General features: G+C 39.4%; 2 protein-coding genes across 3 annotated transcripts in view; both read right to left on the bottom strand.

The window, feature by feature from the left end:
- lman1 (lectin, mannose-binding, 1) overlaps positions 1–2,223 on the bottom strand; it is an 11,720-nt gene extending 9,497 nt beyond the window's left edge. The window contains exons 1-2 of the mRNA XM_046066720.1: positions 1,965–2,223; positions 720–874 (exon numbers count right to left, since the gene is read on the bottom strand). Coding sequence (XP_045922676.1) covers positions 720–874; positions 1,965–2,184 — 375 coding nt within the window. The 5' untranslated portion in view covers positions 2,185–2,223. The remainder of the gene's footprint in view (positions 1–719; positions 875–1,964) is intronic.
- Positions 2,224–17,535: 15,312 nt separating this feature from the next.
- On the bottom strand, positions 17,536–57,514 carry ccbe1 (collagen and calcium binding EGF domains 1). 2 transcript variants are annotated; one of them, XM_046066110.1, is made up of 11 exons: positions 57,206–57,514; positions 57,036–57,116; positions 28,537–28,589; positions 28,187–28,321; positions 27,190–27,327; positions 25,968–26,074; positions 24,441–24,549; positions 23,343–23,482; positions 21,230–21,265; positions 18,436–18,471; positions 17,536–18,053 (listed from the first exon to the last, which is right to left on the bottom strand). In XM_046066110.1, exons 1-11 carry the CDS (start codon positions 57,307–57,309, stop codon positions 17,787–17,789), a joined length of 1,206 nt encoding a protein of 401 aa, XP_045922066.1. In that variant the 5' UTR covers positions 57,310–57,514; the 3' UTR covers positions 17,536–17,786. The 2 variants fall into 2 exon arrangements, with proteins under 2 accessions (XP_045922066.1, XP_045922065.1); XM_046066109.1 differs by having other exon boundaries at positions 25,968–26,077; positions 57,206–57,513.
- Positions 57,515–72,089: the final 14,575 nt, after the last annotated feature.

Raw genomic sequence — 72,089 nt, 5'->3', positions numbered from 1 at the left:
ATCTTCAAATTCGGGTTTCTCCATGTCAGATGTGCAAAGTTTCATAAGCTCAGTCTTACTTAACCGTTGTTGACAGGAGGAGGGGGGTCCTCAGCTCTCATTACAGCTAATTTTTATTTCTCACATCAGCATGGTCAACATATAGTCAGGCTTGGTGTATTCATCAATTATGAAGTCGGAAATCTTTGGGTGTAAGGTTGTGGCTCAAGTGCTAACTGCAGGGTAGTAGTAGCAGTAAGATTTTTGATACCTGAGTTAATATGACTACTGAGTTACCAATACTTCTTCAATTTTGGGGACCTTTAACGTGTTTTAACTTATTTTTAATTTAACAAAATGTGCTAATTTACTTTGCCTACATAAAATATAACATTTAAGGTCTAAAGTAAGAAAGGTTTACTGATTTAGATTATGAAATATTGGATTAAAGTAAGCAAGAATGTGACCAAGCACTCAATACCAACTTTTCATCAACAACGTTCGATGCTACAGACACATGTTGGTTGGTACTTTAAAAAGTATTGAGGTTAAATAACCAGGTAAATACCCAGCCCAAATGTAGATGCATCGATCATGCCAGTTCAGTGTTCTGTCAGAGTTAAACGTGCTCCTGAGCGAAGCAGATAGTTCTGGACATACAGTGTGTTAAATGTAAAACTACATTAATAAGATGTATAGTATAACACATTCCCCGACGCATAAGTTTCACCCCTCCTTACCAAGCCGTCCGCTCCCATTCTGCCTCTTCCAGACACTCTGAAGGTCACCTCAGCCTCCCAGTGTTCAAAGTTGACTTTGTTTTTTGTCCACACAGTGCCCCTCTGGCTCCTGAGCGATGGCGTAATGCGCACCTGATCTGCACTGGGAATAGCATCTGAGATGAGGAGGAGAGATGGAGAGAGTGAGCAGGAATTCAGGAGCATGTTATGTTCGATGTTCTCTATGAAAACGTGGTTAATAATGAGAAATTATGTGAGAAAACATACACACAAAAGTAGTCTATAGTGACAGTCCTTTTTATGCATGGCTCCTTCTTCCACTCGATCCGAAAGAGCTCATGCCGGCTAACTTGTAGTATTGTTATTATAAGGCAGCGTTATCAGGGTGTGCCTACTCTCTAATCTTTCAACTGCCTCAGTACCTGTTTCAGAAAGTGAAGATAATTTTCCTCAAATGTGTTTATACAAAAGTGTTACATAAAGATTTAAATACCGTGGTGAAAATAGGATTAATCGACAATAATTTTTAATGTCGAGGGCTACTTATCATTGTAACTTAAATAACTTTTGAGTGCTGGACAGACAAAATGATCAAACGAAGCAGAAGCCCATAACATTACCAAATTCCAGCTTCTCAATCATTGTCCCCTTGTTTACTGTCAATGAGTTTTCTGTCACCTCTATATTGTCCTTTCTAACAAAGGAAAGAAAAATATCCCCCAAGAGGATGATGTCATATTTGACTCTTCATTTGTAAAATAATCAGTATATCTATCACTAACCAAAACAATCTTTAGTAACAGACTTTAAATCAATGCTTGTTTAGAGAAAATGCAGTGTAATCTCGTGCAGCCCTTAGTGAATGTTCCTATCAGCAACTGGACAACTCACTGTGTGATGCAAGAATCCAAAGGCCTATTTTTTTTTTGCAAGAGGAAAAAAGTTCTACACTCTGGCAGCCATCAGAGCCTTTTAACGTGCAGTTTTTAAATCAGCCCAGGACACGTTTGAATATCACTGTTCACCTAACATAAAGCTCGGGTGCACAATGTATGCATTCCCCGGTGCAGTTTTGAATGAACAAAGCAAACCGCTGTCACTTCTCCACAGCCTGAGCGGAAGCAGCTTGCATTGCAAACCGTGAACATGAACCTCAGCTGTCCTCGTTGTCGTGAACGTTAACGTTAAGTTTAAACATTAGTTGACCAGCAGCTCTGTGGTGCTGACAGCTGGGGACAAACTTACTTCCAGTGTGGATCCAAAACGGGATACTTCCGTCGGTTTGAGACAGATGCGGTCCTTTGAAGCTGTATTTGTACTCAAACCGGCGGTGAGGAGGCTCTTCTGACGTCAAGTCACCCGCGTGAATATCGGCGACACTGCACTGAAATATTAACGTTGTGAGAAAAGTTAAAATCAACACACGAGTATTTGCAGCCGGGCGCAGTGCTATGGACACCGCCATGTTTCGGTATCACTGCTGACGTAGCGCTGAGGCCACGGGCATGACGGGATGCCTGTAGGGCCAACAGGGCGTTTTCTCATTGGACGATTTTTTGGTCCTTTTTCTTTCTCTTTTTTATTTTTCGTTGTGGTTACAGCTGATGTCAACAAGAGGGACGCCGGCTGTACATAAATCACACTGTCAAATAAATAAATAAAACATTACATATATTCATAGTTGTATATGCCACTTCTCATACGCAACTAGACAAAAAGCTGTTTATATTGCTGGCTTTTTGGATTTAGCAGATTTTGCATATCTGTTTATTGATATTTTATATTGCACTCAATATGTACTGCAACTGCTGCACAAAAGTTTTCCTTCGGGATAAATAAAGTTCTGTCATATTTTACATTGAGGGTATATGCATAGGCCTATAAATTAGAGCTCCACGTATCAAAACATCGTTATTAATCTGCCAATTATTTTCTCTAATAATCTTTTTATTGTTTGGCACATAGTAGTGACTACAGTGTCCTAAAGCCCAAGGTGATGTCATTAAATGTCTTGACTCTGACCATCAGTCCCAAAACACACAGATGTGAACAAATATTAAAGAGGTCATATTATGCTAATTTTCAGGTTTCTAATTGTATTATTATTTTATTATTTTTAATGGGGTTGTACCAGAATAGGTTTACATAATTTAATTTTCAAAAAACACCATATTTCTGTCATACTGCACATTGCTGCAGCAAATCTTTTCACCCTATGTGTTGAATGGTCTGTTTTAGCTACCGAGTGAGGCATCTCACTTCTATACAATCTTTGTTGGGAGTTGTACATGCACAGTACCAAAGTCCCTGGCAGTACCTAGGCCCAATCCCAATGTCTCCCCTAAACCCTGAGCCCTGAACCCTCACAGACTTTTCTGACTTCACCTGGTAAGTGATTGAGAGTAAGAGGCTGTAAGGGCCCAAATGCTGTGAACAGGAACGGGACAGCACTTTGCAACATTATCATGTTACCTGGACAATGCTGAAACATATTGCACTTTTTATTAATTTTTTTATTACTTTCCAACTGCCTGATTTATTTGTCTTTCAGGCTCTTGCCCTGAGTGGAAGAGAGGTAGCCTAATTGTCAATGTACATTTGTCAATAATCAATGCACTATTGTTGGTCAAAACAACAGTATTAACCAAAAACTAAAATAAATAGTTGAATAAACTAAGTGCATAATAAGGTGATTGCATTCCTCTGACTTCATGTGTTCTATGTACCATCTAAAATCTATGAAAATGTTTTTGTATTACAATTTTAAAATCAGCGTTGGTATCCATGCTTGTTTGTTTACCCTTCTTCTTCTTCTCTTATAAGGCTGATTTGCCTGATTTTTCTCTCAATTGCAGGTTTCCCCTGGTAACCCCTGTGTTTCACGTCACAACGCCATGAACTGTGGGCAATTCTCTTGGGCAAAGTCTGCAGAAATACGGACTTATGAAAAGAGTTTTTAAAAGGCCCAAAAATGTCCGTGAGAGAGTCCTCGCACACTTGACGATTTGACAGTGGGACAGCCCTAAGCCCTCACGGACATACCAGGAACATGCCTCAAAGTCTGTGAGTGTGGACATTGGGATTGGGCCCCAGAGCACTTTAGAGAGACGGCTTTAAAGGGCTCTGGCAATATACCTAGGCAGAGCCGTACCTAGGTAAGGACTAATCAGAAGGAGAGTAGGGCGGGTCCTGACAAGCAAGGCAGTTTGATCCAAAACAATGCCACTTCTGCTGTAACCGTTTGGTTCAGCCGTACACTTTCCACTTTGCAAACTTATAACATGCACTAAAAAGATATATAACACAATAAAGAAAAGGGGAAAAGCCAAGAAGCATAATATGACCTCTTTAAATCTGCTATCTTGTAAGACAAAGAAATGCAGCAAATCCTCACAAATGATAAGCTGCAACTGGGGAATTATTTGGCCTTTTTTCTTAATAAATTACTTAAAGAGTTGGTATTGTGCTTTTTGGCTTTTCCCCTCTCCTTTATTGAGTTATATCTCTTTTTTGTGAATGTAATAGGTTTGCAAAGTGAAAAAGCCCAAAGTCCAGCCCAAAGGGAGTTCCCATCTCCCACAGAAAGCTCTGCTCTGAACTGCTTGAAAACAGCTCGTTTGTAGTCCAGCCGTTTCCCTTCCTTCACTGTGACGTCACAATGAAAACGAGTCATAAAGCTTGCCAAGCGGCTAGCGGGGTCAGGCACGCCCTCAAACCAAGCGGAGGCACTTTGATTTTAGTTAAACCCCTTTTCCACTGCAGCTCGACTTGGCTCAACATGCCTTTGTTTGGTTTTCCATTGTAGAAATGTTGTACCTGTACCTGCTTCCAGGTAGTTTTTTTCACCTCACCTCCATCGAGGTTCCAAGCGAGCTGAGGGATACTAAAATGTAACGTGAAAATAGACAGACTGCTGATTGGTCAGAGAGAATATTCACTATTCACTGTTCAAGTGCGGAGTTGTTGTAAACGTTGGCTAACACAGCTAAAGTTATAGCTAGAATGCTAATGTTACTACTGAGCAAACGTTCATATTGTTTAGCTAACTTTTATGTAAAATTGAGTTGAAATATAGTGATTTTTGTAGTGGTTTATGGTAAGATGTGGAATAATGATGTTGTGGACTTATGAGTAACTTATACCATCTGCTAGGTTACAGTCTCAGTCTGAAGCGGCTTTGATTTGGATCACACTACCTTGTTTCTTACGACCCGCGCTTCTCTGCTTCTGATTGGCTAGTAGTCCTTACCTGGGAACTGCGCATGTGCAACTCCCAACAAAGATTTTGTACAAGTAAGATGCATCACTCTGTAGCTCAAGAGCAATAGCCTCTTTAAATATTTATTGATCAGCAAAAACTTTACCCATTACATTTCTGTCAATTAATTATCTAGTTTTTTCACCTCTACCAATGTTATGCAATATTCTAATGCTAATATTAATGCTAATACAAATACTTACGTAATAGCCTAGTAATACTATAAACTTAACGCAACGTATTACTTATACTTAACGTAATACTAATAATATGTTAAAACTAATATGAAGGTTAATGCTATTAGTAATTTTAACGCTAATAGCCTACTTGGCTAATACAAACATAATAATACTTTTACTAATGATAACATAATACTTTTATGTTAACAATTATATCGTATACTTTACAGTCAATGACTAATACAATATTAATGTAATACTAATACTGCTTATACTTATATTACTGCTAATGCTAATACAATAATATAGTAATACTAATACTAATACAGATAAAAAAATAAAAATGTACTCACCCTCAGTCCTTACTTAAATGCTAAATATTACACATAAATAGCTACTACATGTCTAATACACTGGCATGCATGCTATTGGCCAATATTATCACAGTATCATCGTGTGTTTGATTATAGAGAGCAGTGAAGATTTTTTTATTTTATATGTATCATTACATATTGTTCTTTAAAAGAGCATTATGGAGTTTCCAGTGGCCACTAGCGGTGCGGTTTTAAGATTGCTACCAGGCGTGTGCTCGTACACATACTCGCTTGAACTCATGAGCCAGCACAAGCCGAAACACAACCACTTTCATACAGAAATCCTGCAATAAACGCAGGAACACCAGCATGCAGGCAGTGGCTTTTCACTCAGACTTGTTCAGGCTCTGTTACTTCAGCGTTCCCGTCTCAGCGGCAGATCAACACCGGCTCCATAATGTTACTTCATTCAGCGCAGCGAGCCGCATATCGGCACAGTCCTCCCGGAAAAAAGGCAGAGTGACCGCGGCTATAGACAGGCAGGGAGACTGCTTCACACAACATGTTGGAAACTCAGGTAAACCCCTACTGCAACATTATAGTAATAGTTTTATCAGGTTCATTACATGATAACGGTACATTTACTGCATTTAGACGACGTGCTACGTTGTTAGCTCGCCTGCTGCTTTCACTAACTATCTTTATTATCTGTGTATCTTTCACCGGAGGCTCAGCAATGTCAGCACAGCTAAATGTATTGGATGATAACGAAACGGGTATTGAGCTGGACTGAATATTATAACGAGATTGTGTTACACTTATGATAATAAGAACGCAGTAAGTAACTTTACTGTAGTGTTAGTGCATGGCTCTTCCTCTGGGTTGTTGTCACTGTGAAGTTGCAGTATTGTATATTATGTGGATCACGTTAGTTACAGGGACAGAGAGGTGGAGAAGTTGTGTACCTGAGTATTGTTAAAACCACAATAAACCTAAACTGAACGTTACGAAGCAAACAGCGGCAGGTCCGAGCTACTGTAGCGTTAGATGGCTGCTCCTGGCTGCATCACTATAGGCTGTTAGTAAACAAATCGCTCCACTTTTGCTTTTTGCCGTTACATTCTTTCTTGCAGGCTAAACCAACAGTGGTACACAGGATAGTAACATAGGTATTAAATTTTATTAGTTGGTGAAGTAATGTGGAAAACGATATATCTTTGCATCAGATAACATTAGCAACTGCTCAGTGTTAGCCGGCGAGCTAACGTGACTTTCTCTGTGTTTCTCCAGCTTTACTAATGCTCACTTTGTTCTTACTCAACATAATCTAAACCTGTTTGGTCTGGTGGGCTTCAGCAAATAAACCTTTATTGTTGTTTTGTGTCCTTACGTGGAGTCTGTGTTTTGCTGTGAGCCGGTTGTTTGATGGTGTTAGTGGACTGCATGTTGTTAGCTGCCGTGTATTCGCAGTAGTACGAGAGAGGCTCGGGAGCGCGCACAGGGCTGAATCCGACCCGGAGACCTCACATTAAAAGCAGAATAGTGGCTGATGCAAGCAATGGAGAAAACAGGCGTGTGCTTCATTTCTAAGTGAGTTTTGAGCCCATTGACAATAAAACAATGAAAATTTGATTAATTTCAGTGAAAAACTTACATATAGTCCCTTTAAGAAAACAAATTTAAGGGATCTTAATTTGAAATGCTTGTTATGCATTTTGTTAAAACATGACTATTGAATGCCAAACCATTATCAGAGTTTTTAAATCGAATGTCAGAATTTGTGTTGGCCTCAGTTATTCAGTATGGCTCTATTGTAAATGTTGCTACTTTTATTCATAGTTAAAATAGTAGTTTAATGTTTGTATTTCTGTATTGTGAATCAAAACAAAGTTAGTTTTATATGTGAAGAATGGTATTGTTTAATCATTACTACATCTTGTATGAGAAACAAAAAAATCGATCTACAAATTAGCTGAATTAGCAAATCAAAGACCCGCAATGTAAGCAGCAGCAGCAAACATATCAGGTATATCAAAATCCACATAGAGGTTTTAGTCCTTTCAGCTGCTGTATTACCTGTGATGTTCTGGACCAGCTCCTAAGCCTGCATGAGGTCAGTGAAAGGTCAGGTGACATGCTGACTGCTGGAGCTTTGACTGCAGTCTGAAAGCCTCAGTAGGAGATGGGATAACACAGTTATGTGCTACCCGCTTTCTATTTACCCTCACCACCCTCTTCCTATTGCTTCTGGAGGTACAGCATCACTTACTGTGAGGATCTGTGATTACGGGTTCAGGAACGAACACCTGAACAAAACAGGCTATTGTGGTGACACTAATCTAGGGATTTTAACTGTTCTAACAAATGATCAACAAATGGCAATGACTGATCTGCACGGGTTTACAGTGGTAAGGTTTTATGTTGTAGTCATTTCACAAGCAAGAGATACATTTTCATTATAGTCCACAAATATGAACAGGTGTGGTTTTTGACTTTTTAGGTACCTTTTGCTTTTCACTACCACTGTAAATTTTTATCACCTTAACAAAAGTACACAATGGATGTGTTTTCTAAACATAATGGCTTTTACATATTTGATAGTATTTTAGATACAACACATGTAGTCCCAATCATATTACAAATAAAAACTATAGAATCTATATTGCTCTGTGAAGATAGCTTAGTTAGCTCTCTCCTGGGCAGAAATGTTGTGTTTTTTTTAAATATTATTTTCCAACTGAGTAATTGTTAATAAAATGCATTGAAGGAATGAAAATGTATATAGTCAAATTACATATTTCCTTCATTTTTGAAGCTAGATTATAAACATAACTGACAGGTGGGAGGAGCAGAAGACAGTTTCCTCAAATCTGTGAGGTTTATTCATGGTGTGTCTTTGCTCATACAGAATTTACATTTAGATAATTTTCACAACTTTGTTTCCCTTTCCTGAGAGACAGTCTATCCACAGCAGATTAAGCTGAATGACAATCACAAAAGAATATCACAAATATTTGATAGTGTTTTCTTTTTGTACCAGAGGTACAGGAGATAATTCTGTCCCAATTCAGAATGAATAACTGGGGCAAAATATTTTCCCTCTCCCTATTTTCCCTCTCTGTGCTGACAGGTTAATGTCAAAGTTGACGTTGGAGAAGTGCAATAATAAAATCCATTGACAGGAATGGGCAATGGGCAAATGCTGTTAGGGTATGCAACTTGTCGTGGAAAATTGTTTTTTCTGCCATCACACAACTAATTATAGATAGATAAAAGATTGCTCTTAATAATCTCTATGGGGAAATTAGGACGATGCATGAGCAAGTAGATACAGTAAAGAGTGACAGAATGTATATGAAAAAACACCTCTAAAAATCTACACAAACCCATCGACAACATCAGAAAGCGCAGTAGATTTTCTAAGTAGAGTACATTAGATACTTAATCTTGTGTAACATTTAAAACTCATGAAATCTAACAGTGGATTTAGAGAGTAGAGTAAATAGAGGCCTCTGTCCTTTATCTGAGGAAGTCCTCATTAGAGAGTTAAACCACACTCTTTGTTAGGAAATGTATAATTTAAACAACAATAGTAATGCTAATGGCTCCATTTAGAGGTGGACAATGGGAACCTGTAGGATGTTAATGGGTCACTGAGACTGTGAATAGCCCATCACATGAGTCAGCACAAATATTTGGCCAGTGTATTATATGCTGTGGTAAATGTATCTTGGATGTGACAGCAAGTTGATCAGATTTTTGTGGTGCGCCATACTGGAGCCTGAACTATTGATACTGTATTTGAAATACTGCTTGAATATATTGATGTCTGCATTAATAAATCTATATCCATATGGACTGTAGTTTTTCTGGTTTTGTTTAATTTCTTTGTTAAACATTTAAAAACATTAAAAGTTTTGACCACAATATCATATTACCATAACCTAATATTTTCTACCTACCCTCCACTTGCTCTGTGGATTGTAGGCGGTGGACAAATGAGTCAGTATTTAGAGATCATAAACTGGTCTATTTAGATAAAACAAATAACCGTGTTATACATGGGGTTACTTGTTCCTGGAGGATTTGGGCATCTAAAGAGATGAGAGAGAAAAAGGGAGAGTGGTTGTTGCCTCCTGGTGTGACACCATGGCTTAGTTAAACGAAGCCTGTTGCATCATGGTGTTTATTCATACCTGAAAAGCACAAAGGAAACTATTATCACATGAACAAAATGTCTGCTGAGATGACAAATAAGGAAATGTCATGTGGTTGAACCCGCTGTGCTCTTCAGTTTACCGCCATTATGCAAATCAGGCCATAGAGGACCAGAGTGTGATTTTTATGTTTAAATGGCCATCTAATGAGCTTGATTTTCCATTTGTTTCTCTGCAGTGTCACACATGATGGAACAGAATACGCACAATTCACTAATTCATGGTCATTTAAAACAACAATCTGCAAAGATTTAATGATCAGAGCTGTGCAGACATGGCTTTGCTGCTGTATTATTTGTTGGCTCAATACTGCGCACATAGGCCACATACTCACTCTCAACAATGCAGAAGGACTAAACCTTTATTTCAGATTGCTTCAGCGCAGTCCAGTGTGGTCCAGGGAAGAGAGGGCACTTATTGTCCACTAAGGACTTTGCCACATTCATTTGAAGAGCGGCCCTTTCTCATTATTAACAGACACACTAAACGATGGGCCCCAAACAATACAGAACAGATCCCTTTATGCACACAAGTGCTCAACGTTTCGGCAACCACTGGGTGCCCTCCATCACTCCCTCCCTCTTCTTTTCAGATACCTGCACATAAGTGAAAGATGTGGGGGACACAAAAGATATTCTCAACTTTCCTTTTCTCCCATTCTGTGAAACAGGCCTATTTTAAAGCTTTTATTTGTGCAAAGCCTCTCATTAACTCTGCTCATGCTGCCTCCCTCGGCTTGCCATTTCTTAAGTACTGGGTGTTGTAAAAAAGCTACCAATTAGTCCCTCATCAGCTCCAATTAGAGGAGACAAAGCCTGAGTAAAGATAACTCAATGGGAGGGAGAGGTGGAAGAGTGAGGGCTGCCTATGTGTGTGTTTTCTGTTCGAGTCCAGGCATAGGTGTGTGTGCACTTGTATTTGTGTACATGTGTGTAGCCCGGGGCCGGCACAACATAGTTTGTAATAATTGAAGAACTTGTGGCCATTCAGTTTGACCCACTGCAGCACAGGTCCATTCACTCTCCAGGCTCCTCAGCAGACCCTTTTCTCAGGGCCAAGTGTTGTTGTGCTGGGAAGACAGGCCCCCCAGGAGTCCCAGAAAGAGAGCCATTCAATCCTCTCTACCTGTTTGCAGCGTATAAAGCACTTAGGGCCAGGCCGATCTCTCATTATTGTCTCCTTCACTCTCAATACTTCCTTAAACTTAGGTTCCAACAAGGCCAAGCCCTTTTAAAGGGGCGAATAGGGGGATGCATGTTAAAGGGGTGCCTTTCGCCTCATTAGAAGTGGATTTGCACTGTTTTGTCATTACATTAGAGTGCAACAATGTATTTTTTCATCATAATCTTCACTGAATGAGTTTTTTTTGGGACAGTTAATTTGCTGCCCACACTAATACATTAATTAATGAATTGGGTAACACTAATTTTCTCTATGCTGCCTCTCTCTGTTTGTTTCTTCCATCGGTTTCCAACAGTTCTGGGCAGCCGCTGATAATAAAATTACCTCATTAAGGCCTTTATCGCAGCACAGTAACCCACTCATTCATTTGCTATTAAACATTTGCTTTGGAAGGGGGCTGGGTGTGTGTTCCCATTCAGTGTTGCATCTTTTTGTGGGTAGTTCTAAATAATGAGGGGGACAAGCAGGGAGATATAATTAGGAACAAGGGTGCACTTCAGCAAATATTTGAAATCTTTTAAGACTTGGCCTCGTATGATGGTGATTAATTACTTCCAGAAGGGATTTGGGGGAAATATATTGCCAAGTTTTTTTTTTCAAGTTGTCTTTTCCTGGACGAGACAACCCAAGCTTGTTAAAACAATGTGCACAGGACTTCAATTTCGGCCCCTCTTTAATCAAATGCAAATTATGACATGCACTGTTCTCTGAAAATGGGCTCCTTGTGGAACAAATAAACAACATGTAAACAATAATGTAGTGTTGATTGAAGGTGGCAGCTGACTGTTTGGAAGGAACCCTTGGCCTGCACTACAAAAAAAATCTGTTTTTGTTTATGTTGTTGATGAAATGATGATAATATTGATTATGATGATGCAATTGTTAGTTTTATTTCACAGCAAAATGTAAAATTGTTCCAATTATTACTCTGACAGAGACAGGCCTTTGTCTTTTTCAGTTAATAATATCAGTGGTGGCAGCCAACAATTTTGCCAAACATCTTTGAGGGGAAAGATGTTGCATATGAACATTTAATTTCAGCGATTCCAAATAAGTCCACAAATAAACAAGAAAACATGAACCCACAGTGAACATCTCCACAAAGCCTTATTCATGATTGTGTTTTGATTATCTTCATGTGCGTCAACTACACTGCAAGTTGTAGGCTAGTGAGTTCATTGAACACTGTGTGATGCGCATCATTCAAATGGGGTGTAATCACAGTCCATACTGAATATGACTGACAAATGATTGCCACCTAGTGGATTTAGAGGGGTACTGAATGACTATCGGGATACACTGAAGTGGTGGAAGAAGTATTTATGTATCATGTAAGTATCCTCTACCTGAGTAGAAGTAGAAATAACACACTCTAAAAATACTCTATTACAAGTAAAAGGCCTGTATTGTAAATGTTTCTCAAAAAGATAGGTAAAAGTACAGAAGAATTAAAGTATTAAAAGTGAAAGTACTTATTATGCAGATTACCCCCTTTGGGAGGGTTACTTTATTATATACAGAATATCATTAGATTATTATTATTGATGCATTACCATACAAGCAGCATTTAAAAATTGTAACTGATCAGGTAGAGCTTTTTACAACTGTATATATAAATTCTTTATCAAACCAAACAGTTTCTCAAGTGTCCCAGACCAAACAAAGTGGCAAAAAATAAATAAATTCATTAGTTGTGGTCTAGTTTAATCGTTAACAATGTATTTTATTTTATAAGTTGCTCAAATGTTTTATTTTCTAACTATAGCTGCAAAATAAATGTAGCAACAAGGCTCCTCTGATTGAAAAATGAATCAATTATATATAAAAAGAATTTGGGATACATAATGAGTGCATTTAGGGAGACATTCATGTAAAAAAGAAAGCCCTTAAACTAGTTAAAAATCTACTGTAGCTACCGGGCCTAATACATCTGTGTGCTGTGGCCCAAATCACACTTCAGCTGTCTTAAATTCTAATCCAAATTCAGGTTGTATATCCACCCAGATACAACCAACATTGGGCTCCACTCATGCTATTGATAGCATGAGTGGAGCCCAAAAATGTAACAAAAAACACAATTTCCATAGTTTCCTCAGCTACAATCTGGCAGATAACGGCAGGACTCCCAGAAGCAGCACCTTGAACAGCAGCTGTGAATCACTTTGGTGCCGAAATGAAAAGCTGGGGGATGCAACTGTTTTGTAGGTTGTATCTATTGATATTTATCACAGTTTAACAGAACAGAACAGATATTTTACTGAAGGAAAAGTAGCAAAGAGTACTCTTTTACACTCTTATTTAAGTAAAAGTACAGAAATATTATCAGAAGCAGCAAAATGTGATGTCAAGATTTATTTTATTACATTTTATATAATTAGATTAATATGGCTGATGCATTAACGTGTAAGCACTTACATGTTATAGCTGGTCAATGTAAAGCTATTTTCCTTCTGTATAGGTAGTTTATAATTTAACATTGTATTATATTTTATAAGCTGATCACATATTTTGTATGTAAAATCTGAATCTGCATTATATATATGTGAAATAAATGTAGTAGAATAAAAAGCACAATATTTTATGACTGAAATGTAGTTAAGCAGAAATATAAAGTAGCGCAAAATATAAAAGCTTAAGTAGCTACAATTAACTTAAAATTGTCCAGTACAGTAGGATTGGCTTGTGATCCCATTTCACTTTTAATGTTCTGCATGAAGACAAGACAGCTTTATAAAAAACATATATACAAATGTTAATCAATTATAAATTAGCTTTAGAAGTTGAAATGTTTTCAGTAAATAGATATAATTTGTAAAATAAAAGTACTCATTTAATCACTTCACGGATGAAATAAACCACTTTATTCTGTGTTTGATGAAGTTCTTGAAAAGCAACCAACATGAAAGCCTTGAACCAGTGCTGATAAACGAGACTGAAGGTTTGTAAAATTAGGTGTTTGAATTTCACTGCACAGTCTTGTTACTTATGAAAACAAAAATGACATCATGTTTGGTCAAGCTCCCCATATTATATCTGCAACTTCTCTTTGTTGAAATAAAGGACTGAGTGAGTTAAGTGTAGGTTATGAGTAAGAGAGACGCGGGTAAACCTAAGGAGGGTGAAACAACAATGTTTATGACTTCAGAAAATGCTGTACTGCATCCAAAGCCCAGCTGGAAGCCCAGCACCACAACGGAGGCCAAGCATGTTCAGTGTCTTCACGCTCTAACTTCATATGACTTCACAGACTCAGTATTTTAGAAAAAAGTAGGGAAACCAGAGTGAAAATATTATGTATCGGTGTTGTGAGATTAAACATATTTAGAAAGGCATTTCTCAGTGATGCTAATAATTTAAAAAAATTTAAGAAAAGCTATAAACATGTCTAATTTAACACTTTAAACGTAATGTAAGTATTTTACATTTATTCATTTTGTTGATGCTTTTATCCAAAGCGACTTACAATATATACGTCAGAGGTCACACGCGTCTGGAACCAGTGCCTTGCTCAGGGACAAATTGGGTTCTCACAGTGGATTTGAACCTGGGTCTCTCACACCAAAGGCATGTTTGCACTTCACAAAGCTCTGGCAATGCCTCTTGCTTGGTCACTCTCCTTTTCTCTTCAAAGCTTCCTCCTTCAACGTCCTCTTCGGTCTCTTAGCCTCTGCCATTAGTTAACATTATGTTCATAGAAGCAGCTGAGCCTGGTTATGTTGCCACTCTCCATCAGTGGCAGCACAATGTTGCTTGAAACTTGGGTGGCAAGCTAGCCAACAAAGCTAGACAGCAACCAACACAAGAACTCTTAACAGTAATGTGACAGATGTCCCAGTGTGTTGTCTAATAAGTTTGCTAACATAAGCTGGTGGGGATGGCGCATAGATAAGATGCTTGCCTTTGGTGTGGGTGGTCTGGGTTCAATTCCCACTGTTAGAAATCCACTAATGTGTCCCTGAGCAAGACACTTAGCCCCTAGTTGCTCCAGAAGCATGCGACCTCTGACATGTATAGCAATTGTAAGTCACTTTGGACAAATGTGTCAGATAAATGTAATGATAAACTTCGCTGGAGTCGACAGCTTTGTTAACGCAGGCAAACATCAAGTGCAAAACAAAATACATGCAAGCCGGCAAATAAGTTATTATTTACTGGTACAAGCCAAGAAGGCCAGAGCTCAGCACCTGTCTTTCATCCTTTCAGCTCTTTTAGCTCACGCCAACGAGTAAAAGCCATTCTGATATTTACTCTTTTCCGGTCTCTTCCTCAGACAACGTCTTCTTCGGTCTCGTCGCAGCCTCTGCCAGGATATCCATACCGAGAATACTGATCTAGCTTCTTCCAAAGAACTTACATTGTACATTCTCTCTGCTGAACAGTCTTGTTGGTGGGTGACATGATGCTGTAAAGCATTTCCTCCTTGTCAAGAAAAGTTTTCTTCCCCTGGATTCCAATGCTACTTAGTGAAGCTTCAGGCGCAGGGGGCCCGTAGTGGCAATGTCAGACGCCATTCTCCCTATTACAAGTCAGTGTGTGATTAAATGATTTTGAAGCTGTTATTTTAAGATAAAATTACATAGAGTGGCTTTAAGTCCCCCTATTTAGTATTTACAAACATTTTAAAAATGGTTTAACACACTATAAACTATTTTGTTATCACCTAAGTGGAGGCTGGTGTATAGAAGATTATGACAATATAAATATAAAAAATGTGCTTATATATGCATACAGCTATATTAAACAGTACACAGTGTGTTATAAATAATTTATTACATTTTTACATAGTTTACGCACTTTTCCTGTATCAAGGGAAAAGCATGCATTTCAGCCGCAGGATGAGCCGTATAATGAGCCAAGATAAACATTCTTTTGCTGGTACTTTTCTCTGTCGGTGCATGTGATACAGAGATAATTCAGTCATTCTCTGTGCAATCAATGATTAAAGAACACATTTTTCTTTACAGAGTTTATGTAAGATTTTGCTCATCTACAAAGAACTTGACAATGTGAAGTGACCCAGAATTTTGTGGATAGCTTTGAGAAGGTCTCCCTCTGGTGGATCAGTCAGCTATCATCCACACAGCCATCCAACAGCTGACTGCATGCTGTAAAGGAGATTGCCTGTACCCCTGAACTTAAAATTAACTTTAACTTAAAGTCTTTGTCTAAGTATGTGGCACGTTTCACAATTAGTGGGAAGCATCATCACTTTGTACACCAATGAAAGCTTTGAATTTATAATTTTCTGCTGTTTAGAACTTGACTGGGCAACTGAATTAAACTGCCTTCATCCTTTTCCATCATCCCGCTTTGCAACTGACAGCAACACTGTTACATTTCTCCCCACATCCTCAACATGAATAACTATAATTACAACCTAATACAATTAAGTGGACAAAGGTTCCCGGTCTGTGCATAGAGATAAACAACTGAGGTCTCTGGATTGGCTTGTGCGATCCATTTGACATAAAATATTTAAATATATGTAATGATTTACACATGAATTTATTTTTCCTGATATAATTTGAAGTGATGTCAAGATTTTGGAGATAAGTATTAGAGGTGAAATAGAGAAAAGTGCTTGCAACTATTTTGAAAATCGATTCATCGCTTCAGTCATTTTTCATGCAAAAATAATAAAACAATTTGACACATTCTCACGTTTCGATTAATTTGCTTCTCTTTGTCATAGATCTTCAGACTAAACAAGACATTATAAAAGTCACCTTAGGTTCTGTGTAGTGCTGTGCATTAAAGAAAAAGTTTACATTTCATAGACCTAACGACCTGTGACTAACTGAAATTGAATGAATATTTGGCATACTTAAAACTAAAATAATCAGTAGTTGCAGCTCTACAAACTACTGCTGCTTATTGATGGAAATGACTACACAAGTAATTAGGACTTTGAAAAAACTAATCTCTGGCAATGCATGTAATAATCTGCCACCCTCTCAGTCCCAAGTGTTTCCTATTTTCCCTTCCCTGTCACCCGTCTGTCTTCTGTGTGTGTGTGTGTGTTTGTGTGTGTGTCTCTGGGTGCGGTGCTTCGGTCTCTCCTCCGGGCGGGCCATTCTGAGGATCACCTGTGTGCATACCTGAGACTCATCCCACAATAAAGATCCTGCTGCATTTATTTGAAAGAAAATCTCTGTGGTCGCCAGACTTTTTGCTTGTGCAACAGGTTTCTTGGTCCTGGAGAAGGAGAAGTCAGTCTGTCTGCCTTTCTCAGTGTTGTCCTATTTTTGCACCGCCTGTCTGCTCATGGAAATTGTCAGTCTAGAACTCAGCTTTTCACATTTCTGTGTTGTTTCATAACACCTCTGTGATTTTTCTTTTACTTTCCTTTTACATTTTCCGTGTCTGCAACTGAGTCCTCAGTGTACCAGCGCCGTAACAATACAAGTATTTATTTCCACCTTCTACTAATTGTTATTACTCTGCTGCCGTGGCAACTGAAAACTACAGTGAGATGTCTTACAGATGAAGACTAATGGCTTTAGAGTCACAGTAATTCTTAACGCCCCAATCCAATGTTCGTGCTGTTTCAATCCCTCTTGTGAAGTTGTGCATGAAAATGTCATATGATTCATGACTTAGGTATTGGATGGTGCAGTTGTGTAAAACAGAAGAATAAACTGACATAAAGTAATGAGGTAAAACTGCTTTCATGAGAGACTTGTTTAATGTGCTTTGAGGGAACCATATGTTTCTGAAAATATAAAATTAAACATGCATTTGGCACAGTCTACTCCATTTTGTTAAAAAACATTCACACAAAATCTCGTATATCATACAAAAATAAACATCTGTGATGAAAAGGCATACAATACACTCTGTTTAAAAACTGTTAAATAAAAAAAAGCTACCCACTTTAATATTTACACCTGTATTTAAACCCACTCTCTTTAAATATTTCAGTCAAAGTCTGTTCTCTCTCGTGCTGGTTTCTTCTTTCTGTTCCTCTTGGACCCTCCGCCTGTTCGAGGTGGAGGTTCCTTGTAGTCCTCACCTGAGCCCGTGTCCACATTGTCTTGGTTGTCCCGCCAGCTGTCAGGGACCGCAGGAAAGTCCTCCCCTGCCGAGTGCATCGGCCGACCATACACCTTGCTCTGCAGGTCAGCTATGTCGTTGCGGATATCTGCCATGAGCAGAAGCAGGAAATCAAAGGAGCCTGGAGGGCCCTGGGGGTCAAGAACAACAAAAACAAATGCTGCATTTAATGGAAAGCTTTAATTTCTTCTGTGTCTCTATATTTAATCAGAACCCACTGAGGAGATTATCCCAACAGAAATCCAGCTGATCAGTGGACTGTCTAGGGCTGGCTACTGGCTACTGAGCTTCTTCTCAGGATTTGTTAACATTAGCACCATTACTGTTTATCTAAGGGGATAATGCTTACTTTGTACTGGATACTATTTACTTTGGGTTTGACAGTATCATTAACTGTGTAGTGTAATGTCCACAGTGGTCTGTTTTTCAGTAATGCTTTAGTTTTACTGTATTGTTCTGGATAATGGTAACATTACAATAGTGTAACATCAATATAGATTGGCAGAAACTTACTGGTGATCCAACAGGCCCGGGAGCTCCTCTATCCCCCTGGGGAAACAAAACAAATATTTATCTTACATGAATTACGAGAGTATGAGAGTAACCCGAGAGTCCTGAGATTAAAATTAGATTAGGTTTTGCCTGAAAGGAGTGGCTTAACATTTTGGGAAATGAGCTTATTTGCTTTCTTGCCCAGAGTTAGATGAGAAGATTGACACAACTTTCATGTCTGTGTGTGTAAAAGTGTGGCACTGGATCTGGATTTTAGCATAAAGACTGAAAGCAGGGTGAGACAGCTAGCCTGGCTCTCTCTAAAGTCGAAAATAAGGTTACATCTAAAGCTCACTAATGAACACATTGTATCTCCTTTATTTAATCCATGCAACTCCCAGTAAAAACACAGTATGACGTTATGATTTTGTTTTGTGTACAGATTAAACAAACACGATACAACATGTTAGTTAGTGGCCTTTAGTGGTGCTGGTAGGCTTATTTATGAACTTGGACCGAGCTAGGCTATGTGTTTCCACTTGCGTCTTTATGTTAAGCTAAACTAATTGAAATGTGTTTCCCAAAATGTAAAGTTATTTTTGAAACTGTGTCCTGTGTATGTGACGGATAAAAAGTGTGTGCTGTTCATATAATCCTCGAAATACTGTACATGTAGCCTGACTGTGAAGCATCGTGGCATCCTGTTAACCTACGGTAGCACCCACACTCATTGACCTGACTACTGTGGTTGTTAGCCAGGCTCAGGGTCACACCGGGGCTGTCAGTGTTTTGGCAGATGGTTTGGATTTGTTACTCAGAGAGACAGATTACCATCACCCTCCAATCTATCCACACAAACACCCCAGCTGGACTGAAAGAATACCAGGGTACTATGTCAATAAAGCAGATACACCTAAGATGTTCCATACGTGATCCACAAGCTAAGCAAACAGTGTTATGGGTATAACCAGATCCAAGAGCCAATTCAAGAACAGAATCTCTTAAGCTTTTAGATCTCCTAATTCTCTTAGTCAGCGTGATTATTGAATCTTTGTTGAATCATTATTGGCCAAAATCACAATAATCCTTAAAAAAACAAACAAACAAACAATGCTGTAGTCTCCTAAGAATTGTTATACTGTATCTATGTTTACCATTTCAATTTTAGTTTTGTTATACCATCAAAACCAGATTCCCGTCTAATCACAATCACTTGTGTCTGATAATGTCTCCAAGTCTGCCATAATATTAGAGGCCCGAACGACCTCCACTGCTCTCAGATGTGTCTATTTTGATGTTCTAATCGATCACAAAGCTTTAACTTCTCATTGAAAGTCAGCCTTGGCACAGAGAAGGGAAAACTTACCACTCTACCTGCACAACCAATCTATTGTCATTGACAGGAAGTTGAGTTTGATTTTCAATAGACCTTCTTCATTCTTCATTGATGAAAGTGACATCAAACCTCTATTTTGGCTGGGTGTGTCCTCCCCATCTTAATAAAACTGGACCACAGTCAAACTCGGCGGCAACTGCTCCAAAGCACACAGCAGAGGCATGAAGGCCAAAACAACATCATCTCCAAAAAGCAAAGATGCCATCACATTTTTAAGACCTCAGCTGCTCTTTGATTTTCTTTTTAGGAATATTACAAAATAAGAGAGTAGGCGTAAGCAAATCTGGTTTTATACAATAAAAAAAAGGGAAAAGCAAATGCAAATCTCACTGTAACCAGGGTGGAATCTGCATTGCGGCTCCTTAATCTGAGGCTTAACCATCTGCTGGAGCCTCTTTTTGAACATTCTGCCTTAGGCTCCCCGGGGAGGTACAGCAAAGAAAAGCATTCCAGTTAGCCTTTTGAAAGATGGTTACTACCACCTGTCCAAAGGCACTGTTCACAAAATCCATGTGATATTCCAGACAACCGAAATAGCCCAGGGGTATCTAGTCTTCACACTGATGGTCAGGAGGAAGTTACAGGGTTGCTGCTTGAACAGATTAGCTGTTGGCCTCAGCTCCTTTTTGACTTTTTCTGACTCAGGTTAGAGGAGAAAGGTGTTTGCAGGTGAGAGAAATCAGGCTTATCAGAGATTATTTCACTCTAAACAAACAGTGATCCTCTGATAATATGTGTTATTGAAATCGGATTAAACAACTACAGTGAAGTGTTGAATTTTGGCCCATGCTCTTGATGCTCTTGTACCAGGTGCAGTTATTTGAACCTATACATGGCTACTTAGATATCAATAACAATGCTCTGCTGGTCTTCATATTGACAAGGTACTTCACCAAATCATGCTCCTTTGGCCTTTGATCTAACTCCCAACAAGAGCTTTAAAATTGTGTAGATTGTTATTTGGCACACCAGTTTTCCTTTCTCAACTTGTAGCAACTTGCAGTGATTGTATCATCTGCAGGGACAAACTCTGCCTGTGTAACATCCAGCTGCGGATTTGTGAGAATCCTGACACCTTTCTTGTGGCTTTCACCCGATATGAATCTGAGGTTGAGAAACAATTTAGCTATTGAGAAATATCTTTTGAAAGACATGGTGTTGACAGGTGATCCAAATGTATGTAGTTGGTACTTTTAAACCTTCAAGTGTCTTTCCTTCAAGAGAGGCCATGTTCAGTGAGCCAAGAGTCAAATTCTGCTGCCTACATGAATGACTCCTCTGCTTGAGGGGCAATGTGCTGGACCCCTGACTACAAGGTACAATGGGAAAGGAGACCCATGTCTAGAATAGCTGTCTCTTATAGAGGTTAAAAAGAAATACATGAAGGGGACAAAATTAGGTGACAAACCAGTGTCTCACCTTTAAGCCATCTTTTCCTGGTGCTCCTGGATGCCCCTGTTAAATGAAAAACATAACTGAATTTTATATCTGTTCCAATGATGTTTTCATCTATCTGATGGCGTGTCCCCTGCCTTGCACCCAAAGAGAAATGTGTCAATGTTCAATTTACTATTTTCACAGAAAACTAACTTTATTCTAAATCTTTTTAAATGTAAAACCGACATCTTCATTCAGCGCTCTACCAACAACGATTTACCAAGATTAACTTTGTGTGCCTCCAGGCCATTTCTGAGTGACGTTAGCTTGATGGTAGAGAGTGCTTTGATCTCTTTCCTGGGATAATCATCATTAAAGAAGTGTAAAGATTATAAAGGGAGTGCGGCCAATTTTAATATCAGTACCAAGCCTGTGAGTCATACACTATTCCACATTCATCATCTCTGAAACCCTGACATGCTGTCAAACACGTTACCTGGTGGCCAAACCTCATAACTGTGAAGAATATAATCAGGTTTTTGTGTAGAGAGAGATAACTCCCTTTTAGTCAGACCTCACCAGCATGTGCACTGATTAAATGTATTAACAGGGCACCCACACACACAAAGCAATAGATCACTTTCTACTGTAAAAACAGTGTTCCAGACTGATTGCAGATGTTGATAGTCTGATTTATCAATAACAAGCATTGCATAAATACGCAAGCTTTAAAACCTAGAAATACGCCTCTGTGGCCACATCCTGCATATTCTCGATTCAGACCAATACTTTAATGCGAAGGGTTCACACTCGCTGTCAAGACTGAGTGCTGCACAAAAACACAGCGAGCCAAAGAAAACAACTGAAGCGGTAGATGGATTTCTCAGCTTTCTCTGTTGTTATTGCCATTACCACATGTCATCGTTTCTCACCTTGCAAAACTTTAACCATCGTGTATGATGGGATGGTTTTTGTGTATTTCTGAAATGTTTCAGTTGAAACGCAATGCATACTTGGTTGCTCCCTACTCATGCCCCCTTGATAAAGATCCATCAGTCTCAACTCTCCTGCGGCTTGTCTCATAATGAAGGATTACAAAATCATCTGAATACTTTTGGTGTGTAAAATCCAGAATCCCATAAAATCTGCAACATAGACAAAAGTAAAAATGGCTTTTACTTTAAGAGCGCCATTCATTGTGGTGATCCAGATTAATTTAGTAATTCCACTGTGTGACACAAAGCAGAAGTGTGGAACTGAACCAAGAGAAAGCAAAGGCAAAGATGGATGTAAGAGACTGGTGTACCATATCCAAAAAATACAGTAGGGGTCACAGTCAGAACAAACACACATTCATACTTGCTAATTTAGAAGGATATGGTGTTAAATATGAGCAATATAACAAATTTAATTGTATATAAAATGCTGAGTAAAGGCTTGTGCAGACTACACGACTTTTAGCTTTGGCCGACTGCCGTGCTGTTTAGACTACACAACTTGCCGTCTTGTGACGGGAGTCTTGAAGTCGTTGTGGCGTTCACACTACGTGACAGGGGGTCACACACTACACGAGCTGACCACGTTTTGTCAAGAAAAAAAACGGGAAATGTGAAACGGGAAATGAGGCGACACTACACACAAAACAGCAGTTGTTTGTAATTATAAAGATAGAAATTATGAAGACAAAGAATATGGGTGAAAGAATGGATTAGCACACGCAGGTAGCAGGGATTGTCTGAGCTACAGAGAGCTGGAGGTGATTAAAATTGTTTTGCAGTGAAAAAGTAGCTGCCTGTTCTGCCAGCTGCCTGCTTTCATTGGCTGGATGTGGATGTCGACTCAGCCGACTCCTCCAGATATTTGACATGCTAGATATCTGGTTGGCATCGTTGATGTGTCGGGGAGCCGTTTTTATGCATCGCTGAGTAGTTCGTACATAACGACAATCGCTGATTTACCCCTGATCACAGCCTGACGGTCACCAAGTTCGCCGGCCGGCAATACGGGCTTAAAATCGTGTAGTGTGAACTCGGCTTTAGGGTATCTATTTTATCTTGGATGAACATTGTGGTTTTTGAGTTGAGTTTGTCAAAAGGCTGATTTGATTAAAACATTATTTATAAAAACTGTGAAAAAAAGGTATGTATTAACTGACCACGGCTCCTCTGGGGCCCCGTTTGATGTGGGACAGGTCTGGTGTGGGTCCAATGGGTCCCATCAAGCCTCTGGGACCAGAAGGCCCAGGGGGCCCCAATAGTCCTGGAAGTCCTGAAGGGCCCTCTGGTCCTGGATCTCCTAAAACAATCCAGACTGATATTAGTGAACTAAGGACAACTGATCACAAAAGAAAACATCAGACACAGAATATATGATTTTTGTAGTAAAGATGAAATACGTTTAGCCATGCTAATGGCGTGGCTCTAGAGATGGCAATCTTGGTCAGTCAGTCAGTCACCACTTTGGTCTAGAGTGCTTGAAGTTTTCACTTATTTGGTGAAACCTCTCAACATCCACTGGATACACTGGCACCAAATTTGGTGCAGACATTCTTCATCATCCCAGATTATGTAATGATTGAGGTTGACATTTGTGGTTTGGAGTTAAATCAGTGCTTGAAGTGTTCCGGTACGCACCTACTTTATGAAGCTGTATGGATAAAGTAGCTTATCACTGTAACTTTTCATGAACCGACCAATCATAGCCTGGATGGGGATAGGCATTAGAAAAAGGTTGACAGCCATAGGTGTCACAGAATGTCCCCATCACTGTTTGAAAGCATTTGTTAAAAATGTTCTGAAAAATGGCTTGCAACAAGAAATATTAAATAATAAATGAAACTGCTTTGAGAAAACTTTATTTGCACAATAAGAGAGCGTGCAATTAAAATACAGAAGAAACATATGTGCACCTGTCCAAAAAAAAGTAACTTAAGCTAAAAAAAAAACAAGCTACTGATTAAGGCATTAAGGTATTGTCTCCTGCCATTTTGTGCTTTCCTTCACATAAATAAATACATTTCCACCATAAATTAGTGCAGAAAATGTCTCCAGAATGCATAGATTTAAGAGTTTAATGCTCAAAATCTTATGTGGGAGGACCCCCAGACACCCCACTCAATCCATCCATCAAATATTTCATCAAAATATCTTTTCGTCTGGTTCTTGCGACCTGTGTATTGTTATGACTGTTGGCAAGTTAGTTCCTTATGCAGAGTCTGACACTGTTTTATTATTTTTAGTTTCATGTGTTTTACCTGGAGGACCAGGGAGACCGGGAGGCCCTGGTAAAAATATGGGCGACGTCTGTATTTTCTCGCTGGTCATTTGCTCAGGGACGTCAGCACTGTTTGACAGCATGGCCATCTTGAATTAGAATACAGAAAATATTGACTGAATGAACACACAAATGAGAAGTCAACTACAAATACTTACATTAATCATATATCAAATAAAGAACACAGCCAACAAAAATACATATTCTCTCATGGGATGAAAGTCTTTTTTTCCCTTATTTGGAAGTGATGTCAAACATCATGCACAACCGCACAATTTGGTCATTTGGTTGTTATTCATAAAATCATTTTACATACAATAATTCCTGGACTGTCAAACAGGACAGGAAAATTACACACTGAAGGGCCAGCTTCAAGTAAAATTATGTTAAAATGATATACCCTGCCTAAGATGAAAGCTGATATTCCATCTGCACCACGTTACAAGCTGTAACCCAGACAGATGGAGGGCCAGGCAACCCCTCTGCATTATTCAAGACCAGGAGAGTTCCTGCTCTTTATGCTAAGTGGCATCCTTGGGAAAAGTTATCTTTGATCTCTGTGTAACATCATGTGGATCTGGCAATCTCATAGGGAAAGATTTGAAGGACCTCGCTATGCTGCAAGGGCCTACAAATCAGAATTAATAAACACAAACTTACAAGCATAGGTACTCACACACACACACTGATCTAGATCGTGATTCACCTGCTGATCAGTGAGCATTATGCAAGACTGTAACCTGTGACCTTGGACACAGGTGTTTGAACCACAGTGTGATCCTAAACTCATACTCTAACTTTCCCATGATATGAATAAATGAGAATATACTTTCTCATATACTCTAATAAGAGACATTGAGCACATACAGTATTTTCATTCTGTTTTCTTCATATATTGACAATAAGAAAAAAAAGAGCCGCACAGAGCATAGCAGCAGGAGCACCTAGACCACACAGCTGGAAACAATATATAATGTGTTACAGTTGAGGGTGTTAAGTGCCACTGTTGACAGACTCGTGCTCGGATAGATGCAGATGCCTGTGATTACACAGAGGGAAATGTAACCCCACTGTTGAGTTTCACACCAATTGCCCAACAATTCCCACCTATGGGCAAAGAAATCTACCAGATACAGTGAAGGAAGTTTTTTCAGACATTATTTTTTATTTCAAAATAAGGTGCAACATCAAATCTCAAGGAAGTTGTAAAAATCTGCCTGCTGTTGTTTCTGAAATACTGTCAAGTATGGACTCCAGGACTGGTAGTAAAGAAACGGAGCTGTTCTGCAGATATTTATATTGCGCTGAGTCAAGAAGGTGTGTTTAATGCTCACTGGGGCCTTTATGCGGTCAACCATAAAATACCAGAAAAGGCTGCCGTATCGCAGGATGCAGGATTATGATTTAATATTTAAAAAAGTGTAGTGTTACGGGAAATTGTATAGATTCAACTTTATGTTGGTTAGAAAGAAATGTATGGTTTTTGTTATTATCTTCTGACCCTTACCTTCTGTTTAAGCTGCAGGACAGACATCTTGATCTGGAGGAAATCGTCACACGTGGCTGAGCAACTTCCTGTATTCATCACATTGTCAGACTTCTCGAAGAGATGCACTGCTGGGAATTGGGGGAAAAAATTCTATTACAGAAGTTACCGGAAAATGTTTCTGTTGAAAAACAAAATATCAATAACAAATGCTAAATATGTGCACAGATTTAGCATAATTTGGGCAAGTATGTCTTAAAAGTGTTTACTTAAAATGTATGTTAAACAAAATTGTGATTACTGTAGGTCACACAGTACAGGTCTGGTGACATTTTGATGGGTTGTTGCAAACTGTGTGAGCTGACTGTCTGTTAAGGGTATTAGTGACTTACACAGTGCAGGATAACTCTGTAACACTGTCATTTGTGAGATTTGTGAGAGTGTTGTGGGTCACTTATAATTCTCAGCTTAGACAGGAAGGTGGTCTTGTAAATGTGTCAGTCCTCAGGGAAGACTAGTGCAGAGCTAATGTCTGACTACTGGTTCTGCTGCACAACACAATATAATTACATATTTCCATATTACAAACATTTCGACGAAAAGATGGGATACTGGCGTGATTTATTTCTACGATTAACTACTTTTTATCCAGAAACCATGTCAAAATATTCAAGTTTAAGCAGTAAACTTGCATAATCCAAAAAAGAGAAAAAGCACAATATAAGCACAGATGAATGCAATGCATATACTTTACGGATGAGTGAAAGTGTCTGGACACTATTTTCCCCACTATGTTACAAAGCAGCAGGACATAAAGCAGGAGCATGACTCTATGTACCATAGTTTCTCACTCTCTTCTCCTGAAACATTATAGTAGGTAATAGAAGATAAACTCATGGGAGGAAGTACCAAATGTGCAGCCCCTGACCGATTCATTGGCAACTGAATCTGGGTATAAAAAAAATCGTAATTATTGCCTGAACCAATGCATCCAGCAAATCAAAAAAGACCAGGAGTCAAAGGGGCCGTGGTATGTTTAGGAGACAGAACTGTTCTGACATGCACAAGGAGTAGGGATGTGTAATGACTACCAGGTGTCTATGTTTGCAGTACCCCCATTGCTTTCTCTCTCTCTCTCTCTCTCACACGCACACACACACACGCACACACACCAAGCTCCACATCAGAGTTAAATGAGCCCTTAAGAAGAGAGAAAATATCTGAGTAAAAACACTATTCTCACCTCTCTCCCCCTTGGTGCATGTTTTCCCATCTTCTTCCAGGAAATAGCCTTTCTCACACTCACACCTGTAGCTCCCCGCAGAATTGAGGCAGATCTGAGAGCATACGGTCGTGTTTTTGTCTGCACATTCGTCAATGTCTATGTTGCAGTGACAGGCAGACAAAAAGAAGGGACAGTAAAGCAAATTAAAGAAAAACAATGTCAATTGTGATTGTCAATTGTAGAGTGTATAAAAATCACTGCAGCATTAGGCGAAAAGATTCATTACATATTCCACATTTACAAGTGTAATTGACAATGTGATATATATATACATATAGCCTGAGAACCAGACAAGTTTCATTAGCTCTGGCGGTTAGGTCTGCCCAACCACCCATTCAGACAGATTTCAACCCGTCCTGATCCGATCTGCGTCTGCTGATAATGCCCCTTGAAAATCAGAAATGAACAGAAAGTTTCCAGACTAAATACGCATTTGCGAATGATGTTGGCGATACCTGGCAAATATACACATACTACAAATTTCATTCATTAATTTAACCTGTATGCACCATATACTTGGATTTACTCATTGCAATGTATCATTGCATTGCACTCATATGGGGGACTCAATATTGCAAAACGAGCAAAAGAATTCAGCCAAAGCAATTTTACACTCTGCTGCAGTTTATTCCATCTTAGTGAAGCAAAACTTTTAAGACTCTTTGCCAAGTTCAGTTTTCCCCAGACCAAGCTATTTTAGAGATTGTGTAAAGATGATTGACTTCCTGTCCTGCAGAATTTCTGTAAAATAGACTATTTTCCTAAAAGGAAATATAATTATAATCTAGGAAATAATGCAGGTGTCTTCTAACTGACAGGAAAGACCAAACTACACTCTGGTACAAGTCACAGTGATGCATTGTAACATTTTAAGCTGGTATAAATCTGAGAATGTACAGTATCTACTTGTTTTTAAAGAAGAATTTTCTTAATGTGTTGTTGTACAAGGTCTTACCCATACAGTAGGGCTTCTCTCGGTTTCTGTGGCGCTCACGGTCGTAGCGGTAGCCTGGGTAACAGGTGCACACCACTCGACCAAAATGGTCAGTACACTGTTGCTCACAGGGGGCGCCAGCACACACATCATAGTCTGCAGAAATAAATGATACATTTCATCAGTGTGAATACATGAAAACCAAACAGGGAATCTCATCTCCTCATCTAATGTTTTTTCAATTCAAAACGGCAGCATGCCTTTCACGGGTTATTAAACATTCAGGGAGGTTGAAACAAGACAAAGTTTAGAGAGGCACATTAAAGGGCTAAAGACCTTATGGGACAGGACAGCCAATAAGTTTCCCCTACCTTCAGGAATGCACTGGCCCAACACAAACTTGAAGCCCTTGCAACATTTCTTTCTGTAAAATATCAAATGGACATGCATATAAGAAGACAAATCCAAAATACTTCAACAATCACATGATAGGTCTCATATTTCCATATAATGTGCATAATGTTTGACATTAATAAGGATCTGCAGAACTTGTTGTGATCCAGTAATTCTGTCTGTTTTTATGTTGATGTGGGAAACATCTTCATGAAGATTAATGTGGCCAGACTACACACACACACACACACACACACAGCTGTCTGCAGGTCTCATTGCTGTGTCTGGCCTGCTGCTGCTTGTTTATTCATGTTTGATGACACTCCTGTGAATTACAGTTAAAATCCCCCCTTTGGATTGACTATGCAGTGTTTCCTATTTCTCTTTTCCCCTTCGAATACCTCAATGTTGACTAAATATTGAACTTCAATCTCCATGTATTCTGTCACATCACTTTCTTTCCTGCTCACTTGTATACTCCTCCCTTTCCAATTCTCAAATTGTCCATTCTAATCCGCAGATCTGAACTCAGATTTTATGTAATTTTGTAGAGGCTGTGATTAATAGAATCACTCTTTATCCAAATATCTTACATGAGAAAACAACTTGATTATACAATGTGAAGAAACCAACTAATGAGGTTTCCTTTAACATGTTCTTTGTTGCATCAATTCTTTCCACATCTGTGTAAGTTTTATTACACCATCTCCATGATAGGCTAACATATTGTTGCAATATTTTATCAGCACATCATCATGAGGTAATAATCATCCCTCCCTCACACTCAGCTCTATAGAAAAGTGCTACCAGGTGTTATTTTCAAACAGGTGATAAAAAAAATAATTACACCATGAAGTCATGGCAATATAGTGCAGTCAAACTCACTTTAAAAAGAGGGACTGAAAAAAGATTTCTCTCTAATGCTTTACAGCTTTTATTCAGGAGCAGTTATGATGATACGGACATTCCTTTGGGCCTGTCTGGTAATTTCATAAAATAAAAGATCTCCCTCCTCTGCTCACCTGCATTCAAACACCATCCATCCATCGTCATCGTCAACCGCTTATCCTGCGTCCAGGGTCGCGGGGGGCCTAGAGCCCATCCCAGCCGACACTGGGCAAAAGACAGGGTACACCCTGGACAGGTCGCCAGCAGGGCCACACACAGACAAACAACCACTCACACTCACACCTAAGGACAATTTGGGAGACACCACTTAACCTAGCCTGCATGTCTTTGGATGGTGGGAGGAAGCCAGAGCACATGGAGAGAACCCACACAGACACAGGGAGAACATGCAATCTCCACACAGAAAGGCCGGGGCAACCGGGGTTTGAACACATGCTGTGAGGCGACAGTGCTAACCACCGCACCAACGCGCGGCCCTGCATTCAAACACAATTGATGTAATTATTTATTTTATCAAACACAATTCATCTGCGGTCAACCAGGTTACCCTTAAGAAAACAAGACTTAAACTAACAGCTCTGTGAGGCTGAGTGCCAACGTCAGCATGCTAACATGCTCACAGTGACAACGTTAACATGATGTTTAGCAGGTATAATGTTGACCATATTCACCATCTTGGTTTAGTGTGTTAGCATGCTACCATTTGCTAAACTAAACTAAATAAAAGACATCCTGAGGCTGATGCGAATGTAATTAGCTTTGTAGCTCTTAGTTATTAGACAAATTAAAATGTTTCCCTGATGATGCCGTGATTTGAAGTTGTGGCATCACCAAAGCTATTAATAAATCCTGAGGGGAACCTGAATGTGGGAAACAATTTTAATGCCAATCCAGACCAACATTGTCTGAACCCCTACACTTAACTCTTCACACTACACCTTCGGAGAAGTAAAGAGATGCACATGAAACATGAGGAAATCATTTGGGGGAGTGTTGTGGAAGAGAAAAAGAAAAGCAGAATATGTAATTTGAAGACAGTTAAAGTTCAGTTAGATTTCAGATTGATTCTTGAGATCTCACCCTTAAATGGCCCATTAAAGACTTGGAACAGTATACTAACACTAATAAGGGTATACTGTATCACTGTAATACATTTGAAACAAAAGATGGCTTAATTTCAACTTCTCATCTTATTATTAACTTACTAATTGCTACTTCCAATTTTATTTATGAATCAAATGACCGCTCAATAAAAATGTAACACTTTTTGCAATAACATCATTGCAGAAATATAATCCTGGTAGAACCAACTGAGTCTCCTCCACCTCATAGGCACAGGATATACACAGCAACCAAGTGCTTATTCAGTCACACAACTGAATATTTAATACCTAGAGAGGGGTCATAAGAACCTCCCTCACTGCACTTGAGGCTCCCACTGAAGAATATTAACCTGAATCTCATTTCAAGACTTGTGCTCACACACTGCAGGTGTGGTTATTGCAGAGGAGGAACAATGACCAATCAAGAGGCCCTCCATTAGGTGAGGGCAGGTCGTGTGTGTGCGTGTTTTCTGTGTTAGTGTTAGTGTTAGTGAGATTCATTGAGTGTGTTTGCAAGTGTTAATTGCAGGCTTACACTGTATGATTCTACACGTGAGGGGAGCTATGGGGAATCATTAAAGCACTTTGTAACACGTGTTTAGAAAAGTGCTTTTGAAAGTCAGATATTGAATCTGATGGAAAAAATTGATGTCCATTGTTGATTTGCACAGTTAAGTGACATACTGACTGAGGCACAGATTCTTGCATGCACTATAAACAGCCTGGGCACTTTAATTTCAAATTAATTAATTACTTCTTAACATATTTCATCACTACCATTTCTTCTTCTATCGCCAAAAAAAACAGTTTTCTTAATCTGTTTATGCTAAAATGTTTCCACTTAAATCTTCCTCGCTAGAGTCGCTTTTTCAGCTAGCATTGTCTTCACTGTCAATAATCTCAACTGGCGTCAGAGACATTGCCAACAGCCAATCACCATTCTTGCGGTTCCTGGTGGTATCTCTGTAGTCGCAGAGATACCAAGCTCCAGCTGTAGCCTACTTTGTATGTTTAGTGTTAATTAGCAAATGTTAGCATGCTAACAAGCTAAAAAATATGGTTAACATGGTATAAATTACAAGTGTTAAACATCAACATGTTAGCCTTTGCAAGTATGCTGGCATGCACACCTTAACATTTAGCTCAAAACTCCACTGAGCTGTACAGCCTCACAGAGCTGCTAGCATGGCTGTAGCCTCTTAGTCTTGTTAATATGCTCTTTAGCATGTTTGTTATATATGTTTTATTTGGTGGTTTACTAGAGCTAGTTACTGGTACACCCTAATTGTTTAAACATGTAGGTTATCTATTAAGCACGCAATGTTTTTATTTTAGACAAAGGCAACTGTAAAATGTGATGAGTGATTTGTTTGACATTTCAGCATATGTTGTGGCGTTTTGGGTGGAAAACAAATTGGGACACCCTGAGAGAGCTGATATGAGGATGGTTTCCTGTGAGACCCAATATTTTGTGTCACAATAACATCCCCATTAGGACAGAAGGCACTTATAGTAAATAACCAGCTTAGCAAAATAACCAGGGTTAGTTTAACAATCATGACAAAACAAACATCTGTGTCCGTCTCCAGAAGATCAGGAAAGAGGCGACAGCATCCCATGGAAACTGGATCCATATCTGTGCTGAAGTTCATTTTTACTCAACTGTATCTTTATTAAATTATCATTCAGGGAAATGCTTATTAGCCCTATAATATTCGAACTTATTGTACTTTCTCTCATATCATTAAATAAACAGTGATAAAAGTGATATTGGGTTACTTTGCAGATTAAAGCCCTTTTCACAATTACAGTATTATCTGGCATTTTCCATTTATACAAATTGATTTAATTTAAAATTGTTCATTTCTTATGTTGTTCTTTTGATAACGTTTTATATTTTGACACTTGGACATGAAAACAGGCAGACCGGGAGAGGTAGACACCCAGAATCAAGATGGTAATGATATGTCCTGTCTACAAGTTAAAACAACATGCCTAGTAAAGACTCTGGGTGATGGATCTAAGCTCAAGGTCAGTGCACTAAGGCAATAAAATAACCTCAAACCAAGTATGTGATTCATAGTCTGGGGGTCTGTCAGGTCTTTGACATGGAGGGTCTCAAGAGATAAACTGCTGATACATGAAAATAACATTCTCATCACATACCAGATGGGCAGCTATGTATTACTAACCATGTATAGTATACTGAAATGTTAATAGTCAGTATTAAATGTATTGTTTAGCTGACATTTTAGTTTTTACTGCTAGGTTTAAAGCGTTTTTGTCCAGTTAGACGAACGGTGCTATTGCCTACTTTAGAGAGGCTTTTGTCAAATGACATGTTGTGGCAATGTTTAAGGCTGCTCTAAACACACCTTTCCAGAAGTGTAAGTCACTTGGGGTAAAATAGTGATGTTTTCCCATGGTGAAGGCCAAGTTAACTCTTTAGGAAGTAACTATTTTTATAAATGCAGTGTACGGAAAGTGTCAGTGAACTACAGGATCTGCTAGAGCAGGGGATTGAAAAGGATATCATTCTTTCCAAACAGCTTTGTCTATATTTAAACAACTGTCTGAGTCAATATCTGGCATTGATTCCTAAAAAGCTGTTTAACAGTCCACCTCAGGTCTTCTCACACTATTTGAACAGCAGAAACAGCTCAGATCTAAATCACTCGCAATAGTGACACACTAGGGGACAGTCAAAGAGCATTATATGAATGTGTCTTTGTTGTTTTAGCATTCTATAAAATAACTACTATTAAAAAAATGTAAGCATGGGTAATTAGAGATGAAGCTCTTCATATTATTCAGCACACAAAAAAAAGACCATGCTGAGTAATGACGCACAGGGCCCTTAGCTCCTTTCATAACAACAGCTATGAATACAATCCTGTGCAAGCTTGTTAGCTGCTCATGTACTTCATGCAAATTAGCAAACAAATTCAAAACACATGTGGATTTCATTCATATTCATGAGTGAGAGAACAAGGGGGGAATATATCCCAAATGCATTCACAACACTTTCTACAAGAATATCAATGAGCAGAGTTTGCAGAGTCACATGCACAGACACAATACCAGCTTGCCGACTGAGATTTTACTTCAGACGCAATACGCCGTGAGTCCTGCACTTGTTCAGGATGAGGAGGACATCACAGACAGTGTGATTGTTTTGACACCTGTGCCTTTTTTCATCTAAACGTTATTTCATTTTGCCAGTGATCCGTATCATTTTACAAGGGCCCCCTTGAAATCTAGACCAAGATTAGGCTGACCTCAGTTACCCGGCGTGAACCATAAGCACTCTAATTACCTTATAAACAGTGGACCTCCTCTGAACTCAATATGGTGGACTAGCGTGCCCTTACTTTGTCTTTTAATGAAACACAATAATTCACACCAACTCACAAGTGGAGGTCCGTCAAGGCAAAAAGCGCACAAGGATGAAGAAGACAAAGATGCATACAGGACATGCAGCTTCACATGAGGACCCCACTTCATCACATCCCAGCATGCTCTTCTCTCTAACAGGGATAACAATTACAAAACCAAAGGATATCACACACACAGCTGCGAGACAACACATGCAGTCTGCTCAGTGGAGGCTTATTTGTCTAGCATTGCTGCCAGTAATATACAATAACATGTCTGCATTCCACTCAAGAGAAGATGTTTGTCAAAGTCGAGAGGAGACAACTTGTACACTCACGCCAATTAGCCTGCTCATGCTGAATGGTGTGGATTAAGAGATACAAAAAAGCAACACTAATCAGTTATAAAGTTGATATATAAAAATATATCAGATATATACTTATATATCAGTTATAACAATGATCAATCATCAATGATTTTGGTAATATAATGATTTTTTAAATAAATGCATCAAACAAGCAGTTGTATCAGTGCACCTGAATGTTTTGAGAAACAAGCGATCTGAAGACGTCACCTTGAGCTTTGGAAAGTTGTGATTGGCATGTTTCACTGTTTTTATGACATTTTATAGACTATATGACTTATTGATTAATCCAAAACATTATTGACAGATTAACTGATAATGAAAATAATTGTTAGTTGCAGACATAGTTATTTTAGGTGCCCACATTTTATTGTTGAAGTGTTGCTAAGCTTGTAAATTTGTTGCAAGGTGTCACATATCGCCGAGGGGCAGTGCACAGTAGCACAATGAGTCAGGAAAGTCTTACAGCTGAAGAAAAGGGAAGTGAAAATAAGGTTACCAGCAACGGTTGCTTGCAGTGTGAACATGACACAATAGATATTTACTTTATATATTTGCAGTTAAGACATCATTAACCATTAGAGAATGATGCAGAATGAGAATGTGCTACACTAGCCGCTAGTCGAACATCAGGATGCGTGTTACATAGTGACGGAGATAGGTTGCGGAAGTTAAGGCTGGACTACAATTGAGTTGTTTTAAGGCAGTTCAGGAGCGATGTTTTCTGGGGGAGATGGGAACTCCCCTTGGGGTGGACTTTGGGCTTTTTTAATTTGGAACCATATTACATGCACAAAAAAGAAATATAACAAAATAAAGTAAAGGGGAAAGGCCAAAAAACACAACATGACCTCTTTAATATCTCCCAGCCTCATTAGACTTAGACTCAGAAAGAAGAAGCTGCATTTCCCCCCCCCGGAAAATCATACCCTCTACAAGATGGTATTATTGACATCCTGTTTACACTGCCAAGCATTTGATATGCATCTTAGTCAACTATTTTGCAAAACCTGCAACCCATTCAGCCTGTTTGCACAAAACCATCTGTTAAATCAGACGTGTCCTCATCAACAATAACTCTGCCCAAATTCTTTTTCAGTCTTCTGTCTGGACTGCAGCAGTTTCCTCCAGCCCCCAGCTGATCCAGATGTAGTCTCCCTCACTTTTTAGCTGCTAATTTCAAATCCAAAAATCTGGCACTGGCATGCTAGACTACACAGCAATCCACAAAAAACGGTTCATCTTTTCATATACTTAGACTTCTGTTCTCTCCACCAACAGGGTCAATACTCCACTCACTCTGAGCTCTTCACAGCAGGATCGCACATTATCTTCCGTTGTGGACTCAAAGTCAAATTATCAAGCACTACTATCATACGTCACCTTACAAGTATCACACTCAAGCTGTCAAAAAAAGACTACTTTCCAAAAATAGATCTGAAGTGACTGATTACAATCAGTGTAATTAACAGTGGTTAAGTGTTAATTTATTGGTTAAGGGTTAAGTTACAGAGTAAAAATTGTTTCTCAAAGATACATAAGATTGATGTTCTAGTTTAATCCTTATCTTGAAACCTAGAGCTGAGAGAATGATTGCCTGTTATGTTTTAAAAAGAGTAACTTTTCTGGTAAGTTAGGGGTCAGGAAAACACACAATGGACAATGACTCAAAGGATAATCACAGGTATTATGAGTACAAATGTTAGGCATGTGACCTTTGCTGTTGAAAGGAATGCTTCATGTTTAGAAATGTAGAGTGGCACTTAATTACAAATTTTTCTTTGTAAAGTAAATCTGAGTGGATCCAGTTGTTGGTGTTACTTGCAGCATTCTCTAGGGGCAGCAAAAACATTTTACTATTTACAGGCATCAGCACACTCAAATGAATGGGCCAGTCAATTCATAGATGTTATTGGTTGTTCAATGGAAATGAATAAATATCTGTACTTTAAAGAAGGTGAACAGAGAGTAGGAAAAAACGTTAGTGGATTCTGTCAGTGCTAAAATAAAAGAATGCTCTCTTCTCTCTCTTTACTCTTCTTTGAGCCGGAGACCAATCAAGATGTGTGCTCTAACGTTTGACCCTTACACTTGATTTCCATTTTTATGGCAAAGTTACAGATTAGCAGCCATTAATGCTGTTGTGTGTGCTCCAGGCAGTAGTCAAGACTGCCTAAACCGAGACCAGAGTTTATCGAGACCGAGACAAGACCAAGACTTTTAGGGGCTGAGACAAGTCGAGACCAAGACAGAGGGAGGGCAAGACCGAGTCAAGACCAAGACCAGTTCCCCACATTACATGACACACAATAAAATGTGGAACGAGATCATAGGTACTTCTCAAATTGAGAAGTATATGGTCAGACCTAACACTTGATGCCAAACAGTGGATCACTTCACAAATCTGAGGTAGAGCATTCAAAACTATTATGATAAAAAGAAATTTCAACAAAAATGAACGAAAAGAAAAACAAATAGCTAAATGTTATTACGAAGATTTTGCTGACATATCTTATTGCTCCCAGACAGCCACATCTTCTCCTGTCTTCCATTTACTTTCTTGGGGTGCGTGTGAAGGGGGGCGGGGAGGGGTGACAGCCGTTAACAGTAACAATACATTTTTAATTAAGGTTATTGGTTACATTTGAAGCAATACGTTTTACCTCCAATCAAAGTTAGGTGGTGTTAACAAATAAATCAGACAATGCAAAAACTATTTATTGATATTCTTTATGTTATGGTCCAGAGTCGTCTATGTTTGAGACAAATGTGAATATTTCCTGGCCCAAAATCTTGACAGGTGGTCAGACAAACAGGACATTTATAGATGTTAACGTGAGCTCTGAGAACTTGTGATGGGAATTTTTCACTATTTTCCAGATCAAACGAGTAATCAAATAATCTTCATGTAGTTAGTTATAACTTATTTATTATATTATTATTATACCTGCAGTCTTATTTTCCATGAAATTATCATGTATCTAAAATGTTGTAACTTAAGCTGGCACGTTAAACCCACTCCAATCAAAATATGTTCATGACTTCTGACTGATGAATATGACCAAATTAGTAAGGAACCAAAGTGTGAGAGTGAAACTTTAGATTCAACAAAGGGATATCTCCTATTCTTTTAGTCATAGTGGATTTCTCATTCCATGACTTGTATGCACTACTACTGAAACACAATAAAAAAGGAAGACATTCACAGGATATTTAATATTGTGTGTTTAAATTATGTCACTTTCATATAAACCCTCTCAGTAACGCATAGAAACACATGCAGACTAACACAGGCTCACTAACACACACAGACACACACACAGATAAAAACACATGACCCCCTCTCTGCAACTATAGGTTCACCAAAGTGCAATATAAACAAATGAACAAAGGTTTGCACTGAATGTTTAAAGCCTTGGTTTGGATGTTTGTTCTGGAGATTCACATTATATAATTTAGCAATAAAACTCCATCATGTCAAAATGTGTCCTATTACTGTAGGCATACACTGGTCATTATGACAAACAGAAAGATAAGCAATACATTAGCTATCCAGATCTAGACAAAACTAAAGCATATTAAGAGGGACTCTTACTCTTGCCAGAGACATATCTCACAACACAACCCCCAAGGAGAACAGGTTTATAGGAAAACATAAAAAAAGCACAGAGAGTACGCTTTCAGAATGTCTCGATACCTCTGTGTTTTCCAAACCAAACTGAAAAAAACACTCTTGTAAAGGTCACTTATATGCTAAAAATACTACACTCGGAAAAAGAAGGAATCAGACATCAGCTGTAGACAATATATAATATATTAATTTTCTCTATAATGGCAGACTTTTAGTCATGATTCTTAACATACTAACATGCCTCTATCTAATGTGTTGCTGTTACTTCAGCTATGTTTCTCATTATTGTTAGTAATTAAAATGTAATTACAGATGATTGTTTGGAGATGCTATAAAAGGTAAACGATGTCAGAGAAATCTGTTTTTCCACAAGCTGATATCTGCCTGTTGGAGGAAGGCCAAAGCACTCAGCAGTATAACTTAGTGTGAAGACTAAAAGGACATTTCACAGACTAAGGGGTCCAACAACAACTCAGCTGTTTAAGAACTTCATGCAAGCACTGAAATTTATGAGAATGGTGAAATGGACTAGTTGTTACTGGCACAATACCTCTACAACACAAATAAAATGTGTTTAATATTTAACAGTATCTGGTGTTACACAAAGATAACACCAGATAGAATATTCAAATAAAGACCGCGTCGGTCACGACATTATGGGAACGCCTCTGGGCGTGGCAGGGCTGAACTATGAATGAAACTACTCCAATCCTATTGGTGTTGCTAGAACGGTAGCGTGTGACGGCGTAACCGGAGGCGTCACAGGACACATTAGCTTTTTTCTATTCAGCATGATATCTCCGAGGGCGTCGGGACAGCTGAGGCCTTTTTCTGGTCCTCGTCTGCTGACTCCGCCTCCTCTCTTCCCCGTTCGGGGGCCCGTTTCTCGGCTTCTCCCGCCCGAGGTATGAGGAGAGGCTTGCACAGTCTGATTCTGAGGAGCTAGACGTGCTTAGCATCATGGAGGATGACTTCCGGGAGCCAGGCCTACGTCATCAGTCCGCGCCCAGCTATGAGAGGCGGGGCAGGAGCCGCGGGCCGGCAGTAACCTCAATGAGCTTTTCTGCAGCCCGAGCGCCACCCCCGCGTCGATCCTCGCCATTCTTCCTGATTTACACAATGAGTTGTGTAAATCGTGGAACAGAACAAAAAAAAAGAAAAAACAAAAGAGCTGCTCTGCACGGCTGACTGCGTCCCCTCTGCTGGACTACAGCAGCGTAACAGAAACTAAGTAGCACGGCTTTGGAACGATGCCTCAGGTGGAGGAAGCGCTCGCGAGCTATCTTTCTCCCACCCTCGCTTCATTCCTTCAGACGCCGGCGCTCCCCACCAAGCCGTGTCGGATGACATCCGCTTTGGTGGGCAAGGCCTACATGGCAGCTTCATCTCTCTTCAGCGAGATGAAGAGAGATGAGCTCAGCCCTCGTCTAGCTCCTACGGCCGGAGCCAGAAGCGAAGCGTCGCTTCCCGTAGTCCCTCTCAACAAACCTGGGATGCAAGGCGACGCTCTCAGCCCCCGTCATTCAGTCTCGGCGGGCCTGAGGTTTCGAGTAGGGGGGACCACCACCACCACCCCCCCGAGAGAGACTGACCGAGGTCCCCATCCCTCATGGCGGCTCAGGCAACAGGCTCTGTTTTCCCGCCGTCTTCACACTCGGGACATGCTAGCCGCCAGCGAGCTCTCACCAGTCTGCCCGCCTCGAGGGGTTGCAGCTGGAAAACGATCGGGCTCACACAGCGTGGGTCGCCGGCGAGTTTTCCCTGAAGCAGACCTGCTGTCGAGACAGGGGGTGAGGCCCGGGGAATGGAGACTCCACCCTGAGGTGGTGGAGTTATTAGGCGAAAAGTTCGGCCCCATAGACGTGGACTTAATTGCGTCTCGAGAGACTACGCACTGTCCCCTGTGGTTCTCCCTCTCGCCCCCAGCCCCGCTAGGGCTGGATGCCATGGTGCAGACGTGGCCGAGGCTGCGTCTGTATGCTCTTCCCCCAGTTGCTCAGCCCCAGGGGGTTCTGGAGGGGGTCCGTCACGACGGTGTCAGCCTACTGTCAGTAGCCCCGTGTCTGGCCGGCCCGAGTGTGGTTTTCGGACATAATATCGCTCCTAGAGGGCCTGCCCTGGCAGGTCCCTCTGAGGAGAGACCTGCTGTCCCAGGCGGAGGACCGGGCCTTTCACCCGCACCCCGTCCTGTGGCAGCTATGGGTCTGGCCCCTGGTGGGGCGCAGTTCCTAGAGGCAGGCCTGACGACAGGAGCAGTCGAGATGCTGCTCAGCTCCAGATCCCCGTCCACGAGAAGGATGTACGGCCTGAAGTGGAATGTGTTAAAATGCCACCTGGTGTAGAGAGCGGGCGGTGGACCCAGTTACCTGCTCGGTAATTATGATACTGGAGTTCTCCAGCACCGTTTCTCCGTGGGCCTCTCCCCGTCCACGCTCAAAGTATATGTGGCTGCCAGTGCAGCATTTCACGCCCCTCTGAGTGATGCGCCCTTGGGGAGGCTTCCACTGGTCGTGCGCTTCCTCCGTGGAGCCCGGAGGACCCGTGACTCGTTCAAGGGTTCCCACCTGGGACCTGGCAGTGGTTCTCGAAGCGCTGGCTGAGGCCCCCTTCGAACCCCTGGAGTCGGCTGAGGCCAAGCACCTGACCCTTAAGATGGCCTTTCTCCTCGCTATCACCTCTCTGAGGAGGGTGGGGGATCTCCAGGCACTTTCGGTTTCTCCCCGATGCCTGGAGTTTGCCCCGGGGAGGGTCAGGGCCATCCTGCTATGTTCCTAAGGTTCCGGCCAGATTGGCAGGGTCCACGTTGCTGAAGGCGTTTCATCCCCCACCTCATGTGACGGCGGAGGACGGGAGACTTCATCTGCTCTGCCCTGTCAGAGCTCTGAGTATTTACACTCTGAGGTCTTCCTGGTGGAGGAAAGCAGACCAGTTGCTGGTGTGTTTCAGGTCCCCCAAGGCTGGGCTCCCCGCTTCTAAACACATCAGCAACTGGATCGTTCAGACTATTTCCCTGGCCTATCAGGTGCGCGATTTGCCTACATCTATGGCAGTAAGGGCGCACTCTACTCGAGGCATGGCGGCTTCTAGGGCCCTCCTCGCAGGGGCATCGCTCCAGGATTTGTGTGATGCGGCTGGCTGGGCCACCCCTCACACTTTCATCCGGTTTTACAGTCTGGACCTTCCTTCTGCACCCGGCACCCGTGCGCTCTCCTCCTAGTCGTGCCATCAGGTTCTGCACGCTGGGGGCAGGCGGGGTTTCGGCGCGGCCTAAGTGGGTATCTCGTTCCCATAGTGTCGTCACCGACGCAGTGTCTCGTTCCCCTTCTCGGGGAACAAGGGTTACATACGTAACCCGAGACGTTTCCTACCGACACACACCTTACAACATGGTTCACATGCACCTTAGAATTTCTAAACCAGTTGCTACTTGAGGATTCACTCGAAAAAACTGGGTGTTTGCAAGCTACATTAATATATTTTTTGCCAATAAGAGACAGAAGAACCACACAGCCCAGATTTGGCTACCACTGCAGAAAACAATAGCTATCTTCCACATCCAGCAGACACAAAGCGACATCAACTCATTGGAATCTATAAAACCAAAACTGTGACCTTAATGAGCCAAAAAGAGCTGCCCATGCAACAATTTCTCTGTGGGTTATTTGCTAAAAGCAACCCCTTTCACATTACATCTGACTGACACACTAAAAACAGTGTTTTTGCCCTAGTCACGAATCCTCTACTTACTGGATGGCCTAACTCTGCTGAAGTCCTGAGCGTCCAAGGCGGCAGTACTAAAAACTAAATGCTGCTAAACAGACAGAAATAGTATCTAATTCATATGATAGCCTGGGAAACAAAATACTAATGCACATCTAGACGATAATGTGGTAAATGAAAAGCAGGGAAGAAGCCACAAACAGAACAACTGGAAGGGAAAATAATGTTATAGAGGCATGGTATTACAAAAAGAAAGACAGGTCAGATTAGGACACAGGATATAACTTCTTCTGCAAAGTAAAAACAATTTAGTTAGTGACAAATATCCTCTTGAATAAAATCCTGTCTCTTACATTTAAAATGAATTGCTATCTGCAATGCTGTTTCTGTCTCTATCAAGGGTGAGTGCATATATGTGTCTCCCCAGAGAAATAATGGCGCCCCACTTGATGACTAACATGGTACATTAACATAACCTATTGGTTAATGACTGTTTGAACTCAGTGTTCAGGGCCGTGACAGTCACACAGCTTTGGTAACATACCTCTTGGTAAGGCCCCTCATTTAAAACAAACCAGCAGTCTGGATTGAAAATTGTGCAAATGCTTCGCTCAATTTAATGTCACAAATTCACAACTCTGCTTTTAATTCTTGCCCTTTTGTTTTCATTTTCTCTCTTGTGACACAATTGTGAAAGGAAGGCCTTGTAAATATGGAAAAAAAAACTAAGTGGAAGAATATGCTGTCAGATCATGTAGCAACAGAATATAGTTACAAGTTAAAGGAAACTGTTGCTGCTAGTTATACACAAGTCTTTTATCAAGGTTACTATAGTCTATTAAAGGAATATTTCAACATTTTGAGAACTCTCACTTTCTTGCAAAAAGATCATGAGAAGATTGATACCACTCTCTTATTTGTACAGCACGTATGTACAATATGAAGCTACATCCAGCAGCCGGTTAGCTTAGGTTAGCATTAAGACTGAAAAAATTGGGAACAACTAACCTGGCTATGTCCAAAGTTAACAAAATCGGTCTATTAGTGCCTCTACAACTCACAAACTAACACATAATATCTTATTTGTTTGATGGGTTTTCTATGTTTTGTGTAACATTTGGACAGAACCAAACTAGCTTTCTCCAGTTTTTATGCTAAGCCACACTAATTGCCACCCAGCTCCAGCTTCATATTTAACGTACATCTGTGAGAGGGGTATCAATCTTTTAATCTATCTCTTGGCAAACAAAGCAAATAAGTGTATTTACCAAAAATGCACAACTATTTCTTTAGAACAGCTGCTCCAGAAAAAAAATCATATTATAAAAATATATTAATTATGTTCTGTTCAAAAAGCCTCTCACAGTGACTGCATGTACCAGTGTGGCTTGGGTCTGAGGTTCACAACAGTGAGCTCACACTAACAGCCCAAATCAAAAACAGAAAACAAGTGTTTCTCCCTGGCTGACCAATATGTAGCCATATAGAGAACGAAATCCTGTTATAATACATGGCAACTGAACAATGGCTACTTTTTGTGTGGCTGAAAAAGGCTACTTGCAAGAAAGACCGCTTGCCATTTAGCTCTGCTATCTATCTGCTGTTAGCAGCTACACTGGCAATGTACAGCACTCCTGCTGTGTTGGCAAGTACAACAAAACCATCAGTTTTTCAATGAGACTCAATGCAGCAAAGCACTTCATGTTGGCTCAGCTTTAGCAGACAGCTGGAGTCAAGATATTACCAGTCGGCTATAACAGGGGCAGCCCGGGCCTCCGCCTCTCTTTGTTGTGTTTCCTTAGTGGTGTACAGGCTCAGGCAAATCGGATTTGACTCTGAGCACATGTTATAAAATGTAAAGTAATCCATAATGAAATCTATCTGCTTTTATGTCACATTTTGAGTTTTCATTTATATAAACGTTCACTTAAAAGCTGAGGACAAGTGCAGAGGTGTGTGTGATGTCTCTAATACTGACACCTCAGGAAATTATACAGAGCACGGCTGTCTGTGGCCTGTTACAGTAAACCGCCATCAGCGCTTCCATGTGTTTCTAACTCAAACCATTCCACTGGACACAAGCCAGATATTACCAATCCTCTTCTAACACTGAGGTTACTGTGAAAGCGTGCAACATCCCCCTCAGGGAAATGTTAAAAGAATCTTAAAGGGATTATTAATAATTTAATTCCTTTGTTATTATTCACAGATTTCACAGCTCATTACGATAACAGTGTACATAAATCTGCTAAAAAATACACACTACTACATGAATCGTCATACTATGTAAAATAAGTAAATGTAAAAATTGGTATGAAAAATGGATTTTAAGAAGACTGGTCCCTGAAGAAGTGGCCTCCTGAAAGGTGAACTAAAATCAACAGTAGTTTATGACAGGTTATTTGCCTTTAAAAAAGGAATATCTTTCATCCCAATGTAGAAATGTAAGGTTGACTCCAACAACATTCATAAAAGATTTAGATGTAAAAAGCAGATGTTCTTTTTTTTCCTCAGCTAAAATCTTTCAGTAGTAGTCTACCTCCTCCTGATGATTTAACAAGAAATATATCAAGTACTGTGAAAAGGGGCTCTAAATTTAAAACAGAGGTCTCAATCTACTCAAGCCATTTGACAATAGGGCTTCAAGCCGGCGTGTAAGACAGAAATCAATAAAGTAAATTTACTGAGAGGCTAGAAAAGGCCTACCAGCAATCACACAGCATTAATTAGAAGTGTGATATTTATTTCCTACATGGTCTGTTTTGTCATGTATGTTTGACCAGTAAATATGGGCTGGATTCTTCTACATCCCATGTTTTTAGCCAAGCTAGCACCATCCACTTTGGCCTAGACTGAAATATCTCAACCACTATTGGATGGACTGGCGATCAATTCTGTAGGCAATCATGGTCTTCAGATAATGAATTCTACTGACTTTGGTGATCCACTGACTTTTCCTCTAGAGCCACCAACAGGTCAAATGTTTCACTTATCCTGTGAAATATCAACATTTACTTGATGGATTGGCACAAAATTTTGTATAGATGTTCATGGTTCCCAGACAATGTATATTAATGACTTTGGTGACGCCCTGGCCTTTTCTCTAATGCCACCACGAGGCTGACATTTGTGATTTTAAGTCAAATGTCTACAACTATTGTCAACAGATAGCCATGTAATTTGGTACAGAAATTCATGTCCCACAGAAGATGAATTGTAATAACTTTGGTAATCCCCTTACTTTTATTTAGCAACATCATCAGGTGAAAAATCCCATCCTTTTGACACATACAACTTTAAAATACCAGCAAAACTACTGACATTCCCATCAGCCTCTGCTGTACTGTTTAGTGCTAATTAACAAATTTTAGAATGCTAACACGCTAAGTAATGATGATGAGAGGGGAAACATTATACCTGAAGCACAGAGCTGTTAGTCAGGCTATAGACTCTTAGTCATGTTGTTCTGTTTTGGCTTGCCTTTTAAGCAATGTGATCCATCTTTAGTTCAGTATAGTTGTTCATTCTGCGAAGTGACGCTAATTTAAAGCTAATTTAATTGTAATTAGACTGACCAGATATGCATTAAATGTAGGATATCTGATGATGTAGTTGTGTCATGCCGCGGACTATTATGTCTACATGTGTGGAAGTTATTGTATTGTATTTCTCTTTGTACCTATCTGTCTATCTATCTATCTATCTATCTATCTATCTATCTGAGATTTTGTAGTTTTCCTGTTATTTTAATACTTGAAAGGAGTGAAAGTAATATTCTGTTCAGGGACTGGACATAAAAATAATGCTTATTAATGTGCATGTTTCCTTAGAAATAAAACATATCCAGCCTTCTTGAATGGAGATAGGTGGGCAAGATGAGAAGATTAATGAGTAAATTAAGCAGACTGGCATGATGTAGCTCTACAACTGCAGTATAACATGTCTTGACAGGTGGGAAAAGAAGACTGATTGTGGTGGTAGGGGTGAACACTGTGAAACTGAATTACAACTGACACAAAAATTGAAATTCAGCAGCATACAAGCAAAATTCTCAATGGAAGGGGCAACATCTGTGCTGTCAAAAACCACCAAACATGAAGCCCCTTTTCCAAAATGTGTTATTAGCATTGAATGCTGCAGCTGTTTAACATGACTGGTTTATGGAGGTGTATCCACTGGTGCACTTCAACATTTCTTTTGGCTAGCTAGCTTCAGTACTGATAAATTAGCTACTTATTCTTTTCACTAATGGAAGAATAAATTAAGGCTTCAAGCGGCCCAATGATGAATAACAATTAGCCATGAAAAAATGCACATTGAGTTTAAACACACACCCAATTGCTTTCAGTTAGCTAATTAACTTGTCAAGAAGTTCCTGTGCCACAGTTAAGGGGCATACAAATACAGTTTTTAAGCACAGTGCTGCTATATTATCATTTTAACATGTACCTTTTTTCTGGGTTGAATGTAATAACATGTTGAATACAACACAGTCTTGGATATACAGAGCAGAGACATCTAGGCAGAAAAACCACAGCCTGTTGCTTACATATCACCACATCGCTTAACCATTGCAAAACCACAGCCATGACCAGAGCGTGACCACACTACAGTTCTCCACGGAAAGAAACAGATGGTTGAATGAGCATCAGCCAAAAGAAACAAGAGGAGTGAGATTTTAAGAAACCAAAATATCAAAAAAAAAAAAAAAAAGGTTGTTACATTAGAGATGCAGAGAAGGAAAAATGTGATCTGGAAATGTTAAACGTGAAACAGACGACAAGAGGTCTCAAAGATCACCAAATAAATCTTGTAAACTTTAGGATCTACTACCAATCAGCATGTAGTTAAAACTGCCATTTAAGGCCAGAACATGCAACGATATCTAAATGTTTTACATAGTGAACACCAACAGTTATTCATCAATGAACAATGAACACAGTTGCCAATTTCTTATAACTGCTTCTATGTTAACATACATGCACTTAGGCCAAATGAAAGTACTCTGATTTGCAGTTACACTAAAGGGGAAAAGAGTCTAGGTGGATGTCTTGTAGTTCTATATTTAATCTATGATAATAATACAATTTAATTTCTCAATTCTATCAGTTGCATTTCAGCTGGTAACTTACATCAGCTCCACAGCCTGTACATGCCTTTGAAGATGTGGAGGCTTTGACAGAGGGAGTACATCCATCACCATTTACAGCCTGTCCTACTGTATAATGCTAAAGTATGTGTACTTTGGGCAATACGTCAAAATCATCCAAACAACAGTTGTCAGACAAACCCAGACTTCAGGAGATTTCATGAAGCAAGAACTCCGAAAGTCATGATCTTTCCGGTAAAGGCATGTTTTGTATTACGGCCTTTTTTCAAATGGAAACAGATGAGGAACCAAATCAAATTACACACTGTCCAGTAATACTGAAAATGTTTAAATTATAAGTCTGATTAAGTATATGTTTCTAATTACTCATCGAAAGAAACATCAAAGAAAGAAAGAAATGATTTGTAAGTGAGGAATTTAAGGATGTGGGGCTCATTAATTCATTAAGTGCTATGCATAGAGGACATAAGAGAGGAGAGAGAGGGAGAGAGGATGTTTGCTGCTGCTTGTGCTCTACATCCGTCACTAAGGAATGCTCCTTAACACTAACATGTCCTCCCCTGCTCCCACTATGATAACTTACACTCCACTGGATTTTCCTCAGTGCATTTAAGGAACAGGATGGGGATTCGTCCTTTACCTAATAGGGTATATCACCACTTCAGCTGAATAGTTGACAAAACTGTGGCTTAGAAACTCTTTCTAAATCTAAAATCAAATAATAAAGATAAGCTATTAAAATGTTTTGTAAAATATCACCACCTACGGGAGCAAAGATGAATGACAAAATGTAAATCAAACCTGCCTCCACCTTCCACTCACAACCCAGTTCACGCGTGACTGTGAGAACTTCCAACAGCACACTAATATATTTAATGACAGGACCTCCAGAAATGACTCATGACCAATTGGCTCGACTTCTATAACAATAATTCAAAAATTCTAAAAATGGTGCAAAGTGCGACACCATTAAAGTGACACACAATAATGGCTGCCTTTAGGGTGTATGTGGTATGAATTTTTAACATCAACATTAATAATATTTCCTCAGGACAGGAAAACAGACTCAAGTGAACAATAATTAATGTGTCTGAACACAGGCATTTGTACAAAAACAATACTTCCCCCCCCTCTTCCCTCTACTCGCTGCATAACAGTAACATATAAAAGTTTTGTGGGTATATTTTAAAATGCTAATATTCTTAAGTCCTGTGTATTTTTATTTTGCATTGTTAAGTACTGTGTGGGTGCTTTATAATATCCTCTACAATAGGAACATAAATTACACCAGGCACCTAAATTTAATTCTTCTATTTAACATGAGTGCACAAATTCCTGCAATCATCATTTCTTAACAATCATTATGTTCAAATGTTATAACATATAATAACAGTTGGAGCATCAAGCAACAAACATACAGGTTGGTCTTGTTAAAGGAAGAATAAATATAAATAAAAATAAATAATGACCAAGGTCTTCGCTTGAAGTCACGTTGTATTTCAAATTTGAAGTCTATAGGCCCAGAACTGCACATGCAGGTGCAACTAATCTCACCTTGCAGGGAATTGCAGGGAAAAGTGGGACATGCACATTAGCACACAGGCAAATAATCAATCAAAAGTGTCAATGATTAAAAATATCCAAACAAAGTAATGCACACAAGAACTCGGTTGTAACAATTCCGCCTGTTAGGCAGTAGTAGTTGATGCTTTAAAGAAGTTTTATAGGCACACCAAATAACAATGGGCTGATTAATGGAGAGGCAAACATCCCACGAGAAAAGCCTATGGTTGACCTACTAGTGAAGGTAGAGCTATGAGATACTGTGCAGTAAACTCGGGTTATTGCTGCCAGTAGGATAGGAGCAGAGAAGCTGCTTACATGAAAGTTGAAAAGCTCCGGATGCATTGGATGCTTGTGGACAAAGCTACACAAACTGAACTTGGTGGTTTTATGGAGCCTTGGGGGCTCCAACTGTAGGGATTTCATGTGGCCTGTAAATAAAATGAGCTGAATTTACAATGGATGAACAGATTTGAACTTCACCCATTCTTTTATACTGTTGTCTGACCTACAGAGAAGATAATACGTTGGAAAAAGGACTATTCTCCCAAGAAGTTGTTTCAGTAGGTGACTCAGAACCAACATATGTTAAGCCTTCTAGCAGCCTTAAGTGCAATTTATACTTCTGCGTCAAATCGACGCCGTAGGTGATGGCGTAGGCTACGGGGCTACGCAGAGGCTAAGCCGTTGCCTGACGTGCACCTCCTCAAAAATGAAGACGGGTCCAGCTGCAGCCCGCAGACAAACCATAGACTGTATATAAAAACCAGACAAATGTGACGGAAGTTGAACTTCCATATATGGGTTGTCCCAGAAGCCACCGCGCACAAAACGTGATGACATTTATCTCGACTGCTCGGCCCACGCATAGTTGTTAAATAAAAAAAAGCCGTTAAAAAGAGGTGTCAAGTGTCAACGTAGTAATCAGTGTACGTTATGTGTTAATATTTACTATACTATACTTATATATTATTAATATAGTATATGTATACTATAATTCCCAACCAGGGTATGTGCCTAAAGTTATTGATTATACGCATGTCGACCGGTTAACACTACAGCGGCGCACATCGGCCTTTCAGCAGAAAGGGTTATCCTCCATTGTGTTTATGTGCAGCCTCCGGTAACGTTACTGCAACACCCATCGGCATCGTGGTCGGCACTTACGGAGCTTCTCAACTCCGAAAACGTTTGAACACATTTTCAATTTGCTGCCAATTTTCGTAAAACTGCCGATATTCGAAATCTACACAGTTGATTTCTCGCTTAAAAACTTTTCAGAAGTGTATTTAAAGTTCTGTTGTTGGCCTCTAAAGAATAAAACGGTTTGCATTAGGATCTATCATGTACATAAGCCGAGATAAACGTCATCAGGTTTTGTGCGCGGTGTCTTCTGGGACAAACCATATTTGGAAGTTCAACTTCCGTCACGTTTTTCTGCGGTCTGTGGTCTACAGCTGGATATACTTGCAAAAATTTAACTACACATCGAGTCGACGCGGACTGTAAGCTCTGTGATTGGTCGGCTGGGTAGCCTCGCAATGCCTCCGAGCTGACCGGAAGTACCCCGCTCTTTGAAGTAACATTTACTAGCCGCCAAAACGGCGGCTGTAACACAGTGAATCAATATATTTGACCGTCGCAACCCGAGCGGTATGACTCGTTTCACTATCAGAATGTGATCCATTCGGGCGGTAACAATTGAAAAGGCTACACCAGCCGCACGTTTATAATTTTACCCCCATTTACGTTAGCAGAGCGCTAAACCGGAGGTTAGCCTGCTCAGCCAGCAAAAGTCAACACAGTGGACGCTGTAGCGCTACTGCCGACTAGCGTTTGGGGGCTAATCACAATTAAATGAAATAAACATTTGAAATATATCAGTCTGTGTGGAATGAATGTATACATTATACAAGTTTCACTTTTTAAATGGAATTACTGAAAAAAATCAACTTTTTGATGATATTCTAATTATATGACCAGCACTTGTATAAATGCATGGCTACGTGCGTAGCCTACGGCGTAGGTACACACGTAGACCCTACGCAGGAGTATAAATGGGCCTTTAGTAGTAATTATGACTCTTGTCCGATGAACAAAAAACGGGACTATGACATAGGAGACGGCTGTTTTGTTTCCTGTTGACTACCAACAGTGGTTTCTTTTTCCCATGACGGTAGGCGTTCCATGACCTTGAACAAGTGGTTGTTATCGTAACCATGATGATCTTAACAAAGTAGTTCTTTTAACCCAAACCATGCTCTTTCCCTAACTCTAAAAAAGTTGTGTTCATGCCCCAACTGTACCAAACCATAATCATTATGTTGTCAGATCTTAAAACCAATTCCTTTTGCCAATGGTGATTTGTAACGGTTTTGGAAGGCACAGAAAAATGCTGTTGTGCTGCCAATAAATGTGCCAGCTCAGAAACCTTTTGTTTTTCATTCAGCAGTGCAGTTGCAAAGATATTTTGTTGTGCAATTTAGGAGACTTGTTGGAAGAGACGAGAGGGAAAAGTCAACATTTACCTTCACTGACTTAGCTTATTTTTTCCTGCTCCCGAGTCATCAAACTGATCCATTTGGGAGAATGATTCAATCGCAGACATATAGCACTGTGAGCAGGAAGACTTTGCACGTGGTAAAGTTGCTGTCATGTTTAAGAGTCAAAGACCAAAACAAACAGAGAAAGAAAATCCAACAAGTCAGTTCCCCCATCAGTATTTCATTATATTTTAAATCAGACAGACAAGGATCATTAGCTTAATCCGACAGCCGATCTCCTTGACTGGGCCTTTAGATCCTTTACAGCTGTCATTAAAGAGCAATAGCAAATGTTCATGTCAACTCCTTGAACCCACAGTACAATCACTGTAATACAGCAGTCTACTTCAGTTAACAGGCTACATATCCTCTTTCTGAATATTGATAGAAAACAGATGTCAATGTCTATTCTTTGACAGGATATTATGTGTTATATCAGGGATTTGGTTTATGATGAATTATGTGACATATCAGACCAGGATTATGGTTGTGTTGGTTATTTAGCACATGTATTATGTAGTTTGTAAAAGCAAGAGTTTATTGCTTTTTAATACCAGAGCTGCTTGTGTAATGTAATGCTGTACATTATACTAGTACTTTCATTCTTACTTTTTACAGGCACGGTAAATCATTTTAGGCATTTGTGATTGGCATGATTTTCAGTTGTGTTATCTGATTCTGAATCTACTGAGGTTAATTCCGGTAAACTCAATGGGCTGTTGAGAAACTCCTTGGACTTACTCCATGCTCCTTCCTCAGTCAACTTATTTACTTTATCATGATGCATTTTTGTCTTTTCAACATCTAAACTGCAATAGCTTATAATGATGTCACTCCTAAAAATAATCTGCAGTTTAACTCAAATCTAAAAAATGTTTTGGAAGTCCAGATGTGGTTTAATAGATGAAAAAATAATACAACTGCTTTGGCACTTGGTCTGTCTTTTTGGAAACCCTTGAGTGGAACTCACTGGAACAACAGCTTCAGCAAATGTATTATTGGTATGCTGTTTTGCTTTACTGCTATCTTACAAAATCTTGACACAAACTATGCTGCTGCTCTTTTTTTTTTCTGTCCAAAGAATTAGACAAGACTTGACAAGTATACTTATAAAGTCTACTAACTGGTTCTCTGACGCATATCCAGTAGCACACATGAGGTGGTTGATAATTGGGTTTGTTTGTCTACAGAGAATGTCTGAGACTGAGAGTAATCATTTTAAATTGCCTAATATTTTCCAACTCCTTCATGTGTAGTTCAGTTTCCCTGCAGAGGGTTTTTATTCTCTCATCCTAGAATAATCACTGTGTGCTTAATGACTAATTAAACTGTGTTGAGATAATTGTACATGTGTAATTTCACCTAGAACTTCAGTATGAGCTAAAATCTTCAACAATGTAGGAACATGTAAGTTTGACATCTATTTAAAAAGGACTCCAACATATAAAATTACTACTTTACAAAAGTGGATACGAGCCCATGGCTAAGTTGACATTCATTTAGGACATGGTGGCTTTCCACCAAGGAATTCTCCTGAAGAAAATTTATAGTATCAGAAATGTAGTAGTCCATAACTAACTGGGGCCTGCTGAACTCTTTAAGCTGTGGCACAATATATTCTTCATGGGGCTACGATCACTGGAGAGATGACAATATGGCAACAAAGAAACCCCAAGTGTATTTCTTGTGTTGAAAGCTATCTGAATTTAGAAATGGAACCAAAGTCCAGCAGAGAGGGTTATTCCAAGGTGCAGAATATATTTCAATGTAATGTAAAAAACAGATTTTAAAAACTAAGGAAACAAGAGAGACTTCTTGCCTTGTAGCCAAGCTGAATTATCAAACTGAAGTGATCATTTCTCTGGAACTGAGCTGCACTTCCCCCCCAAGCTGTGTTTAAATCTGGGAATCACAATATAAATCAATTACTCATTTTGCAGTCAATGGAAAATCAATCTAATTATTTCTGACACATTTCTGGGCCTTTTGATTCACTAGAATACAAGGCATGAAAGGAGCGAGTAAAATGAGAGAAGAAGGAATACCTCTGAAAAAATGCCAATGCATTTCTCTGGAATTAGGTGATGGGGACATTTACGGGACATAAACAATGCTGTTTGGACCAGCCAAGTGCATGAGAAGTATCATGGCTATCATGTATCACAAGGGGGCTGAAGAAATGTTATCCTCAGTTTCCTTACTGCGTAAACCAGAGTTTCCCCCTAAATTCCTGAGGAGAGAAGCAGGGATCAGAGGAGAGGAGGGGGAGAATGCAACAAAATGCTTAGTACCGCCAGAATTATTTGGAATAATAACAAAGCAACAATTACACATGCCACACATCAATTATGTGTAACTGTTGCAGCTGTAGAGTAGAAAGATTGTGTTCTGCTTCTTTTCCAGAGAAGCATTTTCTTTACAGAGTAGGTAAGGCCGACATCCTATATATAATAAATCAAGCCGATGTAATCGCTTTTTCATGTTCCCTCTTGTCACCTAAGAAAAGTTATAAACAAAGATTATTAATGCGTCTTGATCCTAAGATGGTTAACACATTGGATCTGGCTCTCATCTTGGATTTCCAGACATGTCGTATGATACTTAATTTTAAGCAGCTAAAAAGAAAGACATTAAAACAACAAAATAATTCATCTTTAGTACAAAAACCCTACATCCTCTCATAAATAGCTGTTCTGTCATTATCTACTGCCAACTGATAAAGTGATTTAGCCTAAAGTAGTTCAAGAAAGCTCAAAGATTTGCTATTTGCTAACAGGCGCTGTCAGGAATATTCTCCCTAGGGGGTCTGTATTACAAAGCAGGATTACAAAGTTAGCTGGATAACTGCTGAGTAAATTCTGGAAACCCCTAAAATCTGCAAAATGGAAATAAAAATCCTCTTCTGGGTTATACTCAGTGTATTTGTCACTATTCGTGCTTTGTCACATAAGCCACAGAAAGCAAATTCTCTGGACACAGAAACTGATGGGTTTAAGTTTTCAATAGCAGCAAGTGTGGTTTGGGAAAAAAAAAACACGATGAGGATAAAGAGGAGTGGCCGAACAAAGAAAAATAAAGATAGCCATCAATCGCAACAAAAACAAAACACCCAATATAAGCCATACTGCTGCCAATACTGACTACAAACTGATCACTAGGAGGTATACTGCAAAAACACAGCAGCTGTGACCGCTTAGCACTAAAGGTATTGCCAAATTGGAACAGCACACACCTTATGAGTATAATCAAACCCTCCATTGGTTTTTAGTAAAGCATTTATGTTTCAGTCACAGGCTTTTCACAATTTAAGTGCATCTTCTGGAACAAAAACCCCTGCACAACCTTTCTTATAAGCCAGGCATATTTAACTTCACAGCCTATAAAAATAGAAATATAAGCATATATTATAAAGCCTGAAAATTCTGAACTGTGAGACACTATAGCATAAACACAAATTAAGGAACCCAAATATAACAATCTCCTTATAAAATAACCCAGAAAGACAGTGAGAGAAGAATGTGCCTGCACTGACAGTGAGACAGATTTGGTCAGAGTCAACTGAGGCCCTGGTACTTCTCTTGTACTGTGACATATGCTCTCTTGGTCTCTGCTGTCTCCCCTGGTGCTGTTTCACAATATGATAAATGCTCCAAAGATGAGTATTAAACTGTGCACACATTGGAATGGACATGAATTCCAATGCTTTTAATATGTTTGACATCTAGCTTCTGATCTAACTCCAGGCAAGAAAGCAAATAAGCTTATTTCCAAAAATGCGGTAGTATTCCTTTAAAAAGCTAAACTAAATAAATGCTATTTGTCTTCACATTCATAATTATTTATTTGTAATGTACAGTATTTTGATTTCTATTGTTAGATGGTAAAAACTGAATTGTTAAATTAACCAAATTAACATATAAGAATAATACGATTTTAAAAAACAAAATCCAGGGTGATGATCGCATGAATTAACTGTTCAGTGAGATTTTACACATCCTTACAACTGTCCAAAAAGAAAACTATGTATAAGTAAAATGTGGGATCTTTGGGCTATGGGGTTCCCATGGTATAGCATCAAACTGCTATAGCACTCCTATGTGTACAGTTCTGACAGCGTTCAAAATAATGTTCTGAGATTTGCAGACACTGATACTCTATAGAGCACCAAATGAATTCTGTAAGCCTATATTTTCCTTAATGCTGAATCTTGCCAACTTCAATCATACCTTATTGCTTTTGAACTACATCTCAGTCATGAAAATGCACAATTGCACAGGTTTATGACTGCAATTTGAATTAAAAATACAGTTTACAAATGCCACATTCATCTTATCACATTCAGATCATTAATCGGAATCTTTGGCACTACAATAAAACTTCTCATGTAACCATTACCGAGCTGATGGGCAGTCATCAGCTCACACCATGCAGGTGAACTGAAATGCACCCAGGACACATCTTGGCTCTTAGCTGAAACAGTTTTTCTTCTTTAAATAAACATCGTGGGAAACAACTCTGGCCGCAGCCAATAACCATAAACCAACATAATTATGTTAAGAATGTGTTTGAGATTTGAAGATCAAACAGGATGTCACTCTGCGTTTGATTCATGGCCAGCAGTTTGTCAAGTGATGCAGAGATGAAACCTTGCAAAGTCTACATTTGGAAGACTTCTCAGAGGAGATATTCCGCAATTTGGCATTTCTTTGGTTCTCGATATGCTTTCCCAGAAAAAGAAGATACAGAAATAGATTTTCTATGAATCAAGATCATTGACAAAATGATTGAAATAAGTTCCCTGAAGTTGCATGATTTTGTTTCCAAAGCAACAATACACCCATCTCATCAGCCTGAATCACAATGTGCATCGAAAAACAGCATTGCATTCCTGCAAAAGTGGATTAACAACCTAACCTGTTCTAACAACCTAATCCATAGCCTCTAACAGGAGTTTTGCTGCGAGGCAACGCTGTGTCCACTGTGTCTGTAAACTGTCATAATTAAAGCCAGTGTCAGAGCATAACAGGCCAATCTGGAGGCATGTGGATATTTAGATATGTTCTCTTAAAAGGTACAACGTGTGAGAACTAAGATGACTCTCCACCTGTTGAATTCATACATAAAAAATAGAGGGCAGCATATCCGCTCATAACTGCTGCTAACTGCTGTTAGATCATTAGCTGTGCATCTAACTTAGCAGTGAATAAAATGTGTTTTAGGATGACTTAATAAGGTATTTAGTTCACTGAAAGAGAGAAACTTGAATCACAAGGTGTATGGCTGAATTTTTCTGTATCGGACTCTCAACTCTCGAGGCAAAGTGGTTTGGAGGAGACAACATGGGCATGCTAACTTCAGTAGATATTTCTGCAACACAACGCATCAGTGGTTCTCAAACTTTTTCTGGTAAGCCCCCTCTTTAGAAGTTGAAAAAAATTCAAGCCACCCAACTCCAGCAAATGTGGATTTCATTTTTATCAATAACTCGGGGCCCCTGAAATAAAACAAAATATTCAGGTTAGCAAAATAGACCCATTTTTTTTTGTTTAAGCCACCACATGAATCACAGTCATACAACTTTAGATCTGCAATACATAGACGTCTATGATACAATGTCAGAACGATTACTTCTTCACATTGTGTCAATAATGTTAGTTAATTTTTTAAATATTTTAAACAAAAATTCTGGCCATATCTTACACATTGCACCTTTAAGTTCACAGATGATGATAAAGAGGGAAAATACTCATTGGCCCATTTCTCCACAGAAGTCCCTTTATTTCAACACATTAGATACATTATTACATAATAACTTTTTAAGGCTTATGATGTTTTGTAATATCCGTTATGATAAACTGCAGCCTTGCCAGGAAGCAGGCATCTTACAACTCTAACTATAAAAATAATAATTAAATAACATGCATGGAAAAAAAAAAAAGGTTTTAGTAAGTAAGTAAGATTTACATTTATCATTCAGTGCTATTATAAACTATTTTCCATTCCACTAACATTTCAACCAAGCACCATTCAAACAACTTTACTGCTTTGAAAAGTAGAAAAGTCTAATTTTATACCATTTGGAGCTAGCTACATTTTACAATCACTTTCGTAGACACACAACGCACTGGACTGCCAACCACATTAATCATTCTACTGTACCTGTAACATGTCGTAACTTCCCCAGTCGACTTCACACAGGGGTACTTTGTTGTAGAAATTTTATTTTCAGAGCACTCTCCACTGTGAAAGAAAATAGTTTGAGTAAGCATGTTTATCTCACGTCTCACGCAGGGAGTCATCGTGTCATTTAACATTGTCCTACAAATTACCCGTTACTGGCATCCTCTTCTTGGTAGGACCAAAGCAAACCTCCTGAGAAGTACATGCAGGTGAGGGTGAGCAGAAGAGGACTCCTGTTGTGTTTCAGTATCATCTCATCGGTCTAGTCACCTGGGTAATCCACACTTGTAATGATAACCTCCTCAGTGCTACAGCTTCAGAGCGTAAAGTGGTGTGGCACAACGGCAGACCCTCCCACTCGCCCCGTGCGTCTGGGTAGCCCATCAATGAACTGCTTTTCATTCTCGAGGTGTCACCGCGGAGGCACTAACTTTCTCCCTCCTCTGTACTTTTGACAGGTCACGTCAAGAACTTTTTAACCTTTGAATTTGTTTATTTTTGTTTTGTTTTTAGCTAAGACGTTAACTGAACCATAAACATGCATTTTGGTTCACAGTGTTTCTTCGCTAAAACTTTAATAACTGGTTGGAACAGAGGACAAACGCTCTCTTCGTCATTCACCCGACACAGGACCTCGTTATAGTACAACGCTCTATGTGCGTCATGACGTCTGCATCTTTGCTACCACCGTGCGGCTGTTACTGAAATAACAACTACTCAATAATAAATACAAAATATTTAAATAATTACACAAACACATGTATGTTCATCATCAATTAGATACAACTCTACTCGTTTGTGTGTTTCAGTTAATCTGACAAGTGGATGCTTATAAAGCCAACACATTAAAAATGCATTAGCAATATGAGCTCAAATACATTTCAAGTGATACATTTATTGTACCTCTATTTAAGGTTAGAATCATGCATTATTTATGAATTGATTTAAGAAGGATTTTTCTAAAATATTAAATACATTTTACACAAGAAGTTCAGTGGAGTACTATTTCTTATGTGGCTCTGGAGGGAGCTTTTCAATGGTTAGGCTAATAGAAATAGTCCTGATTATGTCTTCAAGGTTAATGAAATATATAATGAAAGCCTACCTAGTAGCATTATGAGAAGTGTAGTATTTTTGGAGATCCATATAAGGAATTAAAGTCAGGATGTTCATTTTTGACCAATCTTTTTTCAAATCCGTTCTTGGACAAGTCCAGCAAACTTTATAGAAGTGATTTTTTGATTATTGAATCAAATCTGATGATAATTAAATACGCATTTGAAATAAATAAACCTCACAAAATATTTTAAAATCATTTTTTCTTCACCAACGGTGATGTTGATCATGTGGCACGAAGAGACAACAGTACATAATATATACATAATAATAATATCAAGTTTACTTGTTTGCATAATTTCAATAAGGACAAGTCATTAGTCAAGTAAGATAGTGTAGCAATTATTTACATTTACTAATCTCAGACCACTGCCTTAAATCCTCCAGAGGGCAGCTTTCCTGTAGCTCCTTGTATGAGCAAAGCAGATTACTGTCTTTATTTACTGTGTCAAAACACTGGGGATTTATGGTGCAAAATGATGTATTTAAAGTACATTTATTTTTATGATATTTTATATCGTTTTCTTTTTTTTTTTCTTCTTTTTTAATTTCCTTTACTCTGCTTGATGTTGTTTGAATGTTCATTTGTATTGTATGTCTTGGTGAGCCAAAGAAAAATTTCCATCTTAGTGGACAATAAAGATTTATTCATTCATTCATTCATTCAAAATGTCAGCCATGTCATCAAAAACCCAGCTGAGCAGCATGCTTAAAGAGAAAGTTTGTGAAATAATTGAATATCTAAGGGCCTAGTCGCACAATATATCTAAACATTTGTAATCTAAAAATGAATTATCATGAATTAAAACAAGTCTAAATTTGAGTCCAGCTGTGGTGGAAGAAGTATTTAGCTCCTCTACTTAGCTACAAGTAGCAATAATATGGTGTAAAATAATTGAAGTATGAGTAAAGGTCTTGCGTTAAAACATTTGTCAGAGGTCGCACGCCTCTGGAGCAACTAGGAGTTAAGTGTCTTGCTTAGGTACAAAACACAGGTAGAATTATGAAGTAGCATAAAATTTAAGTACTTGAAGAAAGTACAAGTACCTCAGAATTGCACTTAATTATGTACTAAGGACTAAGTACTTACTTTCCACCACTTGATCCCAGTCAGCACTTTAACATGAAGCATGTCAACCAAGCAGTGTGCATCAGCAGAAACTCTCATGTGCTGTTAACCCAAATTCACCTCCTTATCTTGCTCATTCTTTGGGTCAAGTGATAAGGCAGTTACACTAATATGCTGGTGACTTTGAATGACCTTGACCTCTATGTGACCTCTACCAGCAGGCCTGATCTGAGCACAAACGCTGTTCCTGGCACCTGCAGAACCCAAGAGTTCTTCAGTTTCTTAGGAATGCAGTGTGGCATTACAGGGAGTTGGATAACAGAGCCACTGAGGAGCCTGTAAAGGATATTCCAGTGAAACAAGAGGACTTTGGTGTCACTTACAGCCACTATGGTAGCTTTTCAATCTGTGAGGTCATTCAGGTATGATTTAACTTTATTCAGAATATGCCATTTGTCAGAATGTCTATTCAGGGGAAATGTAATACAATAGTTCCTATTTCATGTTTTTTTTTTCTATTAAAGACTGGGAATCATGCCTCTTACAGTATCATTTTGCGGAAAATGACACCTTGAGCCTGCCTCAAAGGGCCTGCTCAAGCATGACCATTTCAGTTCAAGGGAAAGCAGTGTTGCAATGGTCTACTCGCTTCATTACAACAGAGCCTCTGTGGCTCAGCAACCACCTGAAGGTGCAGTTCAATTTCTGGCCACTTGATGGCCCTTTCATCCAAGAGATTCCCACCCCACCCCTCTTTCGCCACTATCGTCATCATTGCCCACAAAATGGATGACAGCTTTTAGAAATACCAGGGTGCGTCACGACTCTGAGGTGCACATGCTGTGCCATTTATGTTCCACCTGTTTTGATGCCTCAGCAGCCTGAGAGGCAGAGAAGGCTCATGCCTGCAACAGCACGAGTAGCCAATTAATGTTGCAGGCTGACACTGTCAAATCAAAGCTACAGGGCTAATAACCTCACTATAATATCTGGCAACATCTTCTGCCTTAGAGATATGAAATAATTATCTTTGACTCTTTCATTATCAATTTCCATGAAAACAACACAAAACAACAAAGGAAGTGTTTTTACCCTTTACTCTATTTACTTTATTGCCTTTTTCAAATAAATTACTGTTCTACTATGTTGTCTTTGTTTCCAGGTATTAAAGCTTGTTTACCGGGACTGTTGACACCCTTGCTTTGATGAGTTTTTTTCTCCTTTCTCCTTTTTTTCTCCTCCACCTTTTTTGGGGAGGGCAGGAAAACAGGAAAGGATGACACGCTGCAAAAGGCCGGAGGGGGGATTGAAACCTAGGCTGCAGCGGCAAGGACTCAGCCTTAATGGTACACGTTGCACCAGCTTTGCTACCGTGTGTCCACCTGATTGCCCTGACAGGTTGAGCAAAGACAGTGATTTCACTATATATTTCCTTTTCTACTCAAATGAGTATCAGTGCTGTTGATCTGAGCTGGATGTTTCCTGACCTAGACGGGTTGGCTAGAGCACAAGAGGAACATTTTTCTTCTTTTGTGCCATATCAAGTGGAACTCGTATCCTATCTTTAATGCAGTGAAAGAAAAGTGATCTAAGGAGAAAGGAAAGAGTTGGTAGAGGATTGTATGGAAACAAGCAAAAGCCAATAAAGACTAAAACTGTCTGCGATGGGGCTTGGTTGTGGCGCTGTCCTTGAGATCTCAGCAGGAGGCTGAAGAGGCTGAAGAGGCCGGAGTTGAGCTGGAGAAAGGTGATGAAGAACAACAATGTCAATCTAAGATGGTTTAAAGGGTTGCATTGCACCAAATAGGCTGGGTTTGGTTGTTTGGCAAGAGAAAATCTGAAAAGAAACAAGTTCTTCCATAATGACAAGCTGTCCAAGAGGATATGTGCTGTAAAAGATTCAGTGCCTTTTAGGTTTGCTGACACTGACATTAACTTTTACATGCTTAATGGATGCTTTATAATGCGGAGCCGCGGCAATGGACAACATACAGATATGGTCTTTTATCCTCTGAATGCTCTCGCACACATAGGATGGCAACGAGAATATCGCAGGGAATGAGCACCCCGCTGTCAAAACTCCTCTCTCTGTCTTTCTCTCTCTTCACAGTGCAGCACTGCAGTGCTTCTCTGCACATGCCCAGACTGGGAGAGAGCCACGGCAAGTTTGAGCTCACTAGAAACATTAACAGCCTGCATCACAGACACATTCAAGTACTCCTGCAAGCTGTAGGTACAAAAGTCTTAGTTAACGCAACAGACAGTGACTTACCCAGTGACATTTTGAAAGGTTAAAATGCATATTGGGACACATTTGCTGTCACAAGAATCAAACCTGTGACTTTTTCTTTAGCAGGCTTTCTTTATCTCAAGGTCACTGTGCCTCCCACACACTTTCCACAAAAAATGTTCAGCGCAGAGTGAACACAGTTGGTGCAGCTTTAATATATAGTATAACACTACCTCTCTTAGTCAATAACGTCAGTTTTTTTTTTATTATAGTAATTAATTTTCCATTACCATTATTACTACAATGTTTTAGCTTTATACTATATTTAACTCTCTTTGTATCGTTCCATATGTTAATTACCACTACTTAATTTTTGCCAGTTTAGGTCTCAGTATGGTTTCTTTTAATGTATATTTTATTTAACAAGTAAGCCACCCCTATTGTCAGCTAACGTTACATTAAACCATTACTTATGCAGTCTGAGAAAACATTTTCAACAGTCTGGCGTCTTAGTAACTCTGAAGGCCAGGTTTTTCATTTAGAGAAATCTTGGTCGGTTACATCTTGTACTCTATTTAGCTTGGCAACAGACTATTATTTGTTTTGCTCTTTTACAGTAGTTGAAACAAAAATAGATCAATGATGCCATCAAGGAGCATACTAAATGTGATTCATAACTCACCAAAAGACAAAATAAATTGGAGAATAAGCAGGAGAAATGACATCAAAGGAGCTCAAATGGTAAAAAAATAAATAAAAGAAGACACATGGGTGTATTTGGTCGGTCTACCAAATGGAGGGAAAACAAGTCAGTAACACAGGGGAGATGTATTTCTTTTCTGCACTATTTTATGATGCTTCCACTGCATCAAACAGAGCAGAGTGGAAGCCCAGTGGAGAAGAAACAGTCTACAAACGGTCTTAAAGGATAGGTTCACATTTTTGCAAGTCAGTCTTAAAACAACATTCACACTCACAAGTACTTTGAAACTATTTTTGGTTGCTGTTTAGCATTCCTCCGCTTCATGGTGACCATGAAGAAGTCACTTCCTAATGCAATTCCAAAACAATAGGGGGGTGGGGGTCCACAGTTCAGCCAAAGCTAATATGAGGTTCCAGCAGTCGCAGACACATCAGTGTCCAACAAGTAGGTTTTTACAGGAGGACAAACTATCAGAATGTGGATGTTGTTTTAAGATTGACTTGAAAAATGTGAACCATCAGCAGCTCCATTAGTTGTTTCTTTTTTGGAATATCATGGGTAGATTATGTACAGCAACCCAAACAGAAGCAAAGCAAAACAAGTGGAGCACAGCCATAATCACTGTGCTGCACACTGTATGCACTGTACTGTACACTCCTCTACTGTTGTGATTTTCTTGCTGTCATCTCAGTGAGAACGAGTTCCCGCACCACACGTCACTGTGACTCCCTCCCTCTCTCTTTCTCTTTTCTTCACTTGCACCAGGGGTAGGGTTAAGAGATGTGCTGTGTGAGGAAGTCAGCTGCTGTAAACATGCCCATCCGCACAGAAGTGATCCTGGAAAGCAAGCGCTACACGTTACATGCATAAAAGGAAGATGATGGCTGTCCACAGCTAAAAGCACATGTCTAAGGTACTATTGCACAGTAAGATTACCCCCCTCCAACACCCCATTGATTACTACCCCAGTAAAACCCCAGTAACAATTCCTGTGACAGTGGAATTTGCTTCTACTACAGTACATGTCACTGCATGTGTCCCCTCAAAGGTTCCGCGATCAATAAATATAAATAACCACAGTGCAGTGTCCTTGGGATGGCCACATTTCACTGCCCCTCCCAGCCATTATGTCTCTCCCCCTCCTCTGGATCTCATAGCTCACTGTTACCATCCACCACTAACACACACACATGCACACACACACATGTACAGTCCACTGCATCCATCCTGGAATTCATCCTTCCTTTCCATCCTCCTATCAGATCCACATACTCATTAATAAAGGAATGTATCGGTCTGTTTACATTGCCCTCTGTGGCAAGCTGCGTGTGTGTGACGTGAACTGGGAAGACAAGTAGCATTTGGAGTTTATAATAAGATGAATAAAACCAAGTTATAAAATAAGTTATGAGTGAAGTGGACATTGCTGATTTGCTTAACCTTCAGTAAAAGGCCTGACAGGACTGTTGGCAGCAGTTCCCGTATCAGATGGATAGTTTAATTTCTTTAGACATAAAGAATGTGCTGCATATTTCTTGATATGGATGAACTGAAATATACAGCCAGGGAGCAGATGGTTGGACTGTGGCAACCCATGCGGGAAAAATGGGAATAAGAAGGGATTCCATCTCTTCGACAGACCCTTTGCAACATGTCCATCCAAAATAATGCAATCGGAGTTCACCAAAATTTTTCTCTACATGAAAACATAGCTATCATGTAAAAGTATTTCTAGGCAAAGTTTCTGTGGTAGTGATCCAGTCATAACAATTATTGCTTCAGATGGTGACAAATGAGTTTCCTCTTTGCCTGCCTTTCTCAACCCTCTGTTATCAGGATTAGCACAGGTCTGGTAATATGGCTCATCATCATTTAAATTAGTTCTGAGGCATTAGGCAGAATTGGCCCTGGGTATCAGTGAATTTATGGCGCAGTTGTGGCAACATGCACCAATACACAGAGCCATATTGTTTAGCTTACAAGCAATTATCATACCTATTCGTTTCCTTTCACTGTCACTGGATATTGGAATTTGCAGCAGTGCCCATTGATTTTCCACTCAAGCAGCCGTTACTTTGAGATTAAATTCACGTAGTTTCTGTGTGAACTGAGCTAACAAAGGGCATTGTTTCGATTTGTCCACAATAATGTGAGGTGAGTCTAGGGTTGACTTGTATGCTTGTACAGTTAAGTTCAGACACATGCAGAGGTGCACTTTTCACTGGTAGAGTGATCATTCTTGGCAAGCTGTAAGATATCGCCTCTGGATAGGTTACTTCTCTCTCTGTCTTTCTCACTCATATACTGCTTTTACTGAACCAGACATGCTGCCACCTGCTATAGGAAAACATTCTATCTCCCACTTATCGTATACTGCCATTGGGGCTGTTTGTATTTTTATACTTTCTGCATGTAAATGGCTGCATTTGTATAGCACTTTTATCCAAAGCGCTTTACAATTTTTGCCTCTCATTCAACCATTCAGACACACAGTCACACGCTAATTGCAGCAAACTACCTCGCAAGGTGCAGGCCTTAGTTATCAGGAGCAATTTGGGATTCTGTGTCATAGTCTAACAAATATAAGAGCAACTTTACATTAGTTTTCATTGTACCGTTTGCCTTTCAAGTGTTCAAGTATATGTACATAAGTATATGTACAGTAAACATCGCTTTAAGCTTTATTGCTGATGTGCTTTGTAAAAAAATAAATAGTGCATGTATAGAAAGCTTGAAATTTCAGCAATAACAGGGAAACGATTTCATCAGTAAAACTTACAAACCGTTGATTATATATTAACACAGCTCATGCAGATTGCTGCTTTGTTGTCCAATTGACCTGTCTGAGGGGTCAACTTGCTGATAAGTTTTCCCCCATTAGCCAGCTGCAGCCACAGCACCCTCACATTTTTATCCTTGAGTACACCTACATTGTAACTAATCTCTGGCATCTACATACAGTGCCTATGCACTGATATTTTCTTATCATTCACAGTAATCTGACCTTGATCAGTTATGACATGTGGCCCCAATGCAGTTTTACAAACTCTATGTCACGACAGGTAATGTGGGAACAATAGGCCAAATTGCTTCCACTCACATTGATTTCTCAAATTAAAATCACTTCTTTCCCCATTTTAGATGTTTATTTATTCATTATTTTCTTAACACTTGAATCTTACATAATCATTCTGTGAGAGAGAGGGTTTTTTAGTGAAAATAGTCCTAATTTGTGTATGCATTTACAATTAGCTTCTTGAAATTTCCAGCAATCCAAGAATTCAAACCTATTTTGTTTCGGCAACCATTTTAAATGTAAATGTAAATGCATCAAAAGATTCCTTTACATTTAAATTCTGACAAGCCTCCTGTTTTACCATGTTGTTGATTCTTCCACAAGACAGCCAGGAGATAGGCAAGATTACCTTAAGATGAAAAGCGTTGTGCCCTGGACAACAATGCACATTATCAAAGGTTACTTGTAGCATTTCCTGTTGCAGTGTCAAGGAGATTCCCTCAAAGCTTTAGTCTGAATTTATGTAAAAGTGTTGTGAACATTATAAAAATATCTAGGATGTCATCATATGGGGACAAAAGTTTACATCTCACCCTCTTATATAGCTGTGGTTAACGTGCGTTTTGGCTTGTGACATTCCTCACGGTTGCATCAGTCTGTCAGTTTTCATCAGTTCAACCCAAGAGTCCTTGTACTAGACCAGTAGCACGATTTGCAGTTAAATTTAATTTACTAGTAGAATCAAGCCACGCCAGCCACGATGCTATTATGGCAAAAAAACAAAAATACATCATAAAAACATGTTTTAGGTAGCTGAAATACTGTATGTCTTTCTGCTTTCTTATCCTGGAAATCCTCTCACAACCCCTCAGTTTTGATCATCTTGTAAACCCGAGGTTGGGACTGTCTTATATATCATATCAGTACTTAAAAAGTGCTTAATCAAATTTCATTTATGTAGTAAAATTCATATGCAGGGAAGTGTAAACTCATACAAAATACCAAACTCGAGGCTTCAAAAGTCCACAAATCAATGGGTGACATCACAGTGACTACGTGCAACAGGGTTCAACGACAGCGTCTAACACACAAAAACACACACGATTTTTGTTTATCCACTGACACAAATTACATTAATTCTAAATTGGCTCAGTTGAAAGACAGTTGGGGCACACGTCTGGTCAATTAATAAATTCTTGCAGCAACTGGAGCATAATGATTAAAAACAGTGCTATTAGACTTGGAGAAAATACAGCTGGATGAAAAGTGACCTGGATCTACTGCCATTGTTAAACCCCTCTGGATTGCATACAATTATGGTCACTGTACAAACATTGCCATCTCGTGCGCTGCTTTACACTTCAACTGTTGATGCACAAATGTGTTGATTGTACTGTACAGGCCAAAGTAATCATTACCTTACAGCGCTGATGTGCAGTGACGTTTTGTGCTCCTGAGGAGACATGGGCACCGTGAGCAGAGAGGCACACAGCATGACACGCGGTTCACTAACTGGCTGCTTACTTGATGCTCATAAACAACATTCTGAAACCATCTTCACACTTCACACATGGTTCTTCATAATGTGCAGCGCTGTGCAGTACATGCTGTTTCAGTAAGTGTTCGCACTCCCGGCATTCTGCCTCTCTAGCGAATGAGCACCTTTAAAAGTACCAGTGTTAACTAGGCAGTGAATATTTGCATACAAATACATGCAATTACTCTATGCTGTTGAAGCATGAAATATCAAACTCTTGTCATACTCTATATATTGTTCTGAGCACTTGAAGCCCGCAAGCCATTTTAATAATGCATTAAACAGTAACTTTCAGGTCAATGCAAGGAGGCGGTGGTGGTAAATAAAGCATCAATATGGATAAGTCTCCAGCAGCCTCGTTGCTGGAGTCTTGGCCGCTTTGCTTCCTCTCTCTCACCTCAGACACACGGTCATCTCACTTTCTCTCTCCTACACATGAACTGTACACACACACACACACACACACACACACACACACACACTACTGATAGGGCGTGATTGCATAACACTGACGCTCACAGCTGCTGGTTTATCATTTATTAATGCTTCCTTCAGTGGCATAATTTGCTGTGCTCTGTATCAGACAGTAATAACTCAAGTAATATGCTGAAAATGTGAGATGGGCCAGGAATTGGATCTGAACTTTGGAGAATTGTTTCCTTTTCTTCACTTCACATCAAAGGGGCTCATTTAACAACCTGAAGGCATCAGTATAAAGGGAAATAAGCCATTCAAACTATATGATAGAGAAGTCATTTGACAACACAAAAACAAATCTAATATGCAGCTGGAGCACATACCTTAATATTATTGTAAATGAATGATTATGTGACACTACTGTCTTATCTGTGATGTGCACTGACAGACAGGAAACAAGGCTGAGGGCCCTTTTTATTCCACCACATGCAGCTACTATGTGCATGTTCTGGGCTTCATAGAAAGTTGATTCGCAAACACTGTCGGTCAACTTGAGCCTGTTCACTGGAAATATATGAATTGGTTGAAGCACCTGCACATTTGATCCTGCTAATTAAATTACCAGTGAGCCAGGCTGAAGGACAGAGGATGGTGGAGACAAACTTGAAATTCAGAACATGATAGAACGAGACAAAGAGGAGAAAGAGATGGGAGGGGTGCACTCCAAGAGATGACAGATTGAGTGTGAAATTTGTTCTGCTCAGTCCTTCATAATAACACTATTAAATGTAAGATAAATAGTGCAAGTGCAAAAAAGTGTCCAATAAAACCAGTGGAGAGTTTTTTGGCTTCCATATTCTTATCGTCATCTATAATGTTTTGCTGCAGTGTTGTAAGTGTTCTGTAAGTATGCAACTTGATTTTGATTGAGGCAATGGTAGAGAGAGTTGCAGTAAATCAACCATTAACAGATGCAGGCATGAATGACTTTGACCAGGTCAGCAAAAGCCCCTCAACTCTTTTCATCTGTTCATCAAAATTCTCTTTGGCACCATAAGTTGACTTATGGCACGGATGGACTAAGGGCACATGCTCTTTTCATGGTACTATGGATGACGGATGTATGAATTACAGGAGTTTACAGTCCACAGCATTCAGCCCGAGAGGAGTTTCTCTTAGTATGGTATTGTGTACATTATGTTGGGGATAAACCCTCAGAATGTTGAACTTCTCTTGATTAACAATACATAGAAAGAAAAATACATAATTTATTGCAAAGTGAACATAAAATGTAAAAATCAAAAACATAACAGTTGCCAACATGAGATTGATTTCTTTAAAAAGATTAGATTTTTCTAACTTTACATCCTTTTGACCCTGACACTAATTGGCAAGACTTATCAAAAGATAGAAGAATTGTCGCAGTTTAAAGTCTGTTTACAGCTCTTGAGGTGTACCACTTCAGAAGGATCTGTGAAACATCTGATAAACTGTGTCGACTGACAACACTTGTTACTATGATTCATGAAAATACAAAGCGGACAGTGGAGGGTTGGTATATGGACAGTGCATGTGAAAAACACTGAGGACAGATTTGATTTTTTTTATAAATAATATTTTTATAACTTTAATAACCAACTGAAATCATTTTTCATATGACACAATGTATGTAAATGTTTTCTTAGCCATGCTATCTTGTTTGTCTAATTTGCATATTATGCTTAATGATAGTTTTCGTTATTTCGGAAACCTGGGTTCAAGAATTCAGGGCCTGGTTTGCCTTTTTAAGGGTAAACAGATTGTCAGACTATTGCACTTTACAGTAAGGTCTGTGTAACATTAACCTGGCATGCCATCTTCATCTGGATTACAATTTATATAAAGGAAAGATAACATGGGTTGGTTGCTTCAAACATTATGCCTACAGTGTTGAGCGTGACTCAACAGTGCTCAGAAACATCAAAATAGAACATTTAAGTGCTGAAATGAAACAAGCCTGCAGAGCAACTTCAGCCTGACAACTTAAGTGGTGCTGTGTTCTGACCTGCCAATGTCTTGGCTGAATTTGTGGAGTGCCATTACCAACTGGAAAGTCCATTTAAGCTGTCAAATAGAGTCACTAAGTCTTTGCCGCTACCGCTTCCTGTGCAATCACACTGCACCAGTTTGCTGCCATCCACTTGTGGATGCATCCCGAGTCAGTTAGAACTGATTTTCTCCATGCTCTGTTGGCAAGGAGATAGAGCCGTATGGCCTTATGCCAAAATTAAATCTGTTTTCACATTTATTCTAAATAAGACACAAAGTCTCCATCTAAAATGCAATTAAAAGCAAAATTAGGGAAAGAAACAGAATACATTAAATATAGTTATAATCAACTTTTTGTCCATTTTAAACAAAAACACAGTAGGATGAAGTGACTTCATCAAGGAGTCTATCATGTCAAGTGACAGCAAAGGATTACTATGTTAAAGAATACATGTGTGACTGTATATGAGGACTTATCATAAGGAGGTTAGACTGGAGAATGATGAATAACGATCAATCATACGAGTTTCAGTTGTGTGCCTTTCATCTCCATGACTGTATTGAAAGCTACTCAAACCTATTAGATCATTTTAAAACACAGTGCCACGTACAATCACCTGGCCAAAACACTATCAGTTCTCTCATGCTCTGCCTGAGGACACGCAATAAAGTAAACAAAAGGAAAAAAGGAACAAAGATGACAAGAACAAAATGGATATTGTTCTGAGATCAGAGAGGATACTTTGCTGAGCAAGCCAATAACGTGAGCTAGAATGGCTCTGAATTACATTGTGTGTGTTGCAGCGGAAAATGTAACAAAGATGACTTGCTGGACTCAGCATTACAGGACCATAAGGCCTCAAAAGACCTCAAGTGTTTTCAGTTTCACCTGTAGTCAGATGTTGCATGATGAAGCATCTCCTGCCTGTCATAATAGTGACTATAAATCACATACAGTTTGGGTAAATTCTAGCTTACTGCCAACAGCTGGCTCCAAAAGCTTTAAATAAATTGTATTCTTAACAGAGGAACATGGAAGAAGGCCATCGCCCCAGAGGAGACCTGTGACTTAAGGCCAGTGGTATTAATGTTCGTGGGAATTAAGGCGTTTGAGAGACTGATCAGGACTCAGCTGGCAAATTGCCTACAAGGCAAACAGAGAGGTCAATGATGCAACCGCAACTTCTCCATCTCTAACTATCTCTATAAATGATTGATGGTATAATAACTCATGCAAGACTTTTACAAATTGATTTCCTCCCCTTTTATAAGGTCTATATTTTAAATAACAAAACACTACATATTTTAAATTTTGATATCCAGGTTGTGAGATGAATTTCAGACTGGCTCACTTATAGATATCAGATGGTAAGGGAGAAACATATTCTGTTCTCCACAGGCTTCCCACACAGTGGTGTCCTGTCCTCGCAACTGTTTATTCTCTACACCAATGAGTGGAAAATATTTAAAAACAAAGACTCTTTTATTGAAAAGACAAACATCACTTCTACCTTCTCTGAGGAGTGTTGCAATATATTATACGAGAAATTGAACTTTGATAAGAACACTGAGGCAATATGCTAGCACAACAAAGACTGCACAACTATTTCTGCTGAGGTTACGGTAAATGTTTTTACAGAAATGACGGGCAGACCCCAGTAGGTGAGGGTGGGCGGACACACTTCTTCCACCCTCATCCCTAACACCAGAGCACCCCAGGACTGTGGTTTGTACTCCCTGTACACACGACTGTGTTGCCACTTCTAACTTCAACACCAACACAGTTGTGGTGGGTCTGATCACAGGTAAAAATAAAGCTTCCTTTAGGGAGGCCACCTGATAGAAGTAGAGGTACTGAGGAATTTCTACTCCTGCACCACAGCGAGCGTCCTGACAGGGAAAATCACTGCCTGGTACAGAAACAGAACAGGACCTGAGAAAACGACCCTGAAAGGCCCTGAAAAGAGTGATTTGTTCGGCTGAATGTACAATGGGTGGTGCTCCACTATGCCTAAAGGATATTTACACCAAGTGTTGCAAGAATAGGCTAGGAGAATCAATAAGGATCCCAACCATCTGGATAATAGCCTTTTCTCTCTGCTACGGTGGGGAAGAAGGTACCAGATACACCAGGCCAGCACTCAGAGGCTCAGGAAGAGTTTCTGCCCTCAGGCCAGTAGGATCCTAAATGAACACTGCGAGACAAGAATCATCTGGACAACATTGTGAATATTGGTGAGTTATACAGCCTTCTTTTTCCAAGATTTTTATTTTTACACTGAAAGCTAAATTGCATCATGACAAATCTAAAACATCGTCTCTTTAAGGAATATGACATCCCATCCTCCTGGTCAGAGATAACAGTTTCTGAAAAGTATAAACCATTTATGGCTCTTGGTTCCCCATAAAGCTTTGCACTTTGTCTTATTCCTATTCTTATTGTCACTGTTTTTCTTTGCTTTCATCACATAATCCGTTGCTGCATTCCGTTTCACATGTCTAGTACCAGCACTTTGAATGTCTTTAATGCTCTTACTGTCTTATTTTGTTTTTATTGCGTTTATGTTTTGATGCTGCCTTGCTCCAGAAAGAATTTCCCCTTGTGGGACAATGAAGAGCTGGGCTGAACAAAACTGAGAGTTTTACACATGGTATAGGCACCACTTTCTAGGAGAGATAATCAATAAAGAGAGGAAGAAAAAGTCAGTGATTGGAGTGGTGTAGTTTGAAATGTGCCGTATCTACACAAAGGACTTTATCTTTATTACTGGGTTGATTTCTAACTTCCACTATCTTGCAAGTGCAGCATGCCAGCTTTAGGTGAAGCAAACATGGATTAGAGTTGGTTTATAAAAAGGATGCAAAAATATTTTATGAATTATGGTGTTTTCTATTTTATTCTATTTCTATTTTTATT

The sequence above is a fragment of the Micropterus dolomieu genome, linkage group LG13 (assembly GCF_021292245.1).
Source record: "Micropterus dolomieu isolate WLL.071019.BEF.003 ecotype Adirondacks linkage group LG13, ASM2129224v1, whole genome shotgun sequence".
In the NCBI taxonomy this organism is placed as follows: Eukaryota; Metazoa; Chordata; class Actinopteri; order Centrarchiformes; family Centrarchidae; genus Micropterus; species Micropterus dolomieu.
The sequence above is the reverse complement of the archived record's forward strand: the minus strand, read 5'-3'. Positions and strand labels throughout refer to the sequence as shown.

Bases quoted from the DNA above. Each gene is read 5' to 3' on its own strand.
- ccbe1 (XM_046066109.1), bottom strand. From the start codon at position 57,309: ATGATACTGAAACACAACAGGAGTCCTCTTCTGCTCACCCTCACCTGC. The intron at 28,590-57,035 runs GTACAGTAGAAT...GATATTTTACAG, and splicing joins GAAGTTACGACATGTTACAG to AAAGAAATGTTGCAAGGGCT. The intron at 18,472-21,229 runs GTGAGACACTGG...TTGTTTCCCCAG, and splicing joins CAGGAAAAGATGGCTTAAAG to GGGGATAGAGGAGCTCCCGG.